Source organism: Dasypus novemcinctus, chromosome 16 (assembly GCF_030445035.2).
Source record: "Dasypus novemcinctus isolate mDasNov1 chromosome 16, mDasNov1.1.hap2, whole genome shotgun sequence".
NCBI lineage: Eukaryota > Metazoa > Chordata > Mammalia > Cingulata > Dasypodidae > Dasypus > Dasypus novemcinctus.
Genome location: NC_080688.1, coordinates 76,258,745 through 76,330,833, shown reverse-complemented (window position 1 = coordinate 76,330,833; position 72,089 = coordinate 76,258,745). Strand labels below are relative to the sequence as shown.

Below are 72,089 nucleotides of genomic sequence, written 5' to 3'. Positions count from 1 at the left end.
TCAGGAAGTCCCTAATGGAACTTACTCCCTTGTTCTCCTATTTCCTAGTCCATGGCTTTTCACACTCCAAATATTGCCTTCATCAGGGTCATGGGCTTTCTCATAAAAGCTACCTAGCAGCCACAAGGCATGCCAGCTGCCCTCACCATCACACAGCCACAGCTCCTGCACTGTGTTCCTCTCTTATGAGCACAAGGAAAACTCATGAGGGCAACAATGCTGGGGCAGAGCTAGCTTCTTACTAAGAGAAGAAATTGGGTGCACAGCACCTAGTAGGTGCATAAAAAGTATTTTATGAATTAATGAATAAGTGAATAAAGTATGGTGTTTTGCCAGGGCCTTATACACATAATAAGCAACGTACAATATATCAAGTGCCTTCTTAAAATATTTAGCTAAGGGTTTAGCCGATTATGCTAAACCTATTAATGATAGAAAGCATAGAGCCCAAATTACGGTCACTCTAGTGTTCAAATGCTCTAAGTAAAACATCAAAATTCAGAACACAGGATAACATGAGACCGGTTAATCTTTTAAAAATGCTCTTCAAATTATATTAAAGTTGTTTTAATGTGTTAGAATATTAACAGCGATGGTTTCGGGGTTTGTCATAATAGGTGAATCCCCCCCCCCTTTTTTTTTTCTACCTTTCTGAACATTCTGAAATTTTTAATATTAAACATGTAATTTAAGAAGGGCAGACTGTGTTGAGAATGGACTGAGGTGGGCCACAGTAGCACCTGTGGGCTGCCAAGTTCTAGGTGCTAGGGATACAGCAGTACACCAAAGAGTCAAAGCCCCTGACCTCAACATCCTTCGTTCTAGAGGGGATGAGACCACCAACAGATCAACAAGAGTATCTCGAATGGCAAAGAAGAACAAAGCAAGCTTGAGGTAAGGAAGGGGAGGGGGTGCAAGCTTTACAACGGCGCTGAGAGACACCTAGTTGGAACAGAATGGCAGCATAGGGTCTTACAGGGAGCCCTTGTCATTCTCCGAGAGAGATGATGGTGGCTCTGGCGAATGGACCTGAGAAGGGGGTATATTCTGTCTATAGGAGGAAGGTTCGCTGACAGTATTTGCCAGAAGAGTGACGGATATGACATAGTACAGAACAACGGATGTCCGAGTGAGTCAAGGTTTTCTGGCCTGAGCATACTTTGCTTGGAAACCAGCCCCTCTAAAATCTAGGCATCTTGTGAAAGATGAATAAAGCTTCACTTTTTGGAGCACCTTTTGCTTTTCAACACTCTATCCCCTTCCCTTATCTTGACCAGATTCACCATCATCTTACCTCCATTTTAGAGCTGAAAAGAATCCCAGACTGAGGACTTTAGCCGTGGGCACACGGCTGAGTGGTAGAACTCAGTAGGGCTGAAATGAATGCTTTCCGGTTTGATGAATTCTTCTGTGGCCTACTGACTCAGAGCCAGCAAAGCTGTGTATTTCAGCATTGTATTTCTTCAGTGCCCAGCAAAGCACCCGGCATTTTGTAGACTCTCACAAAGGTTTTGTTTTGTTTCGTTTTTTAAGATTTATTTTTATTTATTTCTCTCTCCTTGTCCACCCCCCGCCCCAGTTGTCTGCTTTCTGTGTCCATTTGCTGTGTGTTCTTCTGTGTCTGTTTCTCTCCTCTAATCAGCGCTGCACGTGGGCCAGCTTATCGCATAGGTCAGGAGGCCCTGGGTTTGAACCCTGGACCTCCCATGTGGTAGGTGGACACTCTATCTGTTGAGCCAAGTCCACTTCCCAGCAAAGTCTTTTTTAATTAATTCCCCACAGAGAGAGGCCCCGGTGGCTCTACCAGGAAGGGCTCTGGCACTGACTTTAGTTCCAGCTCCACGTCTGCCTTTAGTTCTGTGATTGGGGCAGGCTTCCACACCTCCTCAACTTCATTTTCTCACCTTGTTAAAAAAAAAAAGGAGGGGAGGGGTTGTTAATCCTACTTGTTGTCACAGTTGGAAGGATTAAATGCAGCTACTTAGCAAGCCCTTAATGCAGGAAGTGGCACACATCAAGCAATCAGAAAATTGCAAACTATTATTAAATTGGAGACCTAGAAACAGTATTTCATCCTTCCTCACTCCCCAGCAAACATTTCTGTTTCAACAAAACCTGTTGTAAGATCCTATAGCTTAAAATAGAACAACGGGAGAAGGTCTCTTCTGCTCAATTTCCCTTGGCCCCACCCTGCCGTGCCTCACTCTTGGCTGAAGTCTGAGTCATGCCAGCTGCTGGCAGGGCAATTTTTAGTCCTTCAAGGTCACGTTGCTGACTTAATCCATAGCAGCCCCATCCCCCAGCTCTCCTGGCTACAGAGAGATGACAGAGGGGGTGGCCATGTGTACTTCTGGGCCATCCACTGTCCAATGGTGGTCTTCTCTGAGTTTGGGTTTGGGCATCGATGGCAGAGAGATATCTAGTTTCTCCACTAGCAGCTTGGAGAATAAAGTAAAAAGGAGAAAGGTGGGTCCTTACAACATTTTTGTGGGTAGCAATTAAATAATTAAAACTATTTCCATATCTGAACATAATAAACTGAAATATTTTTAGCTCCCTTAATTTACGTGTTCCTTTGTTGCCCATGCACTAGCTTATGTAAGGAAAGGAGGAAAAAAAACTTCCTGATAATTGAACTGCTGAGTCAACTGACTTAAGAGACCAACTGTGGCCCAGGCTCAGGATATATAGCTCCCTGACCAGCTCACGTTTCAGATCCTCATTACCTGTTCTCGGCCTCACCACCACCCACTGCCTCCCTTTTCCCTTTGACTTGCCCCCGCCCACCTGGGAGACCCCCTGGGCTGAACCCCCACTCGGTGCCCCCACTGCTCCCTGAGCGGGTACAGTCACCCCTGTTGTGCTAATTTGTGTTGAACGCGTAACGGTTTAGAAGTGGGACAGAGACAAATCGGGAGCCAGCCGCTTGCCCCAGGGCAGCAGGTAAGACCACCAGAAGCCTAAGAGAATTTCTTGAGGTGTACACCCCAAGTACCTTAAATCCTAATATGCATGGGTCTAAACAAGCCATCCCCTGTGGTGCTGACCGCTGTGATGCCTGTGCCCCCTGCTTATCTAAAGGGGTCAGAATCAGAATATTAACACCAGAAAGGGGGCGGGGGCGGGGGGGCAGCTTTGCAGTGGTTTCCAGCCCAGCTGCACATCAAGATCATGCGGGAGCTCAAAAAAGTACAGATGCTCAGGCCCCACCTCAGGCCAGCTGAATCAGAATCTCCGGAGTCTGGACTTTTAAATCAGCTTTTGAATCTCCACAGTGGGAGCAGATGTGGCTCAAGCAGCTGAGCACCTCCCACATGGGAGATCCCAGGTTCAGTTCTGGTGCCTCCTGAAAAATACAAAAACAAGCAACAAGCAAAACAAACAAACAAACGAACAAAAAAGCAATTCAGGGAAGCCAAAGTAGCTCAGTGATTCAGTGCCAGCCTCCCACACACGAGGTCCTGCGTTCAATTCCTGCCCCCAGGACCTCAAAAATAAATGCTTAGGGAAGCTGAAGTGGCTCAACTGATGGATCATCCACCTACCATATGGAGGGTCCAAGGTTCGATCCCCAGGGCCTCCTGACCTGTGTGGCTAGCTGGCCCACATGCAGTGCTGCCATGCGTGTGGAGTGCCGTGACACGCAGGGGCACACCTGCCTAGGAATGCCCAGTGCTCAAGGAGTGCGCCCTGCAAGGAGAGCTGCCCTGCATGAAAAAAAATGCAGCCTGCCCGGGAATGGCACCAGACACACAGAGAGCTGGCACAGCAAGATGATGCAACAAAAAAGAGATGCAGTTTCCCAGTACCGTCTAATAATGCAAGAGGATGCAGAAGAACACATAGCTAATGGACACAGAGAGCAGACAATGGGGGGAGGGGGGAGAGAAATAAATAAAAATAAATCTTTAAAAAAATAATAAAATAAATGATTAAATAAAATCTCCATGGTGATTCTAATGTGCAGCTCAATATAAGAAGCATTACAAATCCAGTCCAATGGCTCGAAATATTATAACACACAGACTTGCTTTAGAATCTGACAGAAACAATCCTTTATATACAATTTTAGGGGAGACGTCTTTGGATAAACGATACGGAGAGGCTGGGAGAGGTTAAGGAGTCTGAGCTTAACTACTAAGGTCCATGAACTAACAAAAATCCTTTTTTTTCTCAATATCTCCTCTAGAAGGGATGAACACTAGTCAAATATGGTTTTCTCTGACATAATCAGCAGGTTCCCAACCATAAATAATGAGCCAGCCAATGATTACCATTTATCTTATTAAATGTGATTATTGAGCAGAACTCTGGCAAATCACGCAATAACACTGACATTCATCAGTCTACTAAATTGTCCTTAGTGATGTTCAGTCATTATCCTAAACACTCCTACTTGTCCCACGGATTCAAACAGCTAGCTAGGATGCAGGCACCACAGAGAAACTGCTGGGTGCCTACACACCAGCCCTCCTGCACCCAACCCCCTGCCTGCCTGGCACGGGAAGGGAGTTCCCTGTTGGGCCCTCTGAGTCTGCCTCTGCTTTATTTTTAGAAAGATTCTACTGGAGTATTTTGTTCCCTGTTAGATTCTCTCCTGGCACCCTGTTTATTTCCTTTGGACATTTATAACTGTGTCTAATGTCCATCTTGCCAACCAGATTGTAACTGGCCTGGGGGCAGGAATAGTGTCTGTCTTGTTCACCTCCAATTCCTATCCCAGGGCCTGGCACAAAACCGACTCTGAATGAAGGCTACAGTGAATGAATGAGTGTGCGCACCATGTACAGTCTTTACCTTGATGTTCATCTCTGCTATACTCTCTCTCCTCCCTTGACTTGAGTGATGCCACATTTTATCTTGACCATTTCTGATTGTCCTTTCTTGCTCTCCTTTGCAAGCCCCTTTTTCTCTACACATCCCTAAATCCTGGGCTCCCCAGGTTCACTTCTCATCTCATTCTCTGTTCAACTCTTGTAGTTATAGCTGCCACTGATATTCATATGACTTCCAAACTTTGGGCCGACTTCCTCTTGAGCTTCACAGTTGTATATCCACACTGTCCATTAGGTGTTCCCACCTGAGCGTCTCTTCTTCACATCTCAAATCTGTTTCCTCTTCTCCTGCCCTAAACCACTACCAAAATCGAGGCCTTCATCTTTCTACACAATGTCCTCTGTGGTTACCTGAATTTTAGACACAGTCAGCTCAAACTCGTCCCCTCTACAGGCACCAGACTGAGACATTTAAATAATTGTCCACCTTCCCAACTGCTCTCCACAATCTCTAGCACAATCATCCTACAAGAGAAAGGCTAAGGCCCTTAGTACGACAAGCCAGGCCCTGCTTATCTTTCCAGCCTCCAATCCTGCCTCTTCTGCCTTAAACCTCAAGGCCCAGCAACACCAGAGTGTCTGGTTGGCCATTCTGCTTCTCACACATAAGGTCAAAAAGTATTTTACGGATGATGAATGAGCGAATTAAAAAATGAATGAATGTCATTTTGCTAAGAGATGGAAGGGGTGAAAAACAGATCTATATTATACCTGTAGGAGCTTTTAATCAAATTGGAGAGGCAGGTGTAAAATCAGCAAGCATAAATGTGAATGAAATAAGTATTAGATCAAGATTTTTTTTAATGTGCTATAGGAACATCAAAGAGAGAATGTCCTTTCTGATCTAGGCAATCTGAGGCTTCTCAGAGGAAATGGCTTTTGACATGGGCCTTAGAAGATAAGAGAGTTTTAAGCAGCAAAGGTGAGATGGAAGGGGCCTAAAGCTGATGACAAGCAAAAACAAATCCTAGTAAGTGGAGAATTCTAGCAGGAGACAGAGTCAGGCCTAGAGCCCATCAGGGAGAAGAACCTACATGGAGATAAAAGTTGGGACTCAATTAGCTTACAAGGGGCACTTGAGGTTATTCTCTTGGAAAACATGGTTGAAAGCAGAGAAAGGGGAACCTTGGGTAAATGACATTTAAAGACCAAAAAGGAAGAGGAACTTGCAAAGAGATAAGAGAACTCAAGGCACATGGTGTCATGTGCTAATTACATTAAATAAGTTTAAAGAAGGAGAAGGTAATGCCTAGCTTCAGAGGTTGAGTATGATGCAATAGTAAAGAGGTTTGGGGATGTGGCAATTAGGCCACAAGTGACCTTTAAGAAAATAGTAGCTAGGAAACAAAATGGTGATGGAAGACAGATTACAAGATGATAAAAATAGAGTATGTTTGAGGAAGTTGCCCAGAGATGACCAGCCTTTGGAGAAAGAGTGGCAATGGTAACTTGGTAGACCTGCCTGTCGAGACTTCTAAGAGACTGGTAATTTTGTTAGTGAAATAACTTAAGTAGTAGTGAAAACAACAGTTTTCTTTATTTGGAATAAAGAAATAACTGACCCTGTCTTTTTTTTTTTTTTTTTTTTTCTCCGAGTGAACATATTCTCAGTTTGTAGCTGTTATTTCTGGACTCTTTAAAGATGCTTTTACTGGTTGTGTTCATCTGTCTCCTCAGTAAAACTATAAAGCTGTACATGGGGATGGGTACTTTCCTCATCTCTCAGTATGTACTTAACTCCAGGGAAAATGATAATGACACTTGGTTTTTGTAAGATCTTTGTAATTTTTCAGTAACTAAAAATTGGGGGCTTACAGATAGGCAGACCCTATCCCCAAGACTCTGCATCCACAAACTTTTTAGGAGACTTGAGGTAGGGGGACTAGCCCCTTCTCACAAATAGGTCAAAGTGAAGATAAAAGAAGCAGGGTATCATTTATTTAGATAGAGTCCCTTAGAGTTAAATCTGCTGAAAGTAAAAGTGCAACCATATCTAGGATGACAGTTTGCCTGGGACTGAGGATTTTTTCTGGTACAGGGGAATTTCAGTTTTAAAACCAAGTCAGTCCTAGGTAAACCAAGATCAAAAAATTTTCCAAATTCTTTAGGGAAGAAAACAGTAAAACACTGCAATAAAGAAATGGTCCAATATCTATGGCCTGCCTGCAATATTTATCAGGAAGAGAATTCCAATGGAACCATAAAATGATTTGGGTTGAAAATGATAGCAGAGTATGTTTCTAAATATGTAAAAATATAGACGTTTTAATTTAGTCCGCTTATTCTAAAAAGAATGTGGATTGCAAGTAACCCTCAGCCATGCCTTTTTACCACCCTTCTTCCTTGTTTGTGTGAAAGACTGGGAGAAAAGCCCAGATTTATCATCCAGGGCTGGTACTTTCCCAGGCCCTAGGAAAGATCCATGGCTTCCCTGACAACAAAGGAGTCACTTCCTTATATTTATCTATAACTACATTTTGAAAATTAAATGGAAGTTTTTGTATATCTTTTTTTTTTCACACGTGTCACCATTAGAAACAAAAGTGGGGAAAAAAGCCTTTTTCTCACTTTAGTTGTAGGTGCTATTGTGTTCTGTCATTTTTATTTTAAGACTTGGAGTATTTTTTCCTCTGTATTTGCTGATTAATTGATAAATCTGTGTGTTTCTTAAGGACAGACCCATATGGGAATCTCTTAGTAAAATCAGGGGATTTCCTAATCCACAAAACCATCCTTGCCTCTCCCACATTTGAGCAAAATGACTCACCAAGAATGCAGACTGGTGAATTTAGATGCTCTCTATTGTTAGTTTTTTTAAAAAAAAAAATGGTGGCAACAATTTTTCCTTCTTAACCTCTGCCTGGCCTTCATGAATATCTGGCAGGTAGCAGACTAATCACATAAATTGCTGTTTTCACAGGCTTCTCGTCATCTTTTTCTTTCCCGCTTACAAATAGCTCCTGCAGGTCCACCTCAGTAGGTGCTGTTTTAGCTTTTGCTGGTAAAAAGCCAGCCAGTGGGTAGTGTATCTTTTGGAATTAATGTTCTATTTATCCATCACAAAACCCCTTCCCGGGATGTAATGTGGAATTACCTTCCCTCACAGCTTACTCTGGCTTCTTGGAATAACCCAAAACACTTTACTGGGGTCTGGTCTTAATTGCTGGAAGTTGGAAAGCAAACGGCTGCAGCGCTGTCCTCGAAATGTGAATGGGTGCTGCTCTTATCAGTATTTTTTTCATGTATTGCCTGGCTTAATAATCAACCTTCAGCCCTCAGAAAACCCAGGGATATAAACCTTGTATTTAATGAAGCCCTGGGCTGAAAAACAAACTTGTTTAGTGCTGGGAAAGACCCTCCACGTCCCCATCCCAGCTCCAAGAACCCCATGCTGGGAAGCAGATGTAATGTGCTGGCAAGGGCAGATTGTCTTGAGGTCAGAAAGGCAGAAGTTTAAATCCCGTGTCTTCTGCTCATGTGCAGATTGCCTTTGGGGAAACTGCTAATTCTCTGTGGCTGTTTTCTCCAAGATATCCAGGCCTTCCAAATAGGAGAGTTGTCAGCACTAGATGAAATGGTATCATTGTTTCTAAAGTGCCTGGTATATCATCAGTGATCAGTAATAATATTTATCTTGTGGAAGTTTTGTTTATACAAATGCAGACTTAAAGTAGCACTAGTAAGCATTTGTGAGTAAATGCAACTCAGATTCCCTAATGCCAAAAACAAAAGCAGCAGGATTTGACCTCTATCCTCCAAATTAACAAAATTTCGGTCTCCACTTGGAAGAGGCTTTCAGGATCCTCTAATGAAGAACAGTCTAATCCAAATCTAGTCAAATCCAAATTAACAGACAGGAATCTTCTTTCTATTGCTTGAGGTGGTGTTTATATAAACCAGTACCCATATTTTTATATGGATACCTGCAAGAGACTTCGGGCAGTCAAACAGAATTCATAAAACCTATTATATACGTCGGTTAAATTAAAGGGTTTACCATCAGGAAGAGTTTACAAATTAAAAACAGAAGTCCCCAGCAAGGAAAAAAAAACTGCTACTTCCCCTCCCAGCTCCACCATTATTTTACCGCCTTCCTTCAAAAGGTTTCCTTTTAGTCTAATCTAATTAGTACAGGGGATTGAACCCAGGACCCTGTACATAGAAAGCAGGTGCACAACCACTTGAGCTCCCCTTAACCTTATCTTAAAAGGTCAAGTTCTCCCATACTTTTGTAGGAAAGCCACTATCTAGCCCTCCATCTTGAAGGGAAAGTTAACCAACATTTACTGAGCACTGACTATGCACCAGAACCATGGATATTTTCAACTCATTTGTGTTGCACAATGGTTTGGAGTAGGTATATCTTACACCATTTCATAAGCAAACAGAGATCAGGGAATTTAGCCAGAATCCCACAAAACCTAAGTAGCAAAACCACTGGCTGACTCCGAAGCCAAAGCCATTGACAACAATGGGACAGGACCATTGTCGTTTTGAAAATAGCGGAGTAAGATGTGGAGCTCTGGGAATTTCCTTCTGTCAGCCTTCATGTTACTCAAATGTGGCCAGTCTCGAAGCCAAACTCAGCATGTAAATGCAATGCCTTCCCCCCAGCGTGGGACATGACACCCGGGGATGAGCCTCCCTGGCAACGAGGGACCACTATCAACTACCAACTGATGATGCAACTGGAAAATGACCTTATACGGAAGGTTCAATGCGGATCAGCAAAATATCCATGTCTACATAAAATACCATGACTTTAAAATGCTGTTTGACCTAAAGTAAGGGGGAAATGGAAAGGAGAAATGAGTTTATATGGCTACGAGTTTCTAAAAAAGAGTCTGGAGGCTGGCAGAAGGTTTGCCCTCATGCACAACTGAGCAGAGTCAGAGAGACAGATAAAGCAGATACAACCCCCAGATATTGGTTCCTTTGAGGGCTAAAGAGACCCATGGGAGTTATGGTCATGGCCGATGGGGTTAACTACCAGGGCAGATGGCCCCTCTTTGGAAATGGTGTTTATGTGTGATGAATCTGGACTCAGATGGGATCTCCCTTCATAAGACTTTCATGCTAATGTGCTGGAGGTGCAGTTAATGTTGGGGTTTAAGATATATTTAGGGGATTTGAATCTCTGGACTGACAATGTGATAGCCAGATCCTGAGCCTCAACAGACTCCAGCACCTACAATCTGATTTATTGGACTTACCACACTCAGCTAAGATGGAGGTAAAGAAGGACAACCACCACACCATGGAGCCTAGAGTGATTACAACTGAAAATGGGAGGATTGCATCCAGCATCCAGGTGGAATCTGAGCCTCCTCTTGACATAAAGGTGCAATGGACACAACCAATCCAGTGTCCACATAGAAGAGGTGGCATTGGATTGGGAAAAGTGGACATAATGGACAAAGGGTATGGGGAAAGGCAGGAAGAGATGAGAGGTGGAGGCGTCTTCGGGACATGGAGCTGCCCTGGATGGTGCTTCAGAGGTAATCACCGGACATTGTAAATCCTCACAGGGCCTACTTGATGGAATAGAGGAGAGTATGGGCCATGATGTGAACCAATGTATATGAGGTGCAGAGGTGCCCAAAGATGTACTTACCAAATCCAATGGATGTGTCATGATGATGGGAACGAGTGTTGTTGGGGGGGGGGAGAGGGGGGGTGGGGGGGTGGGGTTGAATGGGACCTCACATATATATTTTTAATGTAATATTATTACAAAGTCAATAAAAAATAAAAAAATTAAAAAAAAAAAAAGTGAAAAATATTAAAAAAAAAAAAAAAAATGGGCAAATCTCTTCGGCTCCATTACAGATGATTAGTAAGGGAGTAGAGCAGTAAGGGCAGAGCTCGAGAACTGTATGAAACACAAGAAATAGCAAGGGAGTATTTGCCTGTTTCATTGTGGATCCAAACCCAGTCCCAGGCTCTTTGCCCTGTGCCATTTCTAACCACAGACTATAGAGCACCCTGGGCGTGCCTATGAAAGAAGAGGGCCCAGGAGCCTTTGGTTAATAATTTACTAAGTCAAGGAACGGGAAATCCCCACCTGTAACTCCTATCAGCTCTGTTTCTCTGGTGATTGAAGACCAGTGAAGGAAGCACATAATAACAGTGGGTGTGCATGTTATGTGAATTTTCTAAACTGGGTTCTTGAAAGCATGACCAATTGTGAGAGAACGTGGGTCTGTCAGGTGATCATCCCATCTGTTTTCAGCCACATGTAAGAAGCCGCTCTGACAGAATGACACCAGCCATGGCTAAAACAGAATGCATGGGAATTCCAAGAACGTGATCGTGCATTTTCACCCAACCTCCTCCAAGTTGTTTGGGAGAAGAATCCAGAAAACAGATCTGCCCCCCCCCCTTTGGCTTTTTATTTTATTTTTAAATATTTATTTTATTTATTTCTCTCCTCTTCTCCCCACGGTGTTGTGTGCTTTCTTGTGTCCATTCACTGTGTGTTCTTCTGTGTCCACTTGCATTCTTGGCGGCACCAGGAATCTGTCTCTTTTTGTTGTGTCATCTTGCTGCATCAGCTGTGTGTGCAGTGCTACTCCTGGGCAGGCTGCACTTTTTTTTTTCCCACACAGGGTGGCTCTCCTTGCAGGGAGCACTCCTTGAGCATGGGGCTCCCCTATGCAGGGGACACCCCCGTGTGGCACGGCACTCCTTGTGTGCGGCTGCACTGTGTGTGGGACAGCTCACCACATGGGCCAGGAGGCCCTGGGTTCAAACCCTGGACCTCCTATATGGTAGGCAGATGTTCTATCAATTAAGCCACATCTGCTTCCCCCCTTTGACTTTTTAAACCCCACTCCTTGCTTCTTTTGGCAAACCCTTCAAGACCCTCTTATACTCTCAGAAATGAGGTAGGAAGGCAGGGGTGGCATGAGAGGAAATACAATGGGAAAATGTCAGGCCCTTTTGCCAAACCACAGGAAAGCTTAAAGATGATCTGAGTCTCTTGATTTCAGAGGAATAACTGGTTCAGTGAGACTGCTTTATCCAAGGTCTTCAGCAATGTGTCCCCCCACAGTAAGAATTCTGTAATATATACGTTTAGGAAATGAATCCACGTTGGAGGGAAATTCATCTGCTAAAGACAGTGGTCCACGATTCTGCTTGCAGAACCCTGGTTGACAGGCTGCAGTAAGGGGGTGGGAGGTTTGCGAGTTAATGCAAGGAATACGACAACGCAAACCCCAGCGAATAGGAACTTTAGAAAGAACTAACTTGTCTCAGAGATAGATACAGATGGATAGCAGATGATGGATAATTTTCAAATATACAGACTACTGAGATTTAAATACAAACGCAGAGGAGCGGGTGTAGCTCAGTGGTTGGGTGCACCTGCTTTTCATTTACAAGGTCCCAAGTTCAATCCCCTGCACCTCCTTTAAAAAAGATATATATGTAATATACAGTGTGTTTTAATTCCTAGTAGCTTTTATTAGTCAACAGATTCAATTATGTGGCATCTCGACATTTTTTTGACATTTTATAGTCTCAAAAAAAATGTAGTTCTTCTACTTCAAGACTGTAAATCTATGCCTGGGCTTCATGTCTCACCACTTACATAAAACAGCATTAAAGGGTACTTTAGCCAATGTAATTAGCACCTAGGATTCAATTCTGGTTCTGCATAGAGGCTTAGGGACAGCAAGGACCAAGGACCTTCAAATCAAATCCTGCAGATTGATTTTACCTGTGAAGCACACCTCCCCCCTGCTACTTCTGCAATGCAAAACTCTTCCCCTCCGTGAGCAGGCAGTATTGTTATGTATCTTCTCTGCTCTCCATCCCACAGTTCTCCAGCTCTCATCCACCACCACCCCTCCCCATTTAAGGGAGGCAATTTATGATCCACAATTTCAGCAGAAAATTTTTCAAGGGCAGGGGTGGATGAAGGTGTGGCTCCTAGAAAAAAAGCTACAAAGTTGGGCTATCTTTTAGTTCTCACACTCAAACAGGAAGGCCTCTTGAGTTACACCTACTTCTGCACATGATTTTCTGTAGATGAAGCAATACTTGCTGCTTTCTGGGGACAGAAGAAGGGAGATGTGAGTCACCTAAAAGGAAACTGCACAGAGACACTCTGACCCTGAAGACGGATGCAGGAGCAGCCAAAGACTTGGTCCCAATACCTCTAGTTAGATCATGAAGTTCTTATAGCCTCCTTGAAATCAATCACTCGCAGGATATTGACGTAAGAAATTCAGCAGCACAAGACCTATGCCCTGTATTAATTGCCCATTTTTCACTATTTCCTCTCCCAAAGTGTAAGTCCCACCTACATAGACCAACGCCCCTATATTCTCCAGCTCCTCCCATGGAATTGGAATGCAGTGTGGTCAAAAGTTGCCTGCAGGTGGCAATGACAGCTGGAAAATGAACACCTAGTAGCTTCCATGATGAAAAACAAACACACAGAAAAGAATGGTGGCAATGTTTAATAGTTTACTGCTACATCACCAAGTTTTATATATATACATATATAAATATAGTTACAGGCTCAACATAAATACCGATATGACAAAATACCTTTCTCTAGCTAGAGAGGGGGAAAAAAACAACTTTAAGTATTAAACTAAATAAACTAATAGTCTTAAGTAATACTGAAGAAAAACATGCTGAGGTAAGTTTTCATCTAAAGTGACCATAGCCATTTATTAAAACATTCTTACTGTAAAAATTCAAAGTTATGAAATCCACGTCTCATACTGAAAATTTCAAGTTTAATAAGACACTTTCAGACTTAAAATTTTTTTTAATTATAAATAGGTAAAATAAATAAGACCATTCCTGATGAAATTCAATCAACATTATTATTTTTATATTTTAGGACTTTGTTTATAGCCTGGACTTTTAATAATAATAAAAATAATTATAAAGAAACTTACGAAATCTCTCTAAGGATATACATCTTATTCTAATGCAATATATGCCATTCTAATTGATGTGTTATATATTGATCTCATTCTAATGAAAATATATGATATCTCTGTATCTATACATATGTGTATAGATACATTATATGCATATGTATGTATGTAACTTTCATTCTGGATGAGAAATATCTGTTCCTCTTAAAAAACAGTATATCCCAAAAATGAAAGCATGATTAATTTTCTTATAAATAAAAGACCATTTTTTAATAGGATACAAACTGAGAATGGGTATTTTACAGATCTTTTGGAAACATTCATTTTCTCACCAACAGTTACTTTAGAATATTTATTTTACTAAGTTTTTAAATTACATCAATAAAAAATCATGTTCTTTTTTCGTTATTTCTGGTTATGTAATATCCCCAAATTCTTTTATCATTTTTTGGACATAATCACTGCCTTTATTTTTATGTCTTTAACTTTTTATATTTATTATCTGATTTTATGGTCCCTCAAACTTGTTGATTAAGCTCTTCATCATTTACTCTTCATTATTCAAGAGATTACTGGCACCAAGTAATACTCCAGAACTTCCATCGAATTTTTCCCAAGAGCATACTTTTCAGTTAATGGCTATACAGAAACATATTTAATGAAAGGTCATCTGAGCAGAGGGAATACAATTTGAGCCAAAAGAAACAAATTATCAAAATATTTTACATTTCATAGTGACCCATGAAAGCAACATTCACTATACCGTTGTGTTTTCAGAATGAAATCTTTACTTTAGACAGTATAATAAGTATGAACTAGATTGTTCTGGAGCTGTCATCCAAAACTAGAGACAAAAATTGAACATATTTCTGTTTCCTCCCCAACACCTACGGTCACCGTCAACTCCTCTTACATTAGGATGGCAAGTTAGGCTGGGCAGCAACGCTCAGCAGAAATACTAGACCAATTCTCTAAGCAAAAAAGAGATGTATAAAAAATTACTTCCCTATTTTTCAAGGTCCTTCCACTCTTGTTTTAATACAAACAAAACCCATTTTACAATGTTCTCGTATCCCAAAAGCATGATTTCTGGGAAACCTCCAAAAGCAATTCATTTTTGAAATATTCCCCCTTGGTATCCAAGGGCTTCGACAATCAAGGAAGTGCACTTGATGTTCTCTCCTCTAACTGATGAAATCGGCACCTACTGAGGAATCTTCCATTTGAAGAGTCTCCTCATGTGGATTTTTCTGAAGCAGTCAGGTTCCTAAGTGGAATAGTTTGGCTATTAGATTCAGAAGCTTCTGCCGGAAATTCAGTTTGTCTCCAATTCTCCGGAGTTGAGTAGCACACTCGACTTCGAGCTCTGAAGAGGAAAGCAGAATATCAACGTTAACACTAGCATTCCAAACTGTAACCAAGAAGAGCTAATATGCCCATCCATTCAAGGGACAGGTTGAGTATTTATGCTGGAAGCTCTATGGACACTGGTTCTCTGAAAGCAAGAAAGGTTCCTTAGAAAAAACACATTCACACACACACAGATCCTACATACACTGAAACCTTATGAAAGAGTTAAGGGAAGGCTACAATTACTTTGAAATCTTTTGTTAAAAACACATCATGGATGAGGCAAATGTTATCTTACTCTCAAATATGGAAATTAAATGTCAAACACCACAAAGAGTTAGCCAGCCTTTACCAATCTCAGGTGATATTATCCTTTTCTCTTAGTTACAGTTGCTTGCCATGCAGAAGCCAAACTCTGAAATCTTTTGTGTGGTTTTCAAGTTAGGATTTACTTCTGAAATGCCAATAATTCATAGCTTAGGTTGTACTCTCAATAATCAGATCTAAATGTGTTCTTCAATTTAAAAAGTTCCTTTGAAATTTTTTCTTTATAGATTTATGAAATCTAGCCCCAAAATTAAGTCCAAAGTCTCTAATTTAAAACTTTACATTTTACTCTAGAATCAGTTTTCTTGCTACCAAGCGCAATCTGTACCAATCCATTGCCCTTATAAAAGGAAAGGTGTGAAACAACACACAAGTGATGTTTAATTTGCATGATTATCTAGTTTTTTTTAGAATATTAAAGTACTATGACTAAACATTAAGAAAAATGTTTGTAATCTAACTTTCAAGTGCATTTTTTAAGTACATGAAATTAACCCTAGATCTCTACTGACCATAATTTCAGTTTTCTTCAATATTTCAAAAAGCAACTCAGGGTCTTTTGGGCCCCTTCAAGATTATGAACATTAAAAATCATTATGCTGACAAACGAAAATCTGGTAACTGAGCAAGAAACAAGTGAAAATGTAAGTACAGAGTAGAGTGTATTTTTAAAATACATTTCAACCAATTTGTCACTCTGCAAGAGCTTGGTGGAGTCTTTCCTAACCCCTAACAGGAGACCTAATCTCATAAAATGCCATTCTTTATAGGCTATAGGGTCAGGCTTTCTGCTAACATTTTGAAAAGCATTTGCAAAGACAAATTTTCAGTGAGCGGCATGTTAACATACAGCCCTACAAAACCCAAACACTTCATTCAGGATACAAGTGGGGAGTCCTGAATTCTAAGAGCAAAAAAAGTGGGGAGTCCTGAATTCTAAGAGCAAAAAATAGCCCTCTCATCCAAAAAGGGCAGAAAAGCGCTCCCAGGTGGTTGTTACCTATTTTTTAAAAATTAGTTACACGTGTATAAATATATTACTCTCTAAGTAGGCTTAAGAGAGACTTTCTGCTGTTCCTGGTTTTGGGGAGCCAAGTAAGATAGCGAAGGGGGCAACGCACTGTTTAGGCTAGCTAGGTTCTCAAACGCGGGAGTCTTTGCACGGCCTCTAAGCCCTCGGGGAGTCCCGCGTGGAAGATGCGCTCGCACCCAGCGTCAGGGATGAAGGTAAAAGTTTCGGCGCACGTTTGAGGAAAGGAGGGGGACGGGTGTCACAGGGCAGGGGCCCCTAAAGTCCCGGGACCCCTGGGGAGGAGCGCCTGGCGCCGGAGGCGCTGCGAGGCCAGGCTGCTTCCGGAGCCCTCGCCCGCCCCCACCTGCGCTGACAGTGACCTTTTCCACGCTGCAGCCGCCCCAACTTGCACTCTTCTCCCCAGCGCCACCGCGCAGGGCCGGGAGGGGGTGGGGAGGGGACGGGAAGGGGCTTCCCGCCCAGTCAAAAGGCAACCGCATCCCAACCCTAAACGGGCTCTCGGCCTCGCCATCTTCGCGCGCCCGGGAGTCCCCCTTGAACTTTCCGGGGGTGCTCCGAAGGCACGTGCAAGGGGCGCAGACCTGGCCCGAACTGGAGCCTCCGGGGAGCAGCGGCCGCAGCCCACGCGGGCCCACCCCATCGCGCCCGAGCCCCCGAGCCCTGGCTCGTTCTCACCTGATGGAGCCCGCGCGGGGCCCTGCGGCGCGCTCTTTCCGCGCCCTCTTCCCGGGCATCGCTGCCAGCTGCGGCGAGGAGCGCTCCCGCACACCCAACGGGGACCTCCGTCCCCCGACTCGAGCACCGGGGACGACGGCGGGACGCGCGGGGCGAAGCGGCCGCCCGGACCTGCAGCCTGCAATCGGGCGCTCCCGGGAACCTCTGAGGTGCCAGCTCCGGAGCCCGCGCTCTGCTCATAAGGGACTTCCCGGTGACGTAGAGCACCCTGGCACTGGAGCCCGCCCTCTGCCCGCCCCCGGGGCCCGCGGCTGTGGGTGGGGCCAGCCCGGGAACCCCGCGCCGCTGGGCGCGCGACCTGCCGGGGCCCGCTCCGTCCACGCCGAGACGCCGACCCGCGGCGGGGGGCGCACGACGCCCGCCCGCCAGCCCCCAACTTAATTACCTCCTTCAAGAACCGGGCGGCGGACGGTGGGAGAGAAAACCTGCGCCCCGCGGCCGGGGAGTAAGCTGTAATTGTGGCGGGTCCCTGGAGGAAGGAGAAGAGCCTTTCCTAGCCGGGAAGAAGGCCGCGGGCGCCCCCGGCGCCGGGTCCTTATCAGAACTAGGCAATTAGAGACTTGAGTAAACAAACCCCGGAAGGAGCGCGGAAAAGGCAGGCTTTCGACGTAGGAAAATATTGACAGGAACAGAACTTTAATTCTGTTCAGAATTAAACAGGTGTCAGAGGCCGTGTGAGAAAAGGACCAGATTCGAGGACGAACGAAAAGCTCGGAGCTCTTGGGAAGTCACTGCACGCTGGAACCCTGGAGCCAAGCAGCAGGACGTGTTTGAGTTGGGAATGGGTGAGAGAGTGTGCTTGTGTAGGGGGAGGGAGGTGGCTCTCAGCCCGGGATCGGGACTGTGATTTTCAGAGGAGAGCATATTCCTTCTGGACAGGAGCTCGATATTGTCTATTCTGATATTTTGTAACGCAAAAGGACGGGGTCACGTGTTGGGAAGTTTCAATAGCTTTCGCGCGGGGAGCTATTTGAGAATGTTACGGTCCTTTGCACCCTGTAATTTCGTTACAATGAAGAGAGGTGAAATTAGAAGACTTACCTGTTAAGGCCTTGGGCATGCATTTTTCCATTAGTCGTAACAACCCTACAAAACAAGTATCCTTATTAGGTGGGGTTCACCGGTTTGTATAAGTTATTTACCCACAATGACAGAGAGAAACAGAGAGAGCAGTGCCAAGATCTGCACCCAGTCAGGTCAACCAGAGCAAAAGCAATTACAACTACTGCTGCCTTTTCTCGCAATCAGTTTCTTGGAAAACAGATTGTTCTGTATTATCTGAGCTAATTCATGCAGTGGTTGCAGGCTGGCTGTTGAGAACTGAGGTGGGTCCCTGTGAATGCTGTGGGGCTCACAGTATGAATCTGCGAAGTGTCTCTTTTTTTTTAAATAAAATTTTATTGAAGTTTATCATTCATACATGAACATACATAAACAAATGGATAGTAAAATTTGTGAATTTACGAAACAAACATGCATATCATCATATAAGGCTCCCATACATCCCCCCACATCCAACACCTTGCATTGTGAAATATTTGTTACAAACCATGAAAGAGCATCGTCAAAGTATTACTACTAACTATAGCCCATGTCTTACATTTGGTGTGTTTTTCCCCCAACCCACCCAATTATTAATACCCTGTATTAGTATTATATATTTGTTAACGTTCAGAAGAAAACATTCTCATATTTGTCCTGTTAACCACTGGATTCCCTGTGTTATGCAGCCTCATGCTTTGCACAATCCATTCAAAGTGTACACTCAGTGGCTCTCATTTTCATCAGAGTGGGGCTGACATCACCACAATTTTAGAATGTTTTCGTTACTCCAAAAGGAAAAATCCTTCACACCCTTATAACCCTGGATTGTTATCCTGTAGTATTGAAAAAGTATCTTCTTGCCATTGCTGCAAACTATTACTATTAACTAACATCCGTAAGTTATATTAGTTGTAATTTTCCCATGTATCACCATATTCTTAGCACTCTTTAAAAAAAGAGCATTTTTATATTAACCACATTCTTCATCCACCACCGAAATCACTATTATGCATTCATTTGATTATTCTCTAGTTTCCTTTCAGTTGATACTTACTTCCACATACTGCAAAGTGTCTTTTGAAAATTTTAATTAATTGGCAACGTTTAAATATTGAGAGTCTCTGGGCAAAGCAGTAGCTCTGAGTCTATTTTCCCAAAGTGAAGGATAGGCTGGAAGCTGTGGTCGCAGACACTCCATTGAGAGGGGCCTGGCGCTGCAGTTTATTGCTCCCTGCTCTGTTTGCCTTTCTCATTTACATTATCTGGCCCCTGTAGGCATTTGAGCCTTAAACCAGTGAAGCAACACAAACCAGCCAGTATTTAATTATTGCTTGGTTCCCGCAGAGAGTATAGACCACATAAGCATGGCACAAAATGACTCTTGAGTGTAAAGGACTTAATTTTGAGGCGTTGTTGTGAGTTGTTTTTTTTAATGATTCCTAATTTAATTTGACTTGCTATATGTTGTGTTTTTGAGTGCAGTAACTTACTACCACATGCCACAGGAAACACAGTGAAGATGCTGCTTTGAAATAAGTTACTTCAAGCCTAGTATCCTAAAATATGCACAACCTCATACTCAGGCTCATAAAGAACACTATTAACTCCGTGATTGCATAACTTGATAACATTATGTTCAAATCACATACCCTAGAAGGCAGTGAATATTCAAGAAAAGAAAAGCTTATTTTAACATTGTTTACCTAGGAATGGTATTTCAATCCTGTCCTTGAGTTAACATTTTAAAAGGTTGATCACGTGACCCATACTGCGTAGGAACGTCAAACAAGTCTGCAAGCACACCTGCAAATTCAACTTGCAGGAGCAAAAGGGAGAGCAGAAGTGGGGGTAGGTGGGGCTTCCGAGACAGGTCAATCCAGCCAGCTCATGAGGGACTTTTTATGACTGGATTTGAGATGGCCCATAAACTCTTCTGGGGAGGAAAGGTAGTGAGGATTAATTAGACGCTAAGTGTGAAAAGCCTCTCTTAACTGTAATACCTCTCTGCAAAGGTTGGACATTCATTTAGTGTTGGGCTTCAAAGAAATATAAGCATATGGGGATGTTTTGTCCATCTAGGCTGATAAAATAAGGAATTGTTAGACAGAAAGCTGCACCTGTAAGAAAACAAAAGCTCACCCAATTGTGAAGGAGAAAGAATTTTATTGACAATCTTCCAAGAATAAAATGGCAGGCATGCCAAACAACAAGGAACAATGACATTTATACCCTAAACCTAACATGTAGGTCCTTCCCCAGTTCCCTATTGATTGGGTACGTCAGGGGTGACAGCCTATCTGAGAGGTCTAAACAGCATATGCATGTTCCTGCTCTGAGTGGCTGCTCCCAGTTCCCTACATTCCAGCATATTCTGTGCAGCTTCTCACCATTGGCCTGCTCTCACTTTGGCACCACTTTTCAAATTATTGGCACCAAAGCCATTACAACCTCTTTCTCCCAATCCACCTTTTCTGTGAAAACTAAACTTAAGCCTGTCCTTACAGAATGAAGATTTATCATGATGTATTAGAATCCCTTATTGTCTGACAAAAAATTAGGCCTGGTGAGGATGACAATTTTAAAAACTATTACCAGATAATCAGTTTTCATGGACCAAGTTCAAAACTAACAGGGCCAATCTGCTCCTGTCTGTGTTGTCATCTCTAGTGCTAAAATAATAATAATAAACAAAACAAGCATGATTAGTAAAGACATACCATTTATATATTTCATGGAGAAAATAGAATTTGACAGGAAAACAATAGGATATGAGAGATGAGTGGGTGGGGATCTAGAGGACAGTTGTGAGGAAATATGCAGGCTTTTGACCTCAAGAGCAGTATATAGGAGATAAGAATGAGGTGACTTCTGAGCCAACAAGTTTAAAACCTCTGTCAGGCAGAAGGCAAGTGTGTCCTGCACATTTTTAGTTGGAGGCTGTGGTGCTATCCCCTGCTGCCTTCCCACTCACAAGGCCATGTGAGTTTTCGATAAATACTTTGAAGGAATTTGAAAGTAAATTTAATTTCTACTAACATGACATAAGCAGTTACAAAATGTGGAGTCAGTAGAATTGGACCCCTTTCATGTCAGATTTTTGTTATTTGCATTGTCTTCCTTTTTTTCCTCTGTCAGCCTAGCTAAAGGTTTGTAGATTTTATTGATCTTTTCAAAGAACCAACATTTGCTTTCCCTCATTCTCTAGATTGTTTTATATTTTTATTCTCGGTTGCATTATCTCCACTCTAATCTTTATTTCCTTCCTTCTTCTTGCTTTGGGTTTGGTTTGCTCTTCTTTTTCTAGATCCTCCAGTTTTGAGGTTAGATCTCTGATTTGAGAGCTTCCTTTTTTAAAAAATGTAAACATTTAGTGCTATAATTCCCCCCTTAGTACTGCCTTGGCTGCACCCCATAAATTTTGGTATCTTGTATTTTGTTTGCATGTGCCTCAAGATATTTCCTAATTTCCCTTGTGATTTTTCCTTTGACCCATTGGGTGTTTACAAGTGTATTGTTTAATTTCCATATATTTGTGAATTTTCCAGGTCTCCCTCTGTTCTTGATTTCTAGTTTCATTCAGTTGTGGTCAGAGAAGATATACTGTTTGATTTCAAAGTCGTTGAATTTATTGAAACTTATTTTGTGAACTTATATATGGTCTATCCTAGAGAATGATCCATGTGCACTACCAAATGTATACTCAGCTGCTGAGTGAAGTGTTCTATATATGTGTTTTAGATCTAGTTGGTTTAGAGTATTGTTCAACTCTTTTATTTCCTTATTGATCTTCTGTCTTGATTTTTCTATCCATTATTGAAACTGGTGTACTGAAGTCTCCTACTATTAATGTAGAATATTTCTCCATTTAAATCTGTCAATATTTGCTTCACATATTTTGGGGGTCTGCCATTAAGTCATATATTTTTATAATTGTTATGTCTTGTTGAATTAACCCCTTCATCAGTATATGTTGACCTTCTTTGTCTCTCAAAACAGTTTTTGACCAAAGTCTATTTTATTTGATGTATAGCTACCTGAAGTCTCTTTTGGTTACTATCTGCATGGTGTAATTTTTTCCATCCTTTCACTGTCAACCTATTTGTGCCTTCGTATTTAAGGTGAATCGTATTTAAGGTGTAAATAGCATATAGTTGGTTCACACTTTTTTATCCAGTCAACCAATATTCGCTTTTTGATTGGAGAGTTTAATTCATTTACCTTTAAAGTAGCTACAGATAATGCAAGACTTATGTCGTTTTGCTATTTGGTGTTTGTAAGTCATAATTCTCTTCCCTCAGTTCTTCCATTAATGCCTACTTTCAAGTTTATTTGATTTTTTGTAGGGTACCATTTTGAGTTCCCTCTCATTTTTTTCTGTGTTTTTCATATATTTTCATTGTGGTTACCATGGTGCTTAGGTTTAACATCCTAAATCAATAACAGTCATATTTTACTTAATACAAACTTAACCGCGGTAGTATACACATACTCTATTCTTATGCCCCTACTACCCCCACTTTTTGGTTATACATATTATAAATTATTTTATAAAGTATTGTATGTCCAAAACCATAAGTTTATTATTACTTTTTATGAATTTGCAATTTACAACCCGTAAGAAGTAAAAAGTGGGGTTACATACCAAAAAATATAATAACATAGTGCTGACATTTATAACTACCCATATGGTTACCTTTACCAGAGGTCTTTCTTTATGCTAGTTCCATCTACTGTCTAATGTACTTTCCTTTCAGTCAGAACTACCTTAGCATTGCTCACAAGGGAGATTTAGTGGTGACAAACTCCCTCGGTGTTTCAGTTTTTGTTCATTGGGGAATGTCTTTTCTCTCTCTCAATTTTTAAAGACAGTCTTGATGAATATAAAATTCTTGGTTAGCAGTTGTTTCTTTCATTACTTTAAGTATTTCATCCCACTGCCTTTTTGCCTCTGGTTTCTGTTGAAAAATCAGCACTTTATCTTATTGGGACTCCCTTGTTCCTAACAGGTCACTTTTCTCTTGTGGCTTTCAGAACTCTCTCCTTGTCCTTTACCTTCTGTAGACTACCATGTGCCATGTGTCCAAAATCTTCAGTTTTATTCTGCGTGAAATTCGTTAGAATTCTTGAATGCGCTTATTCATGTTTTTCATTAAATTTGGAACATTTTTCTGCCCTTATTTCTTTGAATAGTCTTTCTGCCTTTATTTCTTTGAATAGTCTTTCTGCCCCCTTTTCTCCTTTTTTTTTTGGGACTCCCATAATGCATATGATGGTATGCTTCTTGGTGAGGTGCACATCTCTGTAGGCTCTGTGCACTTTTTCCATTGTTTTTTCTTTCTGCTCCTCAGCCTGAATCATTTAAATTATTTTGTCTTTGGGTTTACTGATTCTTTCTTCTGTCATCTCCAATGTGTGGTTGAAACCTTCCAGGGAATTTTTCATTTTAGTTATTATGGACTTCCACTCCAGTGTTTCTGTTTGGTTCCTTTTTAAAATTTTGATCTCTTTATTGAAATTCTCCTATTGTTCATTCATTCTTTTCCTGCTATCCTTTAGTTCCATCTTTGTGTTTTCCTCTATCTCCTTGAGTCTTTGTTCAATATGTCCAAAGTCTAGTCTTCTCCAGTTTTTTATCTTGTTTTGTTTATTTTTTTTGTAGGGTCATTTCCTGTTTATTTGTCTTATAATCTTTTGTTGCACACTGTATCTGTTAGTATTTTTTTAAGTGTTAGCTCTGGGATTTAGTTCCTGAGCTGTCTCTTACTTAACTTTGCATCCAGCAAGTGACATAACAGAGATTTCCTGGAGTGCCAGGAGCTAACAAAAACAACCAAACCAATGCAAAAAACATCTTTCACAGTCTTTGAAGTTGATTTGCTTTGGCTGGTGCTATCCTTCAGAGGTTAGCTCTCCTATCAAAAAGACCAGCCTGAAGCAAATTCAAAGTACAGGATCCCCTCCTCTTTTCTGAGATGCCCCTTCTACTCCCTATGAAATAAACTTTCTCCTCCTTGGGGTGCTCTATTGTATGATTTAAAGCAGGTAATTCTTTGCCCCAGAACATTTTTTTTTTGTAGTGTTTTTTTTTTTTCTCCCCCCTCATTGTTTGCCCTTGCTGTCTGCTCTCTGTGTCCATTCGCTGTGTGTTCTTCTGTGTCTGCTTGTCTTCTCTTGAGGTGGCACCAGGAATCAAACCTGGGACCTTCCAGAGTGGGAGAGAGGCACTCAATCGCTTGCACCACCCCAACTCCCTAGTGTGCTGCATCTCTTATCATCTCTCCTCTGTGTCTCTTTTTGTTGTGTCATCTTGCTGCACCAGCTCTCCACGCATGTCAGCACTCCCTTTTGGGCCAGCTTGCCTTCACCAGGAGGCCCCAGAAATCAAACCCTGGACCTCCCAGATGGTAAATGGGAGCCCAATGACTTGAGCCACATCCGTTTCTCCCTAGAACACTTTGACTTCATTGTTTCTTACACTGCTTGCCATGTTGTGGGGCAAAGGATTAGCTGCTTTAAGTTCTGGGAGGGCAAGTCAGAGAGGAATTTCCCTGTTCAGTCTTTCATGTGACCACTGGATAGATTGGCACCAACCTACAGGCACCCCTCTGATCTCTCTGGAACAGGACCAGGGACATACAATGGGAGGGCAGAGATTGGGGGTGCCATGAGCTTCTCCTACCATTTTTTAATGCTGCATTTTCTTGATTCGGCACTTATCCAGTTACCACATTGTTTTCTGGGGTACTGAGAGAGATGGCTCTGCCAGTTTTAGCTAGTTGCTCTAAGATTCCATGGGGTAACTGTATCCTGGAAGCATCTTTGTCAATCACCACATTAGTATTTTAAATCACCACATTAGTATTTTAAAATAGCTTTCCTATATCCAGCAATAGCCAGTTATAAAATGTAATGTTAAAAAACACACACACACATGTCTAAATGAAGTTCTGATGCGTGCTACAACATGGATGAGGCTTCAAGACAACATGTTGTATGAAATAAGCCAGACAAAAAAGACATATATTCTATGAGCTCACTTATATGAAATACTAGAAGAAGGAACTTCTCTAGAATCAGGTAGTATATTATAGGTTACCAGCGGGCTGGAGGGAGTTTGTAGGGGAGGAGAAGGTTATTATTTAATGGGCCCTGAGTTTCTGTTTGAGGTGACGAAAATGTTGAGGTTATGGATTTTGGTGATGGTAGCATAATAATTGAATGTAATCAACACTACTGAATTATATAATTAAAAATGGATAAAACGGGAAACTTTGGACATATGTTGCTACAATAAATTTTTTAAAAAGAGGGGGCACAAGAGGAGTCAGAGAAAGAGATGTAACAATGGGAGCAGAGGTTTGAGTGACAGGTTTTGAAGGTGAAGGAAGGGGCCACAAGCCAAGGTATACAGGTGGCTCCAAGAAGCTGAAGAAGTCAAGAAAACAGATACTCTCCTCAGATCCTTCAGGAGGAACCAGACCTGTCAGTTGCTTGATCTTATCCCAGTGAAACTAATGTTGGACTTCTGACTTCCAAAATTGTAAGTGAATAAAATCAATAGTTTTAACTCATTTTTAAAAAGCATTCCATTTGTAACAACAAGAAGAATATAAATGCACTTGCCAAGGCATATACAAAACCTAAATGAAGAATACTGGTTGGGTCCTGAAGGACAAAATAAAAGAGTTATTCCTGGATGGGAAGACTCTTCCCAATTAATCTATGAATGCAATATAATTTTTATTAAAATCCTGTGAAGATTATTTTTAGGAACATAACAAATTGAAGAGAGGTAGCCCTACTATTTGTCACAATATTATAAAGCAAATGCAAATACAAAATCACAAAGACAAATAGTTGAACTGAACAGAGAGTTAAAGATTCAGACTCAAAACATGAGGGAATGAAGTGGATGATCAAGGTACTTTCAATTTAATGGACACAAGGTAAATGGTTTAGGCCAACTGCATACACTACAGAAAAAACTGAGAAAAATCCGATCCCTACCTCATTACCTGCATCAAAATAAATCCCAAAGAGCTCACAGGTTTAAATATAAATATCAAACACATTAAAAAGTACTGGCAGAAATAATGGGTGAATGTTTTCATAATATTAGAATCAGAATGGCTTCAAACCTGCCTTGAAAACTAAATCTGAAGTACTTGAGATGTGACTTCCTAAAGTAGGAATGTAGAAGTTTGGGTCAGTAAAATAACACTATGAATAAATTCAAAAAACAAATTGATCTCTTTGCTGAACTATTGAGCAGCAAAGGTCAAGCATGGGGACGGGGCTTGCCCTCTTGCCAGCCACGTCCAGGCTGGGGCAGAGTTCCCAGACCCAAAGGGGCAGAGGCCTAGTTCCTTGGGTAGCTGTAACACTCACCACTCATCCAGACCCTTTTTTTTTTTTAAAGATTTATTTATATTATTTATTCCACCACCCCACTTCCCCTCCTCCCGCCCTGCTGGTTTTTGCTGTCTGTGTTGTCTTCTCTTTTAGGATTCACCAGGATTTGATCCTGGAGACCTCTGATGTGGAGAGAGGTTCCCTGTCAGTTGCACCACCTCAGTTCTTGGTCTCGGCTGTGCTTCACCTTGACTCTCCCCTTGTCTCTCTTCTGATGCATCATCTTGCTGCCTGACTTGCTTGCGCGGGGCACTGGCTCACCACGCGGGCACTCACACAGGCACTGGCTTGCCGCACAGGCTCACTTTCTCTTCTTCTTTTTCACCAGGAGGCCCCAGGGATCAAACCCAGGTCCTCCCATATGGTAGGCGGAAGCTCTATCACTTGCGCCACATTCACTTCCCCAGACCCTTTTTTGTTAAGGTGTGGAGCGGCCAGTCGGATTCTGCTAAAGCTCTTTCTCTCAGCAATGATGCAACGGGCTGGGAAAGCATGGAGATAGGTCTTGGAAAGGGTTTTACAGAGCCCCTAACAGCCAACTCCTGGACCTTTCCAACCCACTGTTGCAGACACCTGAGACAATTATTCCAGCCTCTCAGGCTAAAAAACTTGGAACCACAATCGAAGGTTGACATCTCACCTCTCCTTACCCCCTGTATTCAAGCTGTCATCAAGTCCTATGGCATTTCTCTTGAAAGTGACCTTTGGGTTTAACCTTCCTTCTCCGATTCCTCGGCCTGTAGTTCTCTTATTTCATGTTATTGCAGAAGTCTTCTACCTGGTTGCCTGTCCTCAGCCTTCGGTGCCTTCTCAACCTTCAAACTGCCTTGAAAGCACCATTTCCTGGCATTCCCTTACTATCCCCCAATTGCCGGTGCTGCTCAAGCCTCCACCTTCTCCACCTCATTGTTAGAGTGTCACAGATTATTTCCTCGGTACCCTAAAAGGTGCTGCCAGCTCTTCGAAGGCAGCAGCCCCTTTCTCCCCACAGTGCTACCTTTCACCAGATCTGTTTTAGCTCCTTCTTACCTCATCCTCATTTTTATCAAAATTTCCAAGGGATTTTTAAATCTGTCAAACTTGGAGAAGCAGTTGAAATCCTACAGTAATCAACTTGGTTTTCTTGGAAAATAATAATTACCTGAAACAATGATCTGAGGCCAATGAACAAGATACAAACAAAAGTCAGGTTAATGGGGAAAGGCATAAAGTACTCTCATACCTCTCCATTTATTTGTCTTCTAGCTTCACAAGTTACTGGATAAGTGAACTTAAGCGTGTTGTATAACTTTGCTGAGCCTCAGTGGGGAAAGGGAGAATAATAGTACCTTTCTCACAGGCTTTTATTTGGTGAGGGGGGCGGTGAAAAACCAGCTCCACAGTGCCTGCCACACAGACAGACTCAATTAGCCTGGAATCCTCTGACCTGCCTCCCCATTCTTTGCGCCCTCCATGGCACCATTCCTAGAATGAGGGGGATGAGGCAGGTAAAGGCAAGGAATTCCACCCCGAAAGTCCCTGGAATAAAATCCAGAATTGGTGTGTTTCTCATCCTAAATCTAGAAGCTTAACCTGGGGAGCCTCGAGCACCATGGTGCCTCGTGTTTGAACATTTGACAGGCCGAATTTCAACCAGAATTCTGGAATTCAGTGGTGAGAAACGACCATTTTGCTGAGGTTCTCAGAGAAAGGAAAGAGGTAAGAAAGGAAACCGAAAGAAAAAGAGGAAATGAATCACTTTCAGCCATCAAGCCACACATAATGACCAGGGAATGGGGGTGGATTAGTCAGCACATCAGCAGATAGGCTGCTCCTCCTTCCCTCCCTCCATTTCCTCCCTCCCTCCATTTCCTTCCTCCCTCCCTTCCTTCCTTCCCTCTTTCTCTTTTCTTTTCTTTCTCTTTCTTTTTTTTCACTGTTTCTTGGGAAACGTGCAAGACCAAATATGAAATTTAACTTACAAACTAAAGTGCTGGAAAGAAAAGAATTCCAGCCATTCTGGGAAGCATGTGTCTTTTGCCCTCTCCTTTCAAGACCCCAAGAATTCTGCGTGGACCTGCGTGCTGAAGGAGGCTTCGGCTCAGGCTCAAAAGTCCTTTGGGAAGCAAGAGCCAGAGATGCCCCGGATCCAAGGCTCTGTCAGTTTTCACCTTGCTGCTGCCTGACAGAGCTTTGTTTCTGTCATGCAGGAACAATCCACAGTTTCATAGCTAGAAATCTTGGGTTTACTCTCAGCTCTTCCACCTAAAACCCAACGTGTTCTTGGGCTAGGGATTTACTTCTCTGGGACCCACTTAACCAATCTGTGAAATGGTGGTGGTAACCATGTACCTGGCTCATAAGTTTTGGGGAAGATTAAATCTGTGAGATAGTAGATGAAAGTGTGATATAAATTGTTGAGTAATGTATACATGTGCTGTGTTAGAATTTTTAGGACAGTAGTAGAGTTGATTAGGATGCAATTATAAAGCTGTGATTGTAACTTTGACAAATATGATCATTCAAATCAGGAAAAAAAAAAAAAGTGGCCACTCAAGAAACTGGTGACAGAAGCCTTGGGAGAGGGAGAATGTTGTGATCAGTGGATGAGGGTAGGAGGGAAATCTAGTTTGCACTGTATATTCTTTTGTAACTTGTGAATGCTTAAAAACATGTTCTTATTGATTGTTCAAAGAATAGGCAATTCAAATTTATATGGACTAGGCAATTTCCCCCTTAGGTATACATGCAATAGAAATGTATATAGATGTTCACTAAAAGGCATATACAAAAATGTTCATAGTAGCACTATTTGTAGTCGTCCCAAACTGGAAACTGTTCAAATTTCCAGCAGCTGTAGAATGGATAAATAAAGTGTGTGTCTGTTCCCAGAATGACTACTCTATCACTACTAGCATAGATGATCTCTAACCACAGGCAGCTATGTGTGTAAACAGCACAAACAATGTGGAGTGAAAGAAGCCAGATACTAACAAGTACCACACTAATGCAAGGTGTTAATAGCAGGCGGACTCTGGGAACTCTATATTTTTTGCATGACTTTTCTGTAAACCTACAACTATACTAGTAAAAACTTAATATGCAAAAAGTGTACATAGTGTATGGTTTCATTTATAAAAAGTTCAAAAGTATTCTATGCTGTTAGAGTCATGATAGTGGTTCCCCTTACTGACACTTGTTGATATTAGTGTCAATATTAGCATTGATGCCATAGAACATAGGTTACTACGAGATAGGATGAGGGCTGAGGAGGGGTACTCATGCTTGATGTATATAGACTTTTCAGTTAGCTTGACTATCAAAGCGTACACATGGATAGAGTTGATGGTATGTGTTATGATGAGTATAACTAACCCACCTGGTTTACAAATGGGATTGAGGCTGAAAGGGAAAGTCTAGGGATGTAACTGTCAATTGAAAGAAAGCTAGAGAATAATCTGGGGAATGAAAAACATGGTACACTGTGGCAGTTTGAGACTGTTTATGAATTCCAAAAATAGATACTGGATTATGTTTGTAAACTGGTCTGTCCCTCTGGGCATAGTAGATTATACTGGATTCAGACGTTTCACTTTTACTTGATTAAATAATAACTAAGGCTTTGATTGGGCCACATCAGTAGAAAGTTGCACCCCCAGCCCCTTGGTGGGCTGGGACTCACAGAGATACTGTACCACAGAGAAGGGAGGTTGGAGTTTTGATATTGGAGCCCAGGAAGTAAACACACAGGCGAAGAACACAGAAGAATAGAGATGGCTTCTTAGACACGGCAGAAGCCCTGGAGAGAGAGACAGAGCCGTTTGCCTGATCGTCTACAGCTGGCCTTGTGGAGTGAGCTCAGCAGCTGAGCCTGGAGAGACACAAGCCCCAGGAAGAGAGGAACGCAGGAAGCCTGAACCCTTGCAGACGTCAGCAGCCATCTTGCTCCCACACGTGAAAACAGACTTTGGTGAGGGAAGAAACTTAGGCTTTAGGGCCTGGTAACTGTAAGCGTTTACCCCAAATAAATACCCTTTATAAAAGCTAATCGATTTCCGGTTATTTTGCATCAGCACTCTTTTGGCTGACTAATACATAAACCCAGAGGTGGATGAAGTTGTGGTTAATAGTACAAATATGAGAATGTTCTTCTGTGAACTAGAACAAATGTACGTCACTAATACAAGGGGATGAGAATATGGTGATGCTTGGGGAAAATGCTATTAGTGTAACTTATGAACCATACTTAAGAGCAATATTGTAATATTCTTGCATCCGTGTCAAAGAAGGTACTATATCAGCACTAAGGGTTAATCATAATAGGGGGATAGGGGATTTTTTCTTTTGGACTAAGGAAAACATTCAAAAAACTTACTGAGGCCATGACAGCACAACTCTGATGAAAGTGGGTGCTACTGAGTACAAGGCATGTGACCGTATAACACAGTGAACCATGTGGTGAAAGAGGGACTGTGACAGTATGAGAGTGTCCTCTCATGAACTATAGCAAAAGTACAACACTAATATATGGTGTTAAGAATAGGGAGTGTATGGAAAAACTACACCAAGTATAAGCTATGGAACACAATCTGTGGTAATAGTCTGCTGATACTCTTTCATAATCTGTAACAAATGTTGCACAACAATTCTAATGTGAAGGCCATTAAGACAAGGACAAACTGTCTGACCACTGTATCTTTTGGCCTCAAAAACCAGAGCTAAGATGTACAGGCCACAGAGCCAGTAGGTAGCAGAGTCAAGATCTGAACCCAGGTCTTTAAGTCCAACATCCAGGCAACATGGACTTTTCTTAGTCTCTGGCTCACGTGCAGCAGCTCCTTCTTTCTTTCCTCAGAGCTTTTGCCCTTATTTGCACTTGCCCCAGACTCGGGCAAGGCTGCCTGGCTCTCCTCCAGATCCCAGTGGGAATGTGACTGAAGTCTTCTCTGCCGCCTAACCTAAGATACTCTCCCTGTTGATTTCTTTTCCTTATTTTCTTTCTTCATAACATGTCGGAAGTCGTAGTTGCTTAACTTTCAGGGATGGCATTTAATTTTGTATTTATTTATCAGTCTCCCCAAGGAGACCAGAAGCTCAGTAAGGCAAACTCCACGTGTGTTGTGTCTTCAGCTCTCTGTCTTGCACCTGGAATACAGTAGGTGCTCAATGGATGACTATTGAAGTCAGTACATCCTGTGTAGTGCGGGGGAGACCAGGGAGGAGCAGCAGCCCACCCCTGCCAGTTGCCCTCTGTGTGTTCCTGGATGTTAAGAAGTTGCTCCTATCTCATCCTCAGATCTACACTAAGGGCTGGGGCTGATTACTGCTTGGCTCCTCCATTCTAATTCCCACTCACTAAATTAAACTAATTCCCAACAATGTGTGAATGGCTGATGGCTCATTACCATTCCCAGAGGGGGTGGCTTTTTAAGAAGGCAAGGTTCCAATTCACTTCTATTTTTAGGCTCTCAGACTGTATGATAAGTGAGCACTGTGGAACTGATTGGAGGGAGATGGCTTTGTAAAGAGGGCTGGTGGACCCGAAAGTCGAAAGTCACTCTTGCTGAATCGGCTCCCCTACCAGTACAGTTTGTTTTTGTTTTTGTTTTTAAAGATTTTATTTATTTCTCTCCCCTTCCCCCCCATTTTCCGCTCTCTGTGTCCATTCACTGTGTGTTCTTCTGCGTCCACTTGCATTGTCAGGCAGCACCGGGAAACCGTGTCTCTTTTTTTGTTGCGTCAGCTTTCCATGTGTGCAGCGCCCCTCCTGTGCGGGCTGTGCTTTTTCCTCATGGGGTGGCTCTCCTTGCGGGGCACACTCCTTGCACATGGGGCACCCTAAGCGACATGGCACTTCTTGTGTGCGGCAGCAGTGCGCGTGGGCCAGCTCACATGGGCCAGGAGGCCCTGGGTATCAAACCCTGGACCCTCCATATGGTAGACAGATTATCGGTTGAGCCACCACTTCCCACAGTTTGTTTCTTCAGAGGAACCCCACCCTTGTTTTTCCTTTGACTATCATTTCTTCTCCTGCAGCTGGGCTGGAGGGGCCTTCTTCATTGCCTGGGTCATAACTAACCCCAAGGATGTGGCCTTCAGGTCTTGCTGAGGCACCTGCATCCGGATTCACCACCATTGAAGTCACAATTGAGTGACTTTGGTCATTGTGTCCCAAGCCAGTGCTTTCCTTTCATCTCAGCCTCAAAACTCAACCTTCACTTCCTAAAGTTTTTGTTTTGTTTTGTTTTGTTTTTAGCCAGAGGACTTTATTTAAATAAACAGCAGCTAAGCCAAAATTTGCAGGCACACATCCTCTGCAATAGAATCCCTCTCTTTTATTCAAAGTTCCCAAATTTCAGGCAATCTCCGTGGAATCACCATTAATACACTAGATGACAGCCGGGAGCGGACAAAATTTAAAACATAAGAGATTCATCAGGGTCAGTGTGACTTCAAAAAGGTTGCACTCCTTCCCTGATTATTTTTAAGAAAGGAAAATCCCATATATAAAATGTACTTACTTCTCTTGACAGGCCTTGCCTAATACTTTTTTTTTTTTTTTTTTGCCTCCAGAGCAAAACTAAACTCTGTAGTTATGGACTAATCTAAGTCACTGCTATTATCCTTGCTACTCAGCCTGGCATCAGGGGACTGAGAACCTCTGCCTCTCCTGGGAGCTTCCACAAATGGTGGGCAAGTTTGATGAATTGTAAATGCTTTAAGAGCTTTTATTAAATGAATAAATCAATTAATAAAACAAATAGGATGTTTAGTGGGAATGAGCAGTGCTGAGGGCAAGAGGGTGGTCCTGGGCTGGCTCATTGTTAACTGTGGGGCTTCCAGGGACACTTGAAAAGGATTCCCTCTCTAGTGTCTTGTTTTGGGGGCTTAGGGGAGCCCTTTTAACTAGATCTTCAGCCTGTTAACAGTTGACTGTTGAGAGTAATTTTATACTTGAGGAGGGTAGGTAGGAAAAGGGACTTTGCAGAGTCTGCTGGGCTGAATCAGGAGGAGTTGACCTACTTACTATCTCCAATTTAAAATTATGGCCAATTTTCTTAAGCACTAACTATATAGAAACTACATAGAATAACATAGGTCAAAAATTCTTACAGGGAAGCAGATGCAGCTCAAGCGATTGAGCTCTCGCCTACCACATGGGAGGTTCCGTGGTTCAGTTCCCATTGTCTCCTAAAGAAGACAGCAAGGTGGTGCTTTGGGCAGGTGCGGCAAACTGACACAAGACGATGCGACAAGAGACACGAGGAGAGAAACATAATGAGAGAGACAAAGAATCAGGGAGCAGAGGGTCCCCATGCCTCCCAAAGAAGACAAGCAAGACAGCAAGCTGACATGATGGGCAGGCACGGCAAGGTGATGCAACAAGATGATGCAACAAGAGACACAAAAAGAAAAGCATAATGAGAGACACAAGAAAGCAGGGAAGTGGCTCAAGCAATTAGGCGCCTCCCTCCCACATCAGAGGTCCTGGGCTCAGTTCCTGGTGCCTCCTAAAGAAACAAGGAAGACAAACAGATACAGCAAGTGCAAACAACTGAGGAGAGTGGGTAATAAATTTAAAAATCTCAAAAATTCTTATACATCATTTTTTTAAACCATAGAATACCAAATATTCCTCACAAATTCCTCCTGAAACAGCAGCCCTAAAGAATTTGATTCCCTCAAACATTTCTACATCAAACTCAAATTCTTTGAAGTTGAAAGAAATAGTTACAGAGGAAACTATCATTTCAAATCACACAAATTTGGGATTTCCTCCTCATGTAATTCTGGAAATTGGAATGCTCATAGTCTTTTTGTGAAAAAGATTTTATTATTTATTTATATATACACACATCATTGTTTGCACTGGATGTCTGCTCTCTGTGACTGTTCATCTTCTTTTCAGGAAGCACTGGGAACCTAACCCGGGGCCCCCATGTGGGAGGTAGGGATCCAATCACTTGAGCCACCTTTTCTCCCTGCTTGTTGTGTTTCTCATTGTGTTTTCTTGTTGTATCTTCTTGTTGCATCATTTTGTTGCATCAGCTCACTGTGCCAGCCCATCTTCTTTAGGAGGCATCAGAAACCAAACCCTGGACCTCCTGTGTGATAGGCAGGTGCCGAACTGCTTGAGCCACATCTGCTTCCCTGACTTTTTATCAAACATCCTGAGTTTATTCATAGGCTAGAAGAGAAACTTCCTAAGTGGTGGGTCCCAGAGACTATGCACCTTACTCATTCCAGACTGTTCTACTTACAGACTTCTGCAATTCCATCCCATGTTGGTGTCTGATTTGATTTTGCATTTCTGTGCATCTTAAGATAGATAAATGTGTTTTCCATCTTTCCATCATACCTGGATTTTTTTTTTCATAAATTTCCAGTGTCAGGACACAGAACTCTCAATGTCCTATCAGATTCTAGGCAGAGCCCATGGCTTTGTACGGCATTTTGGTCACAAAGACCAATTTCATTGTACTGACACACTCCAAGAAACACAAATACACACACATCAAAAGACAGTCTGGACAAATGGAAATAGTTACAAAAGGCAAGGGTGTCCCCCGCGTGGGGGAACCCCCACGCGCAAGGAGTGCGCCTGTGAGGAAAGCTGCCCAGCGTGAAAAGAAAGTGCAGCCTGCCCAGGAATGGCGCCGCCCACATTTCCCGTGCCGCTGACGACAACAGAAGCGGACAAAGAAACAAGACGCAGCAAATAGACACCAAGAACAGACAACCAGGGAAGGGGGGGAATTAAATAAATAAATAAATCTTTAAAAAAGAAAAAGAAAAAGAAAAAAAAAGGGAATGATTTCTGAGCTGAGTAATAGCTACCTTGTAAATGAGAAGCAGAAATGACACATAATGCCATGCTCTTCCAGGAGCCAAGATACAATGTTAAAAGAAATCAATGTATTTCTAATCAAAGAGGAAAAAATTACATCTGGGTGGACTAAGAATGGTTGTGTAATTGAATGGCTTCTTAATTGGGCAAGAGCTGCCAAGTGAAAAGGGGAAGTCAGCTGTTCTTACTTCTCTGGCTATCCCTCTATGTAGAAGGGGAAGAGAAATAAAAGCACCCCGCCCCTGAGAAAAGTATAATTTTACCTTCAGATAAGTCAATAAAATTAAAGAGGCTGTCTGTATGATTTCTGTGATTATGGACATTTTTAAACCACAATGTTATAACCTGTATGTGAAATATTTTTGATGGAGCTGAAGAGCAGTCCACTATCTGAAAAGAACTTTGGGGACTGGAACACAAAAGTCTGCCAGTTGTGACTGAAAAGGGATGGCTTGCAAAAAATACAGTTCTGTTAGGAGAGTCAGGGAAGCGGACTTGGCCCAGTGGTTAGGGCGTCCGCCTACCACATGGGAGGTCCGCGGTTCAAACCCCGGCCCTCCTTGACCTGTGTGGAGCTGGCCCATGCGCAGTGCTGATGCGTGCAAGGGGTGCCGCGCCACGCAGGGGTGTCCCCCGCATAGGGGAGCCCCACGCGCAAGGAGTGCGCCCCGTAAGGAGAGCCGCCCAGCACGAAAGAAAGTGCAGCCTGCCCAGGAACGGCGCCACCCACACTTCCCGTGCCGCTGACGACAACAGAAGCGGACAAAGAAACAAGACGCAGCAAATAGACACAGAGAACAGGCAACCAGGGGAGGGGGGGGGGAATTAAATAAATAAATAAATCTTAAAAAAAAAAAAAGAGAGTCAGCCCTGCCGTCTACTTCCCATAGACTTCAGAAGATTTTCTGATTTCTGTGGTTTCTGAAGGAGGGGAATCCCTCTGAGATGCTATTTCTAGCTAAAGACTTGTTTTTGTTCTTAAGTGTCACATTTTCAGTTCTATATTGTCATTCAGCAAATAAATCCTCCATTTTTGCCTTTCATGCCTGTAGGCTCCTGGGTAAGTAGGATAATGTAATTGGGTTAGATAGCAATTTCAGGGGCACAAATTTCATATAGTGTCTTATTTAATTGTTGCTGTCACAATGTAAAATAAGTACGGAGCGCTGCCTTTGGCTAAATAGCTAGTAACTGGGCAGAGTTGGGATTCCAATGCAAGAGTTTTTCGTTTTGAAATGTAGGATATTTCCTGGCATGGAGGCTCTTTGCAAGTGGGCCAGACCACATGTCAGCCTGTTAGTATGGATGGTTTCACAAGCAGCTCTTACAGAGAGGAGAAAATCGAATTGTGGACTTGAATATCAGCAGTGAAGTCTGAGACACACTTGGTGTGTTCTGAGAGCACGAGAAAAGTTCAAGTCCTTCATGGGGGATCACATAGATTTGAATTCCCCAAAGGAAGGCCAAATCATTTTGCCTCTGACGTCCCAGAGGACCAAATCTGTGTAAAACCACTTTGTAAACCCTAAAACAACTTGATAAAAGTGTTGTAGTTGTTCTTTGGTTCTGAATTACTTGTTTTTTTACTCAGTCTTCAATTGGAACTCTTCTGGAAAAGTGTCATTCCAAGTAGTCTGCAATAAAAATGGCTGTGATAATTTCCAATGGTGTCGTATCCATTTTGAGATTTTTCCTAACAGGATTTAGCTCACAGAAACTCTAAGTTACCTGAAAAGCCTCTGAAGTGGGAAGCATTCTTGTGGCCTCATCGGCTTTTATTGGGAGTGTTTCCAGGATTTTGAGTAAGCTGGAGAATACAACCTTGGAACAAAAAGTCAACTTTTCATTTTAAAAGGGTGAAATTTCCACAATGCCTATAAATACTCATATCTATATGGTTGTATAAATGTAAGGATAGGACCGTATTGTTTTTAGGTCAACGTCAGAAATAGTCATTTCCTGCCCTACCAAAAGGCGTAGAAGAAACTTGGAAATTTGTACCCGTCAGTTTTAAAGAATGTTAAGGATGGGAGGTAAAGCTTTGACTGTGAAGAGTCCAAGTTATGAGTCTCAATATTATGATAGGTCTTCCCAGCTAGACATTACATATTTAAGTTTGTGTATAAAACTTTATTTTAATACGAACAATGGCATAAAAAGAAATAGCAGAAAAGAAGTATAATTAATTGCTCAAAAAACCCAAATATTAATAAACTCTTAATTTTAAAATCAGTGTAGAAATGAAAAGACATCTTTCATGAAAGTACCTAATAAGTGAATAAGATAGAAACTAAAAAAGTTCTTGCATATAATGATGGACCGTAGGTAGTTGCTGACAGCATGACATTTTTCTCTCATTTGTGATCTTTCGATGACAGTATTTTTCTACTTTAATGAAATGTGGGTAAAAGCATTTACTGTTTCCATAATGTTGTAGTAGTATGAGCTCATGATAGAAACGTGGAAAGTATAAAATAGTAGATAGAATGAAGGAAAGACATATCCTGCTATCCTCTCTTTTTTCCTACTAAAATGTAAATATGTTTTTTCTCTTAATATATAAGTAAATCATGTCTGTTGATTGAAAAAATGCAAAAGCATAGAAATGTAAGACTAGAAATGTAAGTCTTGAGAAGGAAAAACTGTCTTCCAGTCCATTTTCTACCAATGTTTTCTTTTACATTGTTGAGGTCACTTGTGCACTTACTTCTTTTTTTTTTTTTTCTATCCACAGTAAAACACTTTGAAACAAACTGCCCTCCAGAAAGGTTATACCTGTTTATATTTCCACCAGCATGGAGTGAAAGTATAGGTTTTCACAGGGCTTGACTACACTGCATATTGTCTTTCTTTTTAATATTTTAAAGATTTCTCTTTTATTTGGCTCCACATCTCCTTTATTTCTCATGAAGCCAATCTTTTCAAATATGTTTACTTACAACTTTTATTTCTTCTTTTGGAAATTGTTTAGTAACGTGTTTGACATATTTTTCTCCTGGGCTGCTGCTGTTTGCTGCTGCTTCTTTTTTGATTTGCAAGAGCTCTGTATATTTGCACCTGCATTTGCAACATCACCCAGAAAAGGAATGTGAAGGATACGGACCCCTTTGTCAGTTATATTTGTAGCAAATATTTTGCAAAGCCTTTTCAACTGTATGAGATAGTCTGGTGGTGATGTCTCAGATTGTGCAATCACAGTTGTTGACCTGAGGGGAGCCCCACGGAGGGAGGGCAGGAAGCTTTCCCAGTTCATGATAAATGCCAAGACAAAACAAGCCCTGCCCAATGGCAAAGCCACGCCAAGCCAGACTCATTCTCACGCTTCCTGGTATGTCAGTGTGAGTCTGGGCTCATGCCAAAAAAGGTCAGAAGGGAAACCGACAGAGGCAAGAGCGGCCTAAAGAAAGTGAAGGGATTCAGAGAATCCTGGGGGCCCTTTCCGGAAACAGTCTTGAAGACTGTCACAGCCTGACAGTGCATTTCGTCTCTGCTTCTATTTTCCTGTTATACATGAACACGATGAGGACAGTGAATTAAATGCATAGAACACTGTGCAATAAAACAGAAATGTGCTTTTTTCTTTAAGCCAGAGCTTTAGAGTCATAAACAACTTTGGGCTCCAGTCACTCCCCTACCCCACCCACGCTGCAACTCCAGGCGAGGAGAGACCAGTGCATTGCACTTCTCCACGGCAGCAACCAGGGCAACACAGAACACATTACTTTTATGTGGTACTCCTTGCCTCTGGATTTGGGATCCTGTCCCTCTCACAGCTAAGCCTAGCTATGGTGGGACAGCAGCATTTATCATTCCAGGTTTCATGAAAATGTTGGCACATATGTAAAAAGAGCTTGAAGTTTTTCACCACCACTGGACAAATTTCCATTGGTATCATTGCACGATCTGGATGTTAGACAACCGTACCAGGAAACAGCTCTCTTCTGGCACTTGCTGCAAGTTTGTAGTCACAAAAAAGATAAAGACTCCCTTTTTGACCTTTGTTATTATTCACTGCACTTTTTTTTTTTTAAAGATTTATTTATTTCCCTGGACCTCCTATATGGTAGATGGGAGCCCAATTGCTTGAGTCACTTCTGTTCCATCCGTTCCCTATTTCACTGCACTTTTGTTTGTCATGAGCTGACCCATAGCCCTCTTATTTAAACTTTCCTGCCCCAATTATTGTCAAGTGTTCAGCATGGCGATCAAGGTCTGTGAAGTGTGATTATTGGGGGTCCGCGTAGACCTGATTTGATCAAAGCTAAACCCCATCACAACCACCACCAGTAACAGCAGATGAACTGGACTGCAGTGGTTACAGGCGGTGACTTTTTCCTCATTCCTGAACCGGGGAAGTACTAATTATAGTCTCCAGAATACATGCTAACCAGAACCTGGTAAACAAAGCAGGCTCCGCTATTTACAACCTTCCTGAGAAGACCCGTGATTTCCCACTATCTTAGGCAGAAGAGTGACCTCATCAAACCATGTACACAGTAGAAAAGCATGGCCACATCTCTATGTGGTTATGACCGGAGCACATCTATATCTTCCCTTTCTTGTCCCTATGTCACTTAACTTTTTTTTTTCTCCATAAGACAGAATTGTTATCAGTCTTCTCTCTTCCTGAGGTTAAGTCAAGGGAAGAAAGATAAGGACGGAGAGAATGAGGAGATAGAAGTGGAGGTGGGTCTGCAGGAAAGCACTGGCCTGCTGCACAGTATCCAGGTAGTGTAACTTTCTAGAAGCACTCTGAAAAATTCTACTTCTACCTAAGCAGCATAGGAGAGTAAAATCTTAGTTCCTTTGTGCTAAAGTGAGGGTAGAAAAATACCTTTACATGGTTTGAGAGCTAACTCACTCTCGGAATAGGGAGAGAAACTCTGGGAGAGATAAACTCCAGGTAGGGAAGCCACTAGTCACACTTAATTACACTTACCTGACCCTAAATTACTCACTAATGAGGGCAACAGGGTTGGGGGCTGCTGGAGTGAAAATCTTTTACTGCAAGAGAGATGAAGGAAGGAACTAGTTGGGACGTCTGTATCACGGAGGCTAAAAACAACTCTTTTTTTGGACAGGCAGTGAATGAGCCATACCTGGCATTACATTAATACATATTAAGCTTGGACTATCCCAAAATGGGATTCTTTTCATATACACGAGCAACCCACTATCCCATGCCTTATAGATTTTTTTGTGAAGTTTTTTTGATGTGTTGTAGATGTTGAGAGAGGTTCAATTATTGCATATGGAAAGGCCAGGACTCAGATGTGAAGTTTTGTTGCAGGTTTTCTTCTATAATTTCAGAATTTCAGTATGCTTAATTCTATTTTTTCAGTCTGAATACTAACTCCAAACTTCCACTTCCTTTCCTAATAATGATATTAAGTCATAACAAATATGTTTACTACTAGTTTCTCAGGTTACCTCTTTTTCATATGCAACTATTTAGCTCCGTCATACTTTATAAATAACACATGACCTTGGTGTTTAATCTGCCTTATCTCAGTCTCACTGTTTTTAAATTGAGTGTTTTTCCCTAGAACTTCCTAGAAACCAAGAACTGAGTTTGTAACTTCTTTCTCCTACTGACATATTTGTTTTTAACCTCTTGGTTTGGCCTTTGTTCAGTTATATGTCATAAAGTCAATAAACCATTGCTAGCCACGTACACCTCTCCAGAGCTGGTTTTGAAAAGCCAGAGAGTAATCCTATCTGTGATGCAAACTTTGTTTACCCGAGGGTCAGCCCTTATGGAAAAACACTTCCCATATGACTGAAGGTGAATTCAATGCAGAACGACAACAACAGGTTCATTCTTATGGTGATGACCCCTTGTTAAGGATCTCGGCAGGTGCACGAGCTCTGGAATATGCAGAAAGGCTCCTGGCTTTGTGCTCCTCGCTTCCAGCTGGCCTGGACTTTTCACAAGGGGCTGCCATTCAGCGGTTTTTGGACAAAACCAGCGTCTGTCCGGGGTGTCTCTTCCGGGAGGTCTGGAACTTTGTAAAGGAGTGCCAAGTATAGACCCTTCCTTTGGGGACTGCGATGGGGGTGCTTAGTGGGCTAAACCCCCTCTCGAGATGGGAGGGAGCTCTTACTAGGACGTTTGGAGGAGGTGGGGGATGATTTTGTCAAATGAAAGTTTGTGTCCAGCAGCTGGAGAAACATCAACAGACCCTCCCATAGCCAAGGGGCTGCAGCCAGAGAGGCTGTTCCTGCGCTCACTGCAAGGCACCCAGGCCAGGCCAGATGTGCCCGGGGGTCAGAGGAGGAGCCCTCCTGCTTTCCGTACAGGGCCAGGTGTCTGCAGGGGGACGGAGGCCCCCTCCTCTCTTTGTTTCCCTAATTGTTGACTCTGAGGACATTGTCTCTGAGTGGGCCAGACCTGGAGGCCTGTTTACCTTCCTTTATCTATCTAGAACAGGCACTTATCATTTTCTACCGTGATTTATGGCCCTGTTAGTACAAGTCTTATCTCCTCTGCTAGAGAGGGATCTGCTGGTGAGACCCGTGCCCCAAGTTTTAAGTCCCAGTGCTAGTGCTGGGCTGCAGACACATGTTCACAGAGTGGATACAGTAAAATGTGCCTGTAGCTATGGAAGTATTAGAGTGAAAGCTTCAAACAGAGCCAGCATTAAAACATGTTAATTGTTACTACCCGTTTGTCTCCAACAAAGTGTTACAGTGTGGACCTAATACCTCAAGTTGATGCAACCACTTTGCAAAAGAAGCATAAAATCCTCTTTCTACACAGGAAAAGACAGGCACTCAGAGAAATTAGTCAGCTTGCCTAAAACCACATCACTGAGGGGTGGCAGAGCACAGAGTACTTCTGTCTCCAAGGCTGTTGGCCCCTGCCCTGCGTGGAGCTGCCGCCGCCAAGGGTGCTGGAGATGAACAGAATAACTGAGGCTGCAGTCAAGACTCCTCCATCCAATGCCCGGTTGGGTCAACAAGCTGTGCTGGAAAACGGGGGCCCTCTTTGTTCTCAAAGTCACGAGGCAGCCCCATCGGGTGAGTGCAGAGGCCTTGGTTGGCGTCTTCCCTCGACACGGAGGCTGCTTTGGTCCCACCTTGGAGGCCTGGCACAGTGTTGACGGGGTCGCTGCACACGAGGCGCTGCCCACCCACACCGCCCGACTCTTGCCCAGCCGCCTAGAAATCCATCACAACAACCAAGTATGGGTGGGAAGGGGAAAAAACCAGCGTTCATCTCCTCATCACAGCTCAAGTTAATCTTTCTGAGGCAGGAAAAATGCACAGGGAAATTGCATAAGAGAGCCATTTTCCATCTCAGCATCCCTGGATGTCTGCAGGCCTGTTGGGAGTTTTTAATTGGACCCAGGGCTGGTCTTGGCCTTCCCTCAGTGAACCGCCAGGAGGGATGGCGGTCTCTGCTCTGCCCCTCCCTGCCAGAGTCCAGAAGCATTCTACGCAGAGGCCTCAAATCCCTAAACTGGTGTGAATGACTCTCAAGAGGCTTCAAGTCCCTAAACTAGTGTGAATGACCCTCACACCAGAGTATATATTTGAAGGCATTTAAACCGGGCAAAACCTGCTTTGTAGGACGAAGGGTTTGCTCTTCCCCCTCTGGGCAGTCACGGGGAGGACCTGATAACAACATGCACAGAGAAGTTGGAAAGTCCATTTTTAGAACTTACCTAATGCTGCCTTTTTTTTTTTTTTTTATCTGTGGCTGCTTAGCTGCTGGGAAAACAAGATGGTTGGCAATCTAGAGGATGATGAATGAGGGAAGAAGGGTGATGGGATGACTTTATACCTCTCACAGTCAAGCAGTGTGCTGCAGTGCTCAATATGGTGGTCTCAGAGGCAAGGGTTCAAATCCTGCCCCAACCATGGCATAGCCCTGTATTATGGATCACCTTGTATCCCCCCAGAAAGATATGTTCAAGTCCTAACCCATGTGACCTGGTTTAGAAATAGGGTCTTTGAAGAGTGATTAGCTAAGATGAGGTCCATACTAATCCAATATGACAAGTGGGGAGTCTCCTCAGTTAATTGGTTAAAGGTCTTAAAAGCCAGAATTAAGGATTTCAGAATTAGAAAAAAAGAATTACTGCATCAATGCCAGTCAGCTATCTTCCCCTTGGGAATTCAGCCACAACTTTGGCATCCCCTTTATTGGAGCTTTCAGCTTGCAGCCTGCCCTGTGGTATTTGGACTTGCCAGCCTCCATGGTCATGTGGGCCAAGTCCTTATAATAAATAGCTGGGTAACCATGTATTTAATCCTTAAAATATTTTTGTCAAGCTAAAAAGTATAATGAGGTTGGCTGGTTGTTCCTAAATACACTAGTTAAAGTTGTTCGAGAGATTAGTTCATAGCTTCAGATTTCCAGCTCGAGCACTGCATAAAGAACATAAAAGTTTCTATGTGTGCCCTGAAAGAAACCCATTTCTTATAGCCACAAACTTGAGATTTCTGGAAAACAAATGTAGAGTCTCATTGTGTGAGTAGCTGAATTACAATGCAAATTGAAGTACCAATTTTGTCAGGTGTCTGCTGTTAATGTGAGGGCATTATTTGGGAAGGAATGGAATCCTAAAAATTGGAATGGGGACATATGGGCTTCTCATGATGATGGTAGGGACATTGAACACCTAAATTCTGCTGAGTCTTCATTGCTGGATAAACCTGTAACAGCCTCCCCTGAGGAAGTAGCCCTTTCCACCCTGTCTGAAGAGAGTAACACTGCTTTGCTCTGTGAACTGTAATTTCTTTCCACGAGCAAGCAGCTCTTCCACCTCCATCTGAGAAAATTAACTCTGTTTTGCCAGATGAAACCGAAATGAATCCTCTGGGATTTGACTTGTAAGACACCGCTAATTCCTCTCAGGATCCACCTATGTCACCCAACTTTGTTTCTCAGTAGGCCCCACAAGATGAGACACAAAGTGAAACCCATGAGGAGGTGAGCTCCAAAAGAACTGCATGATTTTTCCTATTAACATGGACAGAAATCAGAGGAATGTGTGTAGAAATGGATACTAAGGATATGGGGGTAATGGTAGAAGGAATGCAAAGTTGGATCATGCTGGATTTATCAATATGGGCCCATTAAGCAGAGATTCTAGATTCACTGTTCTCTCTAATAGTTTGTTTGGTTGGCTGAAACACTGGACCAAAAGGTAGTCTACACAAAATCAAGTCAAAATGCCAGAACTGCCTTGATATAATGTAGATGAAGGTATCCAAGGGCTTAAAGGAACTGGAGTGTTAGAGTGGATTTATCATGTAAGACGTGCTCACCCACCACAGGAGTGTCCAGAGGTCATACCTTTCACCAAGACTTTGAGAAATTAATTTGTGAGAGGAACCGCAGCATCCCTGAAGAGCTCTGTGTTTTCTCTTTTCTGTGGGTCAAATACTAAAGTGGGCACTTACTGCCACTGAACTTGCATCCTCAAATAAAATGGGTATGACCAGATGCTGGGTTGGCAGGAGCCAAGTGGCAGCACTTCATCAACAAGCACAATGTGGGTGGGGTTACCATAGTGGACAACACAATTAATTCATCAGACAGTCTGACTCACAGAGACGTATGGCATTGGCTGATTGGTCATGGGATTCCTAGAGTGAACTAGATGAGCAGTCTATAAAATTCTTACTGGAACTCTAAAAGTGGCAGAGTTCTAGGCCAAGTAAACAAAAACCTAACGTGAATCACAAAAACAGAGAGTCATGGCTTTCAATCAATTGCCAGATTTGAATTTGTAATACCCAGAACCCTTCAATGAAGGAAAGGCCATATTCTCTCCAGGAAGGACCCTGCTACACTGCCAAAAATATGTAGTGTTACTATTTCTACTACCCTTCCCCAGAGGGTCCTTTTACCAGGGTGTTTAATTTGCCAAAGAGCTGTTGATACAAAGTATCAGAAATGGTTAGCTTTATAAAGGATATTGCTTTGGGGGTGAAAGCTCACAGTTCCAAAGCCATGAGGGGTCCAAATCAAGCACCATAAGAGGTGCTTTCTCACCAACGTCAGCTATCACATGGAAAAGCAAGATGGCCACCAGTCTCTGCCAAGGTCTCCACCTTTCTCAGCTCTTGGCAAACCTGGCAAAGGGCTTGACTCTTACCAGACCTCCCCTCCTATTCTCAGCAGCTCTGCTTTCTTCCCAAGTTTAGATGCAAGCTGCCAGGCACATGGCTCATCTCTCCCTGAGCCTTAGCTCTTTGAGCCTCTCAGGAACTTCCCTCTTTGCAACTCAGCTGTTGTCCTTTCTCTCACATCATCCTGAAATAGCTGGCTTGACAGAACCCTAGAATGGCCTTTTGAAGACTCAATTTGGTGCCAGATGGGTGGCAATACCTTGCAAGCCTGGGGCAGTATATTAGTCACAGAGGGTTCTCCAGAAAAACAGAAACTGACAGGAAATATTTGTATATACATATGCAAATATTAAGAGATTTATTATAGGAATTAGTTCACGTGACTGTGGGAATTGGCAAGTCTGAATTCCATAAGGCAGGCTGCAAGTTGGAAACTCCTATGAAGATGATATTGAATTCCCCAGGAGAAGCCGCCTAACTGAAGGAGAGATAGGAGTTCTTTCTGACTGCTGAAATCCTCAGTTCTTGATTTAAGGCCTCCAGCTGATTAGATGAGAAGACTCCCTCTCATGACTGAAGGCAGTCTCCTTTGTTGATTGTAAATGTAATCAGCCCTGGATACAATGAAATGATTAATGATTTGTATCCATCTATGAAATAACCTCACAGAAACAATCAGACCAATCCTTCCTGGACCAAACAACTGCACACCATAACCCCGTCAAATGGACACATGAAATTAATCATATGAGGCAGTGTTTTCCAGAAAGCTATATGTGCTCCAAATCAGCATCCACTCTTCAGAGCTGTTTCTCCTATAGCCAGAATTCATGGGCCTAGGAATCAAGAGGTGGAAATGGGAGGGTTTTTGATGTTGGAGTCTTGATGTTGGAGTTTGATGCTGAAGCCTTAAGCTGTAGCCCCAGGAAGTAAGCACACATAGGAGAGAGAAGCAAGACCCTAGAAGGGAGGAACCCAGGAAGCCTGAACCCTCGCAGACATCAGCAGCCATCTTGGTCCAATGTGTGAAAATAGACTTTGGTGAGGGAAGTAACTTATGTTTTATGGCCTGGTATCTGTAAACTCCTACCCCAAATAAATACCCTTTATTAAAAAAAAAAAAAAGAGGTGGAAATGGGAGTAGCGTCACTCACTCTTACTCCTAGTGATCCAATAGCAAAAGTTTTGTTTCCTGTCTTTGTGACCTTATGCTCTGCTGGTCTAGTGGTCTTAATTCTAAAGGGAAAAGTGCCTCCACCAGGAGACACGGCAATGATTCCTTTGAATTGGAAGTGATTAGTGTCACCTGGCTACTTTGGGCTGAATCATGTTGAATCAACAGGCTGGGTGATTGATCCTGATTACCCAGGGGAAATTGGACTGCTACTGTACAGTGGAGATAAGGAAGAATATGCCTGGAATACAGGCTGTCTCCCTTAGGGCACCTCTTAACAGCCTTGCCTTGTGATTAAAGTCAGTAAAGGCTCTCTCAGCCTCAAGAAGCCTGCACCAAATCTCAGTGCACATTTCTGTCCTTCTCTCTCATTCCTCAGCAAGCTCTGTTCTTTTCCCCCATTTCCCAATTAATTATTTTTACTGGCCTAACTAAACTGGCATGTTCTTAAATCCTTTTATGCAACATAGCCAAGAACCTAGAGAAATCCGAAACTTCCCTTGCTTCATTTAGTGAGTGAAAGCCAGGAATTCTAGAGGCAGGTAATCCTCCCTGATCCCAGGAAAGGACTGGTAAGTCTAAACTTTTTATAGCCTGTCTGGGTCCTCTTTTGTTTCTACCATTTTAAAGATTTTTAAAATTTATTCCGCCCCCCATTCCCATTGTTTGTGTTCACTGTCTACTCCATGTTCATTGTGTGCTCTCTGTGTCTGCTTGTCTTCTTTTTAGGAGGTACTGGGACCTCCCACATGACAGGGAGGTGCCCAATTGCTTGAGTCACATCCGCTTCCTGCTTGTCATGTCTCTCATTATGTTTCTTCATTGTGTCTCCTTGTTGCATCATCTCATTGATTTTGTCATTCTCTTGTGTTGGCTCGCTGTGCCAGCCTATCACATTAGCTCGCTGTCCTGCTAATCTTCTCTAGGAGGCACGAGGAAGCAAACCTGGGACCTCCTATGTGGTAGGCAGGCACCCAACTGCTTGAGCAACATCTGCTTCCCTCTACCATTTTAAAGGGGGTTCTTGGATAGGGGATTCCTGGATAGGCTCCCACAGGACATAAACTCGATCTGCCCAGACTTCCAACTCCCTCTCTGGAGGTGGTAGTGGTGAGCCCCCAGTGTATAGATCCAAGGAAGTTCTGAGTGGCAGCTGAAATCATCTTAGAGACCCTACCGGGCCTGCGGCCTGAGTCGAGCAGGAGTCCAGGGGAGTTTACCCGGCCCTGTGTGAGTTCAGAATGGCTATCGCCTGTTGTATCCTTTCCTTAGACTGCTAGTTAACTCCTTTTAATTAGCAGTGCCTTTGCTCTGCCAGCTACTGCTGTCCCATTCTGGGTCTGTGAGATGCTTTAGAGTGACTTATAAACTGAAAATGCATTTGTTAGGGAAGCGTGAGGCCCACCCTGGGTAGTGCCCTGAGGTTTTGCTCCTTCTTCGCCCTTGGGAGGCCCTGAGATTGGGGGGGTGGGGGGGGGGGTCTCTGAGGGTGTTTGCCAGCAAGTCACAGAACAATTAGTCTCTAGTTTTTTTAATGGGCTGTTTTTTTAAAATTAATTAATGGGCTTTTAATGTCAGGTTTAGCTGCAGACCTTGGCCCCTGGGAGCAGCTATGGGGTGAGCTCGCTCATGGCCACCTCCTAAGACTGCTGCAAAGTAGCGAAAGAAAGGTCCCCTGCCAGCCCCTTTCCTAGGGTCAGCCCGCCTTAGGTGTTTGGTCTGGGAACCGGACCCAGATGCCCCCAAGACCTCTAAGGCTCTGGGGATGCCCAGATACAAAGCTTCCAATTCCCAGAATGTGGGGACAGCAGGCAGGGCTCCCCGATTTCCAGAACGCTGACTCGGCGAACCATCGGTTCTGTCAGATCTAGTAGTGGGACGCTCCCAGACTGACTGGCATGTTTTTTCCTCCCTATGACAATGTGTGGCTCTTCCAGCACTCAGCAGACTCCCCATTGGGGTGCCTTCTCAGAAATTGGGACAACCTGCCTATGAGGGTCTAAAAAGAAGGAGGCTAATCTTCTCCTGCCACCACACATGGCCGCTGTATGGCTGAGGATGGGCTTTGTATGGGACCCTGAGTTCCAGCTAAACCTGGGTAGGAGAGAGGGAGAGGCCAGGCAGATCTGAGGGCCAGAGACCACGTGCCATTTCTCCTTAAACGGATGAGGAAATGCACTCCACCTACTAAACCTCTCCCCCTAGAATAAGGAACCTCCTTGTGCGCCATCTATTATGACTAAAAGGTTCCTGTTTCCTGGCTCCCTGCCTATTTCCTTGTAACACTCCAATCCTTCCAGTGAAAAAGGCTTACAGGATTTTACCTCTTGCAGAGGTAACTAATGGGATACAGCCCAATTTGTGTCTCCTTAGGGATGGGGCTTCCCTGGACCCTTTAGCTCTCTATACTTAGCAGCTACCCAGGGATTTTCCTGGAGAAAATAAGCTGGAGGGTCCTGCACGAAGTTTCTGCCACAGAAACTTCCCAGACACTGGGAGCTTTTTGTCCAGGTGATTCGAAAGCCAAGTCTTGGGAAGTGGATGTGGCTCAAGTGACTGGGCTCCCATCTACCATATAGAAGGTCCAGAGTTCGATTCCCAGGGCCTCCTGGTAAAGGCAAGCTGGCTTGAGTGGAGAGCTGGCCCATGCAGAGTGCTGGCCTGCGTGGACTGCTGGCCTCGCAGAGAGCTGATGCAGCAAGATGATGCAACGAAAAGAGATGCAGAGAAGAGACAATAAGAGATGCAGCTGAGATGGCGCAAGAGATTGAGTGCTTCTCTCTCACTCCCGAAGGTTCCAGGATTGGTTCCCGGTGCTGCCTAAAGAGAAGACAAGCAGACACAGAAGAACACACAGCAAATGGACACAGAGAGCAGACAGCAATTCCAAAACAATGGGGGGAGGGGGAGAGAAATAAAGAAATAAATCTTTACAAAAATAAAGTCAATTCTTTCCCTAAGCTAAGCATGTACATTTCTCTCTTCTGTTCTAATCTGTGCTTGCTTTAACTTTGTTAGTCTGCTCATGCCTAGGAACTCGTAAATCAGAATTGGGTCACCTGTCACAAATTGGATATAGTGAAAAATAACCTAAAAATGAATCTTTAAATGTTAATACTATCTTGCATTTGAATTTGATGTATAACTCATAAGTGGAATTAATTCAGGGGCTGAAAAAGCAGAAAAACTTAGGACAGTTGTTACTAATAAGGTCAGTAGACAATCATAGCAGACAGGACTACTGGTGGCCCAGACCCTTCAGGAAAGAAGGTTTGGGTCACCTCACCAGGCAAAGAGCCACCAGCTAAGGTGCTTGCTGAGGGTAAAGGGAATGTGGGATGGGTAGTGATATGGGCTATGGGTGGCAGGCTCGTTGTCTCTTCAGAGATAATCTAAACTATCTGTGACTTGTGGGTGTGGGATGATGAAGGCTGCAATCCTGCCCTTGGGGAGCAGGAAACAGTTTAACAATGCAAGGTCTATAAACTTTAAGTATTCAGGGGAAATGCAAACCAAATATGCTAAAGGCTTATCTAGAATATCTGGAGTCCATGCTAAAAGCTTACCTAAGATGTGGAAGATATATATGCTAATTGAAGCCTATTGAGAACTGAAACAAAGCGACCATTTGGCCTTTCCTCGCGGTATAAAAGACATTTGAAAATCTTGTTCAGGGCTCCGGATTCAAACAGAAAGCTCCCGAGTCCGGTCGGCCATCAATAAACCATTTTTCCTTCTCAAAATCATTCCTGAGTCCTGCCCTCTCTATACACAAATAATTGAGCCTCTCTCAAATTCTACAACATTTTTGGCAACCATGAAGGGACAACAAACGAAGGCCAGAGATGGTAGCATTTTGCTGCCCCTTCCAAATCCCCGAGGAAGCCGGGAGGACTCGGGTGAACCCCAAATCTGGGTGCCCCTGTATTAAATTTAATCCAGAAAAGATGTGGGCTCCACCAGAATCTTCCCGACAAAAATCGAGGGCAATGGAAGGTCTGAAGAGAAAGATTCTGGGAACGAAAAAGAACTCTGAACATGGAAGAAGGTAAGACTCCCCGGCTGAGCACAGTCTGGAAGGCCCTAGCTTTAATTGCTAGGAAGGGGAGGCTGATCACCTCCCAAGAGAACCCTAGTAGCCCCAGAAAATTGGGGGGAAGCCGTTCTCTCTAGGCTTGGGAAAAGGAGAAAAACTGGGGAAAAGCCCTGGTATTTTGGGTTTGTCTAACTGCATGTTAGAATCTGGTACTAGTCTTATATCCACTAAAGGAGTGGAGTCTTGATTTTAATAGGAAAGGCTGGTTATAGGTTCGAGTCCTAATGTCCTGGAGAAAAACCGGGAAAAAGCCCTGGTGTTTTGGGTTTGTCTAGTCTTATATCCACTAAAGGAGTGGAGTCTTGATTTTAGTAAAAAGGGCAATTTATAGGTTCAAGTCCTAATGTCCTGAAAATTGGTGTAGATTAAGAAAACAAAACTTGGTTACAGGAAAATGGATCGGCTTTTCTGGTGGAGCTTGGTCTGGGTGTAAAGTTTAAACAGTGGAAAAAGTCTAGCTGAAATCTTCTGTTATGGTGCTAAATTGTGAATGAATTTGCTTTATACCAAATGTTAAGTGTTCTGAGGTTTGTGATGGCTGTGGGGGCAGCCATGGTGAAAATATATATAAACTTGTGGGTCAAATTAGTGACCTTTGTGCTTCTGTGTCAGCTCAATGCTAGTGTTGGAGTTGTGTCCTTATGTAAAGTAGAATTACAGCTGAGCTGGAGCCCTCCCTTGCCATTGGCAAGGGGGTAAAATGATTATGGGGCAAAACTGAAGAGTCTGGATGTTTGCGGAGTCTAAATGTTTGTGCATGCTCTGCTGTCTTGTCTCTGGTCTGGCCCTTTGCCGGGGCTTGGAGGCCATCTGTGTCCGTGCCATGCACCCAAGTTTGTTGGGGCTGCCCCAGTCAGGGTGGCTGGGTCCCCTGGAGAGTTGATGAATTTGAGTAGGTTCTGTCTGCCCCTTTTGGCCTGAAAGCTGGGAAGGGGGGAGCGGCTTGCCCCTTTCCAGTGAGTCCACACCTTCTATTCATAAGCTGCATTCCTGTTTGATTGCTGTGCACCCGATGTGAAGGGGGTAAAAAGCAGAATCAGAATAAAATGCAGTAAAGTTCCTCCTTAGGGTGTCAAAGCCAAAATACGTTTGCATTCTGCCCAGGTTCTTAGAAGGTACTGTAGTAACTTTAAGTAAGAGAATGTGTTCTGTGAAAGTAAAATTTGTCTTAAAGGTATAAATAATTATAAAGGTTTTACAAACCATTGTTTAAATTAAAATATTTAAATAGCAAATTGCAGAAAGTCATTATTAAACAAAAACTGAATTGATAATAATAATAATAAAAGGTAATTTTATAACAAATTTATTTGGCAGCCAGCCTCCCCTGCCAACTTGCTTCCAAAGAAACTGTTTCTGGTATTACATGCTACTAAGTATCTAAAGTGAAAAAAAGTTCATTATTTTAACAAGCTTGTTTAGTATTAATGGCAATTATATGTTGTAAGAAGTTTGCCTGGTAACTTAGTATGTGGGATATATGGAATGTGTTTTTATTGTTAAGGAAACAGAAGATGACTTTGTCGTTAAAATCATTTATAAATGCATTTATATTATAAAACAGTGGAAAGGTAATAACTGAAATTATAGCTGGGTGAATTTAGCTTGAAATTATTAAGTGTAAACTCTAAACTTTACCTTTCCTTAGTTTATGGTTACTTCAAGGCTAACCTCACCCCTTGCCTTTGCCTATGGTTATTTCATAATAGCTTCTGCCCCTATAGGCCAGAGAAGAGCTGGGACATCACTGTCTCCTCTCCTGGTATTAGTAACCCTTTCTCTCATGAATTCAAGTGTAAACTAAATAAATTGCTGCCTGATGGAATAAGGTTAAATGACCACTGGAGTTTTATTATCTCCAAAATCAAAAGGGGGGTGGAGGGGGAGAAGTCTCCTGCCTTGACGGTCAGTGTTCCTAAGAGTGGCAATTCATGAGAGAAAGCAGTCTGTCTCCCTGAGGCTTCAAATAGCCTCAGTAAATATATATAAAATTAATCTTGTTGCTTATCCAAAATTCTGCTAATTTCAAAGTAAAATATAAAGTTCTAAAACAAAATGGTGCTAAGGCATTGAAAACATTTTGGTTATTACAATCCATTAAGTAAGAAAGAAAATTCTTGTGGTAAACTGCATGGTCATAGTGCAAATTAAGGAAAGTTTCAGGGGTCTTTGAAATGTTTGCTGTCACACTTGTTTTGTAAAGATTAGAAGTTTAAAGTAATTAAAGTTATGTTTTTGTCTCAAACTATTTATATCTGCCTATTTGCTCAAATTGTTGAGGTTAAATATGCAGTTATGTAAATAATATGTATTTCTGGACCCCTAATTAAGCTAAACAGTATATAAAATAATGCAAATTATAAGTAATATCAATGAGTTGTGTTTGTGTCTAACTCTTTGTGTCTGCCCATTTTAAAAAAAATGCTCAGTGTATGTCTTCATACATCAGGATAATATCAAATTAACAAATAAAAATTCTTAAAAGAGGTCTATTCAAATTGTTAAAAATTAAATATGCAGTTATATTTGTAAATATTCTTAAAGCCCAAATTAAACTAAGCAGGATGAAAAAGTCATAGAAATCTGATTATAGAAACAATTGGGAAAGGGCCTCCTCTTTGCAAGAGCTTTAAAGGTAAGACTAAGTGTGGCAGATTAAACCTATCTACTAGGCTAGGGAATTAAGAATCAGTTTGCCTGTAATTCCCCAGTTTAAACCTTTTGTCAGCCATAAAATAAAAAAAAATTAAAAAAACAAAAATTAGGTTAATTTTCACGTAAGGAAAAAATTGTTGATTGGTGTAACCTGGCGGCCTGCTGCCTCAGTCTCCCACTCCCAGGTTGGACAGCAGTGGAGGAGACCAGTTTAGGCCAGTCCTATGGGCAGTGGAAGGATGCCCAAGAAGGACTAAGTCGATGCCATTTCAGCACTAAATTCTATTCCTTATTTGACAAAGGGGAGCAGGTAAAAACTAAAATGGTTGGAATGTGATAGAGGAAGCAGTTAAATCAAACTTTTGCGTGGGAAAGTTAAATCTCAAATAAGCTGTAACTTCTATTGGATACATAGAAGTATCCAATCTATGGAAAAACAGAGGAAGAGCTTGCATGCTAGGCTTAGGGGTATAAATTGTGTCATTTTTCTTTGTTCGGGGCACCAGCCATATCTGGCTCTGCGTTCCTTCTTGCAAGATTGAGAATAAATTATTTTCTTCTCCACAATCTGGTAAGCCTTATTTTCTTCCAGAAGATTTCTTTCCAACAAAATAAAGGTAATCAGTGGCTCTATTAACAAATTTCTGTAAGTAAAGGAAAGTCCATGAAAACTATAGAGGGAAACGGACTTTGGCACAGTGGTTAGGGCGTCCGTCTACCATATGGGAGGTCCGCGGTTCAAGCCCCGGGCCTCCTTTACCCGTGTGGAGCTGGCGCATGCGCAGTGCTGATGCGTGCAAGGAGTGCCCTGCCACACAGGGGTGTCCCCCGCATAGGGGAGCCCCACGCGCAAGGAGTGCGCCCGTAAGGAGCGCCGCCCAGCACGAAGGAGGGAGCAGCCTGCCGAGGAATGGCGCCGCCCACACTTCCCGTGCCGCTGACGACAACAGAAGCGGACAAGGAAACAAGACACAGCAAAGAGACACAGAAAACAGACAACGGGGGGAGGGGAAGGGAATTAAATAAATAAAAAATAAATCTTTAAAAAAAACCCAAGAAACTATGGAAAGATCTTTCCTGGGTTATGATTTTAAAAAATTAAGTAATTGTGTAATGTGTTTTAAAACCTGGTAGTCAGTATGCATATGTTTTAAAACCTGGTAGTCGGTATGCTTTTAAATTAATAATTTTCATAACTTAAAGAAAAGAAGTTTTTAGCTTCCTGTAAGGAAAAAGAGAACATTCCTTGCATAAACTATTATGGTTTCAATTTTATTTAACTTGAGTGTAATCTCCCATAGTTAATTTATAAGCTAAATTAACATTATGTACGAAATCTTTAGAGTAATGAAAATTGTAAGTTCACATTGGTGAAATTAGGCTAAAGAAAAAAGATTGTAGATATGTTCTCTTAAATAAATAGAGTAAATTTCTTTAGTAATTGTAATTTAATAAGTATATTTAAACATGAGGTGTCTAGTCAATGTGGTTATAGTCAATTATAAGGATTTTGTAAAACATCTGCCAAACTAAAAATGTTTAAATAGTTCTAGTTCTAGAAAAGTCATTGTTAACTAAAACTTAGATTGGTATTGGTAGCAGAAATAACTTAATGATAATAAAACCTGTCTGAAGGCCACCGCAAAGTACATATTTAAGTAAATGGTAATAAAAAGTTATCTTGATTATATTGAAAGTCTTCTGTTTTCATTTTAACAATGAAAAGTAATATTTTTCCTCTACTGCTAAAGTAAAGTACCTACTGTTATCTTCATAATAAAATTGTGTAAGTAAACAGTCATTTAATATATGATGTGTTGAATTAAATTGTTTAAAATATGTATATATATAAACAAGGAATAAACATTAACATTATCAAACTCTTGTGCATTCGAACCAGGCCTTGTATACATTACAGGTGGCCTCTCCATGTGAGTTATTGGCTAGGCTGGTCACTGACCCCTCAATTAAAAATATTTGCTATATAAGCCTCTGGTTCTGCTCCTGAAGTCGATGGAAACTACGTTGCAGTTTCAAGCTCCTGCAGCAGCCAATGATGACTCGGTACAGCCAAGTGTACAATGAATATCACCTCCAGACTGGCACTGTTCCATAGTGCCAGAGAGCACTATGCACCAGGCTAGTAGAATACTGGAAAATCTCTCTCAGATCAAGGATGCTGCAACTTGCTCACTGCGTTGAAGAACATGCTAAGTGGAGCCATGATACCAGGATACTGTAAGTAAAACCTAAACACAATTGGCATTATAGCCTGCTCTCATGGAGAGATAACATGTAAAGTATTACAAACCTGAAACTCAAAACTAATAATTGCAACTCCGAATCCTTATGCATTAAGTAATACATTAGTTAATATTAAGTGCTGTACTTTTATCCTGTACTAAATATATGCCTAATAATTATAACGTTTTCTATTTTAGATCAAGTGCAGAAGTATATTAGACATGTTAAATTCCTAGTAAAATCATTTTCTAAACAGTTAATAAACATGTCTATAAAATAAGGTGGCAGTCTCAGCCAGTCTCAGTCAACTTCTATATTCTGCTGTACTCTGCTGTGTAGCAAAAGTGAGGCTTGCTTGCTAATGGTGAGTCACCTATTAAACAAGTCAAAATTGCTAGAAATTGTACAATGAAAACCAAGGTGTAAAAATCTTTATTCTGTAGTTCTGATCACTCCCACAGGTGAAAACTAAGAGTATTTCCAAATTAGTGTTCTAATCCTGAGTGAAGCCAGTTGCCCAAGGAGTGCCAGTTCACCAGGAGCATCTGACAGAGCAAATGAGTGTCAATCATTAAACAGCTTAGAATGTGTCTTCAGACAAAGCTAAGTGTCTGTTGCAATTTCCCTCTAAAGATGGATAACTTAAAATATATATATATATGCTGTTCCCACCAGCTTTTAAGGAGTGCCATCTTTATAGGCACCTAACCTTGTCTACCTCTGTAATCCAATGTGTCCTCTTTTAAAAACGGGTATTCCAAATTTTTAATTAAGTTTGTTTCTTTCAGAGTAAACATCTTATTAACCATATGAAAACTTCATCCAGCTTCGTACAGAATGCCAGATCCATCTTCCTCCAGTTAGAATAAATTAAGAGTTTTATACCTTATTAGGCAATAACTACAGCCCATGGCCTGCAGGAAGCAGTTACAGAAAAGAAATCCATCTCCCTTCAGCACCCCTTTTAAATTAAAGGTGTAAACTCTTCAAGGGTAAAATAAAATTAATAGATGGATCTGGAACCTGACTGGAAATCCATGTGAGCGCTGGTGGCTGCAGAATAACTGCAGGAGGCTCCCGCCCCAGGATTCTGCTGTCCAAAATGAAATCTTCTAAACTCTTAAAAACAGTCCTGGATGCTACACTAAAGATTGATAAATAATCAATCAAAACAACAAACAGCCATCCACCTCATATCTCCAACAATAATTATGCCAAAGCTTAGCAAGTTAAACTTTGGCAAAGGGGGGAAATGATATGGGCTATGGGTGGCAGGCTCGTTGTCTCTTCAGAGATAATCTAAACTATCTGTGACTTGTGGGTGTGGGATGATGAAAGGCTGCAGTCCTGCCCTTGGGGAGCAGGAAACATTTTAACAATGCAAGGTCTATAAACTTTAAGTATTCAGGGGAAATGCAAACCAAATATGCTAAAGGCTTATCTAGAATGTCTGGAGTCCATGCTAAAAGCTTACCTAAGATGTGGAAGATATATATGCTAATTGAAGCCTATTGAGAACTGAAACAAAGCGACCATTTGGCCTTTCCTCGCGGTATAAAAGACATTTGAAAATCTTGTTCAGGGCTCCGGATTCAAACAGAAAGCTCCCGAGTCCGGTCGGCCATCAATAAACCATTTTTCCTTCTCAAAATCATTCCTGAGTCCTGCCCTCTCTATACACAAATAATTGAGCCTCTCTCAAATTCTACAACAGTAGTAGAAGGTGGTGATAAATACCAGCCTTGACCATATGACCAGTTGAGAAATGAGGCTCTAATTGTTCTGATAATTTCTTCCCTATATTTTTATGAGTCTCTCTCTATATATACATATATGTATATGGTTATGTTGTATATGTATATGCATATGTATATGTATATGTATGTATGGCAAATATCTTTGTTTTCTTCCTTCTATTATCCTCTTATATAACTTAAGTTGTATTAACTTTACATCATAGTATTTAAGTTATAGGATATCAAGGATAAGAGTATCTCCCAGGTTCTGGCATACTCATCTGAGGAAAGAGTTATCACATTTTTGATGTACATACATAAGACAGTTGTATCATGTTAGGCAAAAGTATGACTATATTATTTGGAGATGAAGTAATGTTTAAGGAGATATATATGGGTGCCAATGTGACAAGGGGTATATTGTGATGGTTAATTTGTTTTGTCAAATTGGCTAGGTTAGGCAGCGGACTTGGCCCAGTGGTTAGGGCGTCTGTCTACCACATGGGAGGTCCATGGTTCAAACCCCGGGCCTCCTTGACCCATGTGGAGCTGGCCCATGCACAGTGCTGATGCACGCAAGGAGTGCCCTGTCACCCAGGGGTGTCCCCCGCGTAGGGGAGCCCCACGCACAAGGCATGCACCCTGTAAGGAGAGCCGCCCAGCGCAAAAGAATGTGCAGCCTGCCCAGGAATGGCGCTGCACACACGGAGAGCTGACACAACAAGATGACGCAACAAAAAGAAACACAGATTCCCATGCCACTGACAACAACAGAAGCGGACAAAGAAGAACACACAGCAAATAGACACAGAGAACAGACAACCGGGGTGGCGGGGGGGGAAGGGGAGATAAATAAATAAATAAAATCTTTAAAAAATAAAAGTCAATAGAGGGGAAAAGGCACTTTCAAAAAAAACAAAAAACAAAAAACAAAAAAAATTGGCTAGGTTATGGTGTCCAATTGTTTGGTCAAGCAAGCACTGGGCAGGCTGTTACCTTGAGGATACTTTGTTGAGATTTGTATATATAATCAGTTGATTGCATATATTGTGGATCTGTAATTAACAAAGGAGATTGCCCTCAGTGATGTGGGGAGTCTCTTCATCTAATCGATTGGTCTTAAAACCCACAACTGGGGATTTCAGAACCAGAAAGAAGAGTTTCTGCACAACTTTTGTCAGCCAACTTTCCTAAGGAACTTGCACTACTCAACTTTAGCATCACCTGCATCAGAGTTTCCAGCTTGTGGTCTGCTTTACTGAATTTGGACTTGTCAGTCCTAGAGTCATGTGACTAATTCCTAAAATAAATCTCTTAATATTTACATATGATATATAGATATATATCCTGTCAGTTCTCTTCTTTTGGAAGACCTAAGATATAGGAAATACTGTGAAAATTCTTATCATGTAAAGAATATTTGCTAGAACTTTCCAATTCTTCTTAACCTGTCTACATCTTCCATTCATCTATCTGTTACGGCTCAGTTAAGGTAAAGGAATTTCATAGACTCTCATGCTTTGTAATTCTATAGCCATTAAAATATTTCCACATCCACTATCCCAATGCCTCAACATGGCATGTGCTCAATAAATATTTATTTTCAATTTTCACATCCATGTTGGGAGAGAGAAGGGATAAATAATGGTGATGCCATTTCATAAAAGGAGGGACTCTGCCAAGGACTTCCAATTTGGCTGGGCCAGAACTTAGGTCATTTAATCCCATTGCTACGGGATGCCTGAGTCCAGCCTCTGCAGTCTCCAGCATCAACTATTCGTTTGTTTTTTTAAGTAGCCAGAAAAGAAATTTTAATTGTGCAACTGAGACACCTACAAGAGGTAAGGAACCACAGGCACATTGTTCCTTTTCTTCTCTTGTACTTTAGAAAATCTGGATTCTTCCCTTCTGTGTCAGGGCCACAGTCCCCAGCAACTTAATATGCAGTGTAGAGGCCTCTCCTGTGGTATAATGAAAAACTGGCAGCGTAGGAGAGAAATAAGTACAAGAGAGACCCACCCAAATGCCCAATTCACACGTGCACTTTTGTGTCTCTCCCATTTTGAGGGTAGAATCTAAAATAATGGGCTATGTCAGGGTTTGGGAAATTGCGGCCTATTTTTTCTTCCTTTTTTAACTTTCAATTTTGAAATAATTATAAGTCCATAGGGAGTTGGAAAGACAGGGCAGAGAGATTCCCTGTACCCTTCACCCAGTTTCTCCCACTGGTTACATAGGACCTATCAACTATTGCCACTTCAGGGTGGCTTTGCTAGGCAGCAAGAATGTACTGGGATTATTTCCTGCACATCTGAGTTGGCTCGCCCCACTCAGACCAATGCCTTGAAAAGGAACTTGGAACCACAGTGCCCCTGGCACCATCTACACTCGCCAGGCATGCACCTGTTGTGTCCAGCTCAGTCGGTTTCCTTGACCCAGGGTTACCTGGCTCTTCTCCATGAGCGTGGATCTCTGCTACCCAGTGTGGCACTCCACCGTCTATTTTGACAGGGGAAATGAAAAATTTCACTGTCGCGACAGCTTTAGGTCCTGCCTTGATGAGCCTGAGGTGTTGTGGGCTTGACGGCCCGGCTACATTCTTGGTTTCATCCCCCTCCTTTCACGGGTGGCCTCTGGGAAAAACCCTATGAGAGTCAAAGATAAAGAAGGGCAGCCAGCCAAGTCAGCAGGGGAGACTAAGGGGCTGCGGAAGCGAGGAGGATGTGGATGAGCAAGACGATAACTGCTGAGAGCAAGGAGCTGGGTGCCAGACATGAAGAGGAGGGCTCTGCTTCTGGCCAGAGCTGGGCTGGGAAGCCAGGCAGAGCCTAGGGGTGACGTAAGGGACCCAGGACGATGAAGAGAAATAAACCCCACCACCATACAGTAAAACCTGCTGCTATCTTTTTTATGCACATTGTAAGAAAAATGCACATTATAGGAAAATGATTGACACACTTCAACCATTTGGCTAACGAGGGAAGTTAGCTACATTGTCCTCTCTAGAATTGCATAGTCCAGCTCTTCTGCAACGTTCACCAAATGCTGAATTTCTTTCCTTTTTTCTATGACCTTGTGTATGTATTTTTTTTTCACAAATTGATGTCATTCTGCATACTGTTTCAGATATTCCTTTTCTTTATTTCCCTAAGTCATTATGCATTAAGTAACCTATTTGTTACTACAGAATGTGTACATTGTAGAAAACTGGAAAACACAGGCAAATATTAATTTAAAAATAAGGGAGCAGATGTGGCTCACGTGGTTGAGCACCTCCCTTCCACATGGGAGGTCCCAGGTTGGGGTCCTCGTTCCTGAAAAAACAAACAAAAAGCAAACAACAAGCCAAACAAATGAAAAAACTAACTCAGGAAAGCGGATGTGGCTCAGTGGTTGAGTCCTGGCTTCCCACATATGTGGTCCCGGGTTCATTCTCTGGTACCTCAAAAAAAAAAAAAAAAAAAAAACCACTCCATTTCCACCAATCAGAACTCACTGCTATTCACCCGTTAGGATACTTTTTCCAAACCTGAATATGCACATATGTGTTTTGGGAAAGAAAAAAAGATCATTTTCTAAATGTTGTCAGGTTTTTTTTTGTTTTAAAGATTAACACCTTTGAGATATGTCACAGATGATGAAGTTCATGCTTTTAGAGTACAATTCACGCCATACCCTTGGTTGTTTTGCATCCTGCTTTTTTTCCGTCAGTGATCTCCAATTGTTGTTTTAGTCAATCTTCATATCCTCTAAATATCTGGACACTGAAATGCCCTAAACTGATCTGAAAATGACCCGTGGAGTCAGTTTGCTCAGCTAGCGTCAATCCAGGACAAGGCGTTACACCTGGGAGGAGCCTTCCGCCTCTTTAAAGGTAGCCCCCAGGCGCTTCTTTCAGGGGCGATTTGTCATCCAGCGAATACACACGGTTTTACAGATGAGGCAGCTGAGACGAAGAGCAGCGGGCTCTCCTCAGGGCCCCAGGAGCCGGCCAGGCCGGAGCCTGCGCTCACCACCCGCTCCACCACGCTGCTGACGGCAGCTGCACCTGTTATGCTCAAGCACCTTCGCAGGAAGTCCAAGCTCGTCTTCGAAATAGCCCCTTCTCCCTCTCCCAAACCTTAACTTTCTATTGAGCCTTGTGCTGGGCCCGCGGGTGCTGGGGATGCAGCTACGAAAGCTGTTGCCCTTTTCTCAAAAAGGGCCTGGGGCCAGCAGATAAGAACAGAAGCAAGAAGTAACACAGGTATCTCCTGGCTCTTTAGGAACAAAATACAGGGTGGCTGACGGTGACTGGGGAGCAGTGGGGCAGCAGTGGGGATAAGAGAGAGTGCCAGGGGCACGGGGATGGTTGCAAGTTATATACTATGTAGACCCATTCGGTTGGAGAGCCGAAAGAGGGGAGACTGAAGAAGAGAGCAGGACCCACACTTGAGAGGGCCTGCTGCGCTGTCCTAAGGCGCCTGGATTGCATTCCGGGATGCCACTGAAAGCTTCACACCGGGGAGGAACGTGGCCAGGATTCGTCACTGGGGCGGCAGTGTGGAAGACGGATCAGAAGGCCAGGGGCTGGGAGACAGAGTGGAGGCGCTTCCATCAGCAAGGCCAAAATTGGCCTGGGACAGTGATCAGAGTCCTGAAGGCAGTTATCTTCCCTCCACTCTGTCACTCCTGCACCAGGTTGCACGTACCCAGTGCTTCCATCACGGCACATTGACACAACCTGCCCCTGCCCACCTACCTGGTTTCCACCCCCCCCCCATCCTTTCCACCCAACTCCTCCTACTTGAGCTCACACCCGCTGCTCTAGCCACACTGGCGGCTGGAAGAGCCCTGGACACCCTGCTTCTGCTGGCCTCTGTGGTTTTTTGTGTGCTTTTTTTTGCACAGTTCTGTCTGCCAGACTGCTCTGTCCCTTTTTGTATCTCTGGCAAATCCTTTGGCTAAATTCAAGAGGCAGCTTGACAGTGTCTCCTCCTCCAGCAGCCCTCCTTGACTTCTCCAGGCAGATGTCTATAAACAGTACTATTAGCACCCACAACGTTGTATTGCGTGTGCCTGCTTACATGGCAGTTTCTCTCTAACTCAGGGGTTCTCCATCGGACTGTTTTTTATTATCATCTGGAGAGCTTTAGGAAAAAATTCCTGATGCCAGGGCTCCATCTACAGAGATTCCGATTCCATTGGTGTGGGTTGGGGCCCAGGGAATTTTTAACAGCTCCCCAGGTGATGCTAATGTGCAACCAGAGCTGAGACCCATCGCTAAAGCGAACCAGGGGTTCTCAAACTTCAGCCCTCACCACAATCACGAGGACGGTTCTCTTGCGGGGCCCCACATCCTGTGCTTCGGAGTAACTAGTCCTGAGGTGAGAAATTGCATTTCTGACATGCCCTCAGGTGGTTCTGGGAGCCTCTGGTCCTGGAATCACACTTAGAGAACCATTGCCTCAGCAGGAGGTTTGTTAGAAAAGCTGACTCTTGAGCCCCGCCCTGGATCTACAGAACAGAATCTGATTTAACAGGATCCCCAGGTGATTCCTGTGTATGTGAAAGCTTGAAAAGTTCTGCTCCAGACAGTAACTTCCTCGATCAGGGACCATTCATTTCTACCTAGGTTGCACCCATCTCCACCTAAAATGTTTAATAATATATGTAAGATAAATGAAAGTCCATTAGCACATTGAGTCTTAAGTCCTGTCAATTGAGCAAATTAACTGTTGATGTAGAAGCATGGCTATATATGTGGTTACTTTGGCATTTCCCATCATGCAACCAATAGTTAAAAAATGTACTGGGTCAGGTAAACAGGAAGGCACTGTGTGTAAAATGGGGAGCGGGGCCCCAGTCCCTGAGGTGGAGGAATTTACCACCTCGTAATTCTGAAACTGGAGCTCATTTCTTGATAGGATCCCTCAAGACCTGACAGGACCTGACAGGAGGCAGGCCCATGCAATGGCTGACAGGAGGCAAGCCCTGACAGGAGGCAGGCCCATGCAATGGCCTCCTCTAGGAAGACCCCACCCCAGAGAATCACAGAAGTCTCTGGGCCGCTTCATGATAGCTGAAGTTGAAGAGCTAGCCAGGACTCAGGGGCCAAGAGTTGGCAGCAGGTAGCCAACCGGTCTCAGCCACCAACCTGGGGTCAGAAACAGGACTTCTGTTTCCAGATGGGAGACCAGGAAGAGCAGTGCAAGGTGAACTTCAGAGGCTGAGTATTGGTCTGTCACCCAAGACTGAGGGAAAAGTAGAGACCCGCTTGCCAGGACTGAAGGAAAACAAGGAGACTGAATCTTGGGGAGGCGACAGAAACTCAATTATTGGTCCTGGGACCTCAAATGAGTTTTCAGAGCTGGACCTAGTGTTGCAGTGAGTTCTGCTGAAAGCCGAGTTCAAAAGGCAGACAGTAAAGGAAGGAAGGAGCCCAAAAAGGTGTGGTTTCCTCACTTGCCTCCCCTTTGGAAGAACTGAATGAAATATTCCACTGCGGCTTTAGCAGGAAGGAAAGCAGCCTGCAGTGTCCATTTCTGCATCTGTTGCTGTCTTCACAAAATCTTGAAAGTTCTGTGCAAGCAGCAAAGAGAATTTTTGGAGGGCCCAGGGAACGCATGGGGCTTGGGAATGCAGCCGGGTGAAGCAGCAGGCCCTGCAATGGGAGCCGAAGTCGACAGGGCCCAGGTGTCAGAGGGCAGAGGAGAGCCCTGCTGCCTGCCCTTCCTTATTTCTCATCGTCCACAAAGAATAACTCAGACTGGTAAAGCACCTACGAACCTGTCCCAGGAGCCTACCCAGGCTACTTAACTCAGAATTACTGAGGTGCCAACAGGCACTAGGCTATAAATCTTTTTATTATCTGCTTGGCTTAGCCAGATCTCCAAAAGTAACGATAAAATTTTATGGGGTACTTTAACAAGCAGACTTTCAGAGTCAGGCTTTGTCTTGGATGAATTATCCACCAGCTGCAATCCAGGTCAGCTCACCTAACAGGCCCTAGATCTACTTGTTGATGGCCAGGGTCAGACCCTTGAATCTGAATAGATTTCTCATTTGATATAGTGAAATGCCTTTGTCTTAATGTATATTTATGTGCATGTACACACACACACATGCTAGTCTTTTATAAGAAGTATAATGGTAAAGATTTTCTGGTTAATTGGTCTTTTATCTTTGCTGTTATTTTTACTATTGCAGCTTTCCAATCCACTTTAGAATAGGTAATTTGGAAATAATGTTATCCATTTCTTTAAAATACTTAGTTTTTTATTATTGGTTATTACTATTCGATTTCTCTTCAATTTATCTGTTGTTCCATAAAAATGCCAGTTAAGTCCATCCGAATTGTTTAAAATGTAAATAATTGTTTAGAATGTCCACTTACTGCTTAGCCCCAGAAAATGAGTAATTTGATTATAATAAGAACTCCAAACAAACACTTAGTGCTATTTCTAGAAATAAATAGAGGGAAACAGACGTGGCTCAAGCAACTGAGCTCTTACCTACCACATGGGAGGTGCCAGGTTTGGTTCCTGGTGCCTCTTAAAGGAAGACATGCAAGACAGTGAGCTAATGCAAAGGGCAGGCACGGCAAGCAGATGCAACAAGGTGATGCACCAAGAGACACAAGGAAACATAACGAGAGACGCAACAAAGCAGGTAGTAGAGGTGGCTCAAGCGATTAGGTGTCTCCCTCCCACATGGGAGGTCCCAGGTTCAATTCCTATAGCCTCCTCAACAGAAAAACCAGCACACAACAAAGAGATATAGCAAATGCAAACAATGAGGGGGTAGGAAGAAATAAATAAATCTTAAAAAAATAAAAAGAAGAAGAAAGAAATAGAACTCTGATTGAGGGTTATTTCAGTAGCAGAAATTTTCCCAGTTAGAATGAAGTTAATGAAAACGATTTTCAAATTGTGTTTCAGTATTTCAGCAATGTCCATAGGACTCTAGAGTGAATGGCAGAAAAATGACAAGATGTGAATTTGACAAAAAGAAACAAACCCTGAGCCATCTAGCAAGAGAGTGGGTTCAAAAAGCATCACAGTGACGTAATAAAAAGTCCAGATCAGAATTACTTTTCTGTATGTGACGCTGATGCCCAACCACCCAGGTTATAATTTCTTGAAAATTTTCTTTGTCCGTATCTATCAGTCTGATTAATCTGAGAGTTCATCTGCCCCAAAGCATATTCCAGTATCATTTTGTCCCTAATCGATTTTATTAGCTCTAATATACACTGATGCTCTCTTTGGTTTGTTGTAAATTACTAAAAATTATTTTAGTAATTATAAAGTTTAAAAGCCCAGTTTTAAAAATACTGGCCAAAAACCTTTATATCCAGAGGAAACTCTTTGCCTTCAGGATTGAATTCAATATTCAATGGCAGGAATGTTCTGGAAACTTCTCAGAGCTCAAGGCCTATTCTTTGACTGTCCTCAGGATGGCAAGTCTTTGTCCTTTGGAGCTTTGCTTTACTGAAAACTTCCAATTTATTCTTTGCTAAATTTAGAGAATAATGCCGGGTCCAGCTGGGTAACTGACTGTCTCAAACCTTTGCCCACAGGATGGCTTTTCTTTTGTGGAGTGTAAATCCATTCTGAAGGCAACCCCAGAAGCGTTTCATAAGTGTGTAAGCCAGTAAAGGTCGTGGGCAAGGCGTAGAGCTTCCCTAAGTGACTATTTTAAAGTGGCTTTAATCTGACCAGAAAACATAAAACATTAAAAAAAAAAATTGATGTGAATTTACTGTCACGGTTATCTCTCTCTCTCTTTCTCTTTCTCACACACACTGAAACTGAGTATGCTTTAGGGAGGGAGAGAATTTCAAACTATTTTACTTTTCGAATACAAGCTTCAGGAGAAAATAATTTTATTGCTTTTCCCACCGCACGTAAAAGAGCAAGATGAGAATTATTTCATCCCTACCCAACCCCAATAGTCCATTTTACAGGGAGACACAGGGGGTTGAGAACAGAAATAAGGTAAATAAGATGCAGGCCTGTGGTAAGCAGGGAAGCTGCTAACCAAGGCAGTGGTTCTGGATCACTGCTCCCCTTCTCCTACATAAGTTATTCCTTCCTTCCCCTACAAAGCACTCGTGCTAATAATCCAAAGTTTCAGCAGTTATGAGTTTGACGTCATGGATAGCCCAGATCCAAAAGAGGACTTACCGGCTTGCATCTCTATGTTGCTTTATGGTTTTTATTTTACTTTTTTAAAAGATTTATTTTATTTCTCTCCTCTTCCCCCCTGTTGTCTGTTCTCTATTGTCCATTTGCTGTGTTCTTCGGCATCCACTTGCATTATCCGGCGGCACTGGTTAACTGTGTTTCTCTTTTGTTGTGTCATCTTGCTGCGTCACCTCTCTGTGTGGGTGGTGCCACTCCTGGATGGGCTGAGCTGCTTCATGTGGGGCAGCTCTCCTTGCGGGGTGCACTCCTTGCATGTGGGGCATCTGTATGTGGCATAGCACTCCTTGCGTGCGGCAGCACTGCGCATGGGCCAGCTTACCACACAGGTGAGGAGGCCCTGGGGATCGAACCGTGGACCCTCCATATGGTAGGTAGATATTCTATCAGGTGAGCCACATCCACTTCCCACTTTAGGGTTTTTAAAGCGCTGCCTTGACGATCCTCCTGGATCAGGCTGGTGGGCAGAACAAGTAGCTTCCCCTTTTTAAAGACTAGTTAGAGTCTTTAAAGTTTTTTCAGGACTAGTTAGAGTTGACCCACATTTGTCTAATGAACTCTTTCAGGGCGATTTGCCCGGGGAGTGATCCAACATCAGCACAGGACCTTCTGCATTCCAGTCTGCAGTGAGATGATGTAGGCGGTGTACTTAAAGTTCATTTCTTATGAAATGTTTCAGACAAACCAAGAGCATAGATATTAACCCATGACCATCTGCACCCGCCCCATCCAGCTAAATCATCGAGCTACTGAAATCAACATGTAAGCCTTCTTTGTGCCCCTTCCCAATCTCATTCCCCTCCTCCCCAGGGATGGGCACTCCCCTGGGTGAGGTGGTAAACATTGGAGAGATGTGCTTTCTCTTGGAAGAAAACTTGCTTGGGCTTTGGTGTAAAGAACCTCTAGGAGTAATGGACCTTCCTGTCACTTTAACCTCCACTCTTCTGCCTCCTTACTGAGGACCGAGTCTGGGACAGGAGGGGAGTGATCAGGTAAGACCCCAGAGGGAAGAGGGAACCCCTGTCTCCCCAAGTCACAAAGAGGAGTCTCTTCCCTGACTCCTTCTTTCCCAAGTGGGTGCAGTGTGTCTCCAGGGAGCCCCTCCACTTCCGCGGCTTGTTTCCTTACCTTAGGGACCCCCCCTTACTCTGGTGTCACTGCTTCAGTTTGGATTCCCAGTGGCCCTTCAGGGAACCAAGTATACGCGCTGCTGCCTGCTCTCCACCCCGGTGTGGTCTCTGCCCATAAACCAGACAGCTTTGGTTTTCTGTTTGCTGCTTCCACTGGAAGTTACCAGCCCGTGGAAGACAGAATTACGTACCCTGTAGCAGAAAGCGTGACATATCCCAGAAAAAAACCATGTCCTTATTAGTCCTGTGTGTGTGAACCCGCTACAAACAGCGCGTTTTGAAGATGTTTTGGTTAAGGTGTGGCTAACAATCAGAATGAGTCTTTTTTTTTTTCAATTTTATGACTTTTTAAAAATTCATCTTTTTCTATTTTCTCTCTTTTTTAAAGATACATAGATCACAGAAAATGTTACATTAACAAATATAAGAGATTACCATATACCCCACCCCCCACCGCCACTCCTCCCACATCAACAACCTCTTTCATCAGTGTGGCACATTCATTGAATGAGTCTTAATCCTCTTTCTGGAAGCCTTACAGAGAAAGCCATCAGGAAGAGCCAGAAGCTGGAAGTCAAGGAAACTGGGAAGAAAAAGGAGAGGATAGCCCCAAGCCACAGAAGGCAAGGATTGCCGGTGAGCCAGAACCTGCCACTCTGGGAGGAAGCAAGCCTTCCAGCCCCTGAAGTCATGAGGCAGTAAATTCCATTTGTTCAGCCAACACTTCTGTGTGGTATTTGTCATAGCAGCCAGGAAACTAAGACATACCCCAATTTAGTTATGCTTTCATCTTAATCCGCATTCCCTGGGGGGGGCGGGGCAGGCAGCGAACCCATTGTAAATAGGGTCTCTGGAAAATGTTATTTTAATTAAGGAGTGGCCCAAATGAATGAGGTTACGCCTTAAACTGGATGATTGGTATCCTTTATAAGCAGAAGAAATTCAGACATAAAAAGGGAAAGCCAGGGGGAGGAGCCAGAAGCCGGAAGTCAAGGGCACCAGGAAGAGAAAGACACCCCTGTGTCTTTCAAGGTGATACTTTTGTAAAACAAGTTGTGGTGAAGGAAAAGGGTTAAGGAGAGATCTGTAGAGGGGGTGTTTCGGCATTTTAACTGTAGTTCAATGCCTTGGCCTTAATTACTTATCTTACAGGAATGTTTTGACTGGAGAGAATTTCAGAGCCCAGAGTAGAGAAGAGCCCCAGGGCAAGCAGCAGTTGGTACAGGTTTTTGGATGTAGATAGTGCCTTAGGATTTAGGTATTCCCAGGAAGGGAATGTGGCTTCAAGGCTTCAAGCTCCTGAAGATTTTGATCTTTGATGTTCTCTCCAAATGAGTTCACTCAAAAGATAATCTGATAGTACTGAAAGATGTTTGGCATTCAGCTTCAAACCTGTGTCCATTACCAGACTAAATTGCCAACAGGGCACCTTGAGCCAATTATTTTTATGGATTCTGTAATTACCCTTTGATTGTGAAATTATGTTTTTGCATAATTGTATTCTATCGTAGTTTTATTTTAAAAGCACTCGTTTGTTAAATGAGTCAAAGATATGTTTTTCAGTTTTGTCTTTTCCCAACTTTTTCTTTTGAAAAATTTCAAATCACCAGAAGAAATAAGATTGTGCAATGAACCTATCCATCTCTATTCATCAATTGTTAACATTTTGCCAATTTTATCTCTGCCCCATTTCCTTTTCTCCATATATGATTTTTCTTGCTAAATCATAAAGTTTCAGACATCAAGACATTTATCCTTAAATCCTTCAATGTGTATCTCCTAAGAATAATTTTGACCATGCTTTATTATTAATATCACAACTTAATTGACATTAACTCTCTCCCATCTAATATGCAGCCCTATTTATGTGACCCCAACTGTCCCCGAAATACTTTTATAGCTATTTTATTATTTATCCAAGATCCAACCTAGGTCTATACAATACCTTTGGTTGGTTTGCCTCTTTATCTCTTTTAACCCCAAACCAGCCCTTCCTCCCCCACTCCCACCTTGCGTTTTGTTTTTCTTGGCAATGGCTCTTTTGAAAAGAGGCCAGGCCAGTTCTCTTGTAAAGTGTTCCACATACTAGATTTGTTTCCTCATGAATAAATTTACAATCAACCTTTACCTGGCAAAAATTCTCTACAGGTGATCTCTGTGCTTCTTAAGGCCTCCGATTGGGAATGCAGAACACCAGGGAAAGGCTAAGATGGATTCCTTGGCTAAGCTGTTCATGACGAGCAGCAGGGCACTAGCTTCCCTTGAGATTAGGAAGTAGTTGGTAGGATGATGCCAGGAGGCTGGGCAAAAGCCTGTGTCCCAACTGTCTTTCACTCAATAGTTTTAATACTCACTGATGCTTTTGGGGGAATTGATGATTACATTAGAGGTTGCAAAATGGTCACTTAAATGAGAATTCTATCCTGCCTTCTACATTTACTAACTGCCATTCTACCTTTTCCTTTTTCTCTTTGGTGTCGCTGTACAAGTATGAGCTTATTACTTTTTTTTTTAAGTAAACTATTATAGAATTAGTTTATTTTATTTTTAAAATTTTATTTATTTCTCTCCCTTCCCCCCCTCCACGCCCCACCCCCCCCCCCCCCGTTGTCTGCTCTCTGTGTCCATTCACTGTGTGTGTTCTTCTGCGTCCACTTGCATTATCCAGTGGCACTGGGAACTGTGTCTTTTTTGTTGTGTTATATTGCTGCGTCAGCTCTCTGTGTGTGTGGTGCCACTCCTGGGCAGGCTGCACTTTTTTCACATGGGGCGGCTCTCCTTATGAGGCACGCTCCTTGCGCGTGGGCACCCCTACGCGGGGGCGCCCCTGTGTGGCACAGTACTCCTTGCATGCAACAGCACTGCACATGGGCCAGCTCAACACATGGGTCAGGAGGCACTGGGGATCGCCCCTGGACCCTCCATGTAGTTATCGGACACTCTATCAGTTTAGCCACATCCGCTTCCTGAATAATTTTAGATTTATAGAAAAATTGCAAAGATAATATAGACTATTCTAATGTATCCCACATAGAGGTTCCCTATGATTAACATTTTATTTAGAATGGCACATTTTTACAATTAACGAGCCAACATTGATACATTAGCATTAACTACAGTCCATACTTGATTCATCTCCCTTCAGTGTTTTCTTAAAGTTCCTTTTCTCTTTCAGAATCCCAACCAGGATCCCAGGCTACATTTAGTGGCCATGTCTCCTTAGGTTCCTCTTGGTTGTGACAACTGCTGGAATTCCAACCGCAAGGCCTTGGCCCTCACGGTCCCCTCTTGGGGAATTTCCTTCCTCTCTTCCTAAGGCTCACTCTCTCTCCTCACTCAGATCTCTGCTTATACTCCAGAGGCCCTCCCAGTCTACTCTACCTGAAGTAGCACTCTCCAGGCCTCTCTATTTGGGTGTTTTATTCTTCTTCCTTGCCCTTATCTCTCCCTGACATTATATCGCTCAATTGCTTATTGTCTGGATTCCACACAAGGTCGGCAACATGGAGCCACAACTTGGAATTTTTCCCTGCTTCGTCCCCAGCTCCTAGAACAGGGCCCGATGCATGGAAGGTCTCCCTCACTATCGGTGGCGTGAACCCTCATTCCCCACGTGCATTTTTCTGCCTCTGGTTCTATTCTAATGTGGTCACTCTATGGTCTAATGTAAGACCTTGTAAAATGCACAGCATTGTCTTACAATGTGGATTTGTTCAGGAGGACATTGGTGAGTAAGGGAGAACAAGCTCTGTTTAGTTGTGGGCACAGCAGAATGCCACTCACCAAGAAGGCCAGGATGGGAACTGGGCTCTACCAATGTTAGTTAATCCTTTTTACTGTTCATTTTCTTGTTTGTTTGTTTGCTTCTTCTTTGAGAAGTTTGTTTTTTGGGGAAGAGGAAAAGAGAACACAAGCGCATTGGGGATTTGGTGTTAAAGAGAATTATTTTGAATGGATGGGTCAATTGATGGTGCGAAGTTCTGGACAGGAAGCTAGAGGAGCACTTATTTAGAGCCCACTGGGAGGAGGGATGGACACTGGGAAGATAACAGAGGCACCCTGGGTGGAGGGTGGATGCAGCCAAGACTTCTTGATGGAGGAGGGCCCTGCTGTCAGGTATTCTAGTAGCCTCCCGGCTCCATGAGAAAGTAAGGCCTTAGCTACCTGGTGAAAAGATATAAGTCTAGGTCTTATCACAGCAGGTTCTCTTTCATACCAAGTTTCTTAGGTTGCAAGTCAAGGTCAGTTTGTACTTGACCTAGAAACAAATGCCATCTGCACATACTTGGCCTTTAAATGAAATGACATTTTAAAACACAGTTT

The 72,089-nt window shown here is 42.8% G+C and overlaps 1 protein-coding gene across 1 annotated transcript; it reads right to left on the bottom strand.

Annotated features, from left to right (window-relative positions):
* Positions 1 to 13,287: 13,287 nt before the first annotated feature.
* On the bottom strand, positions 13,288 to 62,155 carry PMAIP1 (phorbol-12-myristate-13-acetate-induced protein 1). Its single transcript, XM_071208395.1, has 4 exons — positions 62,143 to 62,155; positions 61,387 to 61,499; positions 17,121 to 17,673; positions 13,288 to 15,101 (listed from the first exon to the last, which is right to left on the bottom strand). Exons 1-4 carry the CDS (start codon positions 62,153 to 62,155, stop codon positions 14,995 to 14,997), a joined length of 786 nt encoding a protein of 261 aa, XP_071064496.1. The 3' UTR covers positions 13,288 to 14,994.
* Positions 62,156 to 72,089: the final 9,934 nt, after the last annotated feature.

What these genes read in the sequence shown, in the direction of transcription:
- PMAIP1 (XM_071208395.1), bottom strand. An exon ending in TCGTCTCAGCTGCCTCATCT is followed by an intron (nt 17,674 to 61,386) that starts GTAAAACCGTGT and finishes CTTCCCGGCTAG; the next exon opens with GAAAGGCTCTTCTCCTTCCT. An exon ending in CCCCGCGCGGGCTCCATCAG is followed by an intron (nt 15,102 to 17,120) that starts GTGAGAACGAGC and finishes TTTCCTCTTCAG; the next exon opens with AGCTCGAAGTCGAGTGTGCT.